The 72,089-nt window shown below is 33.1% G+C and overlaps 1 protein-coding gene and 4 long non-coding RNA genes across 5 annotated transcripts in view; 2 read left to right on the plus strand and 3 right to left on the minus strand.

Moving 5' to 3' along the window:
- The window catches only part of LOC149796840 (uncharacterized), a 2,110-nt gene extending 1,589 nt beyond the window's left edge, over positions 1–521 (minus strand). The window contains exons 1-2 of the long non-coding RNA XR_016421473.1: positions 464–521; positions 37–135 (exon numbers count right to left, since the gene is read on the minus strand). This is a non-coding gene — a long non-coding RNA (uncharacterized LOC149796840). The remainder of the gene's footprint in view (positions 1–36; positions 136–463) is intronic.
- Positions 522–11,354: 10,833 nt separating this feature from the next.
- LOC149796841 (uncharacterized) lies at positions 11,355–15,797 on the minus strand. Its single transcript, XM_089960655.1, has 5 exons — positions 15,792–15,797; positions 13,501–13,550; positions 13,067–13,165; positions 12,013–12,092; positions 11,355–11,458 (listed from the first exon to the last, which is right to left on the minus strand). Exons 1-5 carry the CDS (start codon positions 15,795–15,797, stop codon positions 11,361–11,363), a joined length of 333 nt encoding a protein of 110 aa, XP_089816781.1. The 3' UTR covers positions 11,355–11,360.
- An 8,384-nt stretch (positions 15,798–24,181) lies between these two features.
- Positions 24,182–25,589, plus strand: LOC149796842 (uncharacterized). The gene is made up of 3 exons (XR_016421474.1): positions 24,182–24,218; positions 24,557–24,655; positions 25,511–25,589. It is a non-coding gene; the product is annotated as an uncharacterized LOC149796842 (long non-coding RNA).
- An 8,378-nt stretch (positions 25,590–33,967) lies between these two features.
- LOC149796843 (uncharacterized) lies at positions 33,968–36,137 on the plus strand. Its single transcript, XR_016421475.1, has 4 exons — positions 33,968–34,078; positions 34,405–34,503; positions 35,365–35,443; positions 36,035–36,137. It is a non-coding gene; the product is annotated as an uncharacterized LOC149796843 (long non-coding RNA).
- A 6,326-nt stretch (positions 36,138–42,463) lies between these two features.
- On the minus strand, positions 42,464–44,138 carry LOC149796844 (uncharacterized). Its single transcript, XR_016421476.1, has 4 exons — positions 44,102–44,138; positions 43,664–43,762; positions 43,189–43,276; positions 42,464–42,600 (listed from the first exon to the last, which is right to left on the minus strand). It is a non-coding gene; the product is annotated as an uncharacterized LOC149796844 (long non-coding RNA).
- Positions 44,139–72,089: the final 27,951 nt, after the last annotated feature.

Consider the following 72,089-nt stretch of genomic DNA (forward strand, 5'->3'; position numbering starts at 1 on the left):
GTATTCAGTATTAAATGATAACAATTAGGCACTCACATCCGTAGCCGCTCTGACCTCCTCCCCCAATGAAGCCGGAGACCATGCCGACGATGGAAAGTAATGCAAGTATGCAGAGGACTAACAACGTGTTCATGGCTAGGAAAGAAACAAACAATTATAAATTACTAACGTGGATAAAAATTAGAATATATATTAATCTAAAGAAGATAATAATATGTTTCCATGACATTGCAGGCTGTCCGATTCATCGGAAAATTATTGTTTATTGAATACTTCTGTCACGTTGATGCTTCAAACATATATGTCATTGTTGAGGAATTGAATTCATACACGCTAATAAAAATCGTTATTAATTGTATGTCAATGTTAAATCTTCTTATATAATTTTCTGATAATTGGTAAACACGCTAATATGTCAAATAAATAACGCTCACATTAAGTATTTTATCTGTGTTTTACTCACCTGCCATTATCCTAGACGTGATCTTATCGTTCCTGATTAGAACTGACCGACTTGGGAGAGTATTGGCAATATTATATAGGAAGGTTTTGCTGACTTAATATTATATATAGCAACTGCACACCATATGGAATTATATAATAATGGAGTGACACCAAATGTATAGCCATTTCCGGAATACGTATCAAAGAGCAGCAAACCAATCAATATCCCTCTCGGAGAATCGACGCAATCAGATATGCAATATTATAAAATTTGCCCATTTATATTCATTAGGCGGAAGTTGTAATATGTGATAGTCTATCAAAGAGGAGTTTCAAGCCTCAAGTATCCGAAAAACACCGTTGACCTTCATTATAGCTCCAAACAAATTGAAATAAGCTAAAAAATTCATAAATCTGCAATTCTGATTTCTCCTTTATTAGGTACACTGAATGCGATTGTATTCATATATCATAGATAAGTTTTGAAAGACATTATAATACATTAATCAATTGTCTATGAACAAAGGCGTTGCAGTCTAATAAGTGGTTGTCTAAAGAAAAGCCAGTAGCATTCAAAAACTATTATAATGTTAGAAAGGAATTATAACTGATGCAAGATCAGTTCCAGGGAATTTAACTATGGACTAGAAGGTGTGGTGTATGCTGTGTTTGTTCGATTGTCTGTGTGATTACATTGTAGTGATCGGCATATGTTAATTCAGATAAACAGAATGTTTCTTTCTTCCATTGTTGACAAAGATGGGTGAACGTTGCACATCAAAAGTATGAAAGTAGACGAATATAATAAAATCATCCAAATAGTTCTGTATGTTGATCCTATAGCATTTGAAAATAAAAATATTTATAATGAACAATTGCTCATTAAGGTAACTTTACAGTTATTTAATTATTAACACACTGACACGTCTAAACTTTAAGCGCTGGCTATTAGTGAAGTGAATGAAAAACATAGAGAAGAAACGATAGAGAGAACAATCAGAAAAAATAAAAGGGATAACTTCTGTCGCAACGTATACTTTTCTTGTTAAAGATCTAAATTATATGACATTCCTGCACTTGTTTTTATATAAATAGACTTAATAGTCTAGTAGAGTGTGCATTTATATATCTAAAACCACAAAATACAATATAATTGGATTCTAAGTTTTCCTATATTTGAATACTTAAAGGAAAATATCTAGATAGTAACTGAACCCACATTGGAACTATTTGTATTTACTCCAAATAGAATTAATATTTTATGATAGATCAGGCTTAACTATTTTATTATTTCAGAACAAAATATGATATTTGGATTGCCTATACATTGTTCGACTGAAATTAAAGTTTGGACGTTGATATTTCCCTTAGTATATTTCATTGATATTACCAGGTTCAATGACCGAATTTAGTTGTACGATATATTTGAATTCATTTTGCAAGATTGATAAGTCTCTGAAATTGTTTGAAATTAATGGTTATATTTGGAGATGATTTTAAAGGATTCAAAAACTTTGCAATAAACAGACTGTCTTGCTGTTGAAAACGTGTTTTACCGACGCTGTTATTTTGCTTCTGGCAAATGTCTCTCTCAATCTTCATATCTCTTCTCTCTTTCTCGCAAATGATTACGGAGAGCTTTTTCCCCACAACAATGTTTTAAAGATCAAAATATAATTTTTATGATTTTGAGAAATAATATCGTTTATGATTGTTCACATTATATATTAGCAACATTTAAATATATATCAAACGAACATACATAAAATATCTTTGATATATAGATAGATACTCACCGTCTCTTTAAGTGACATCAAAGCAGATTATTGTTGTGGAAAAGAAAGTGTCAGAGATAGATATAGATAGTGATATGAAGGAGGATGTTTTATATATTAGTTTAATTGATTAACAATCGGAACGAAACATTTGGCAATTTTAAACTCGAACAATTTCCAGACGTAGTATAGATTATAATTTATTTTTATTTGTACACAAGAATACAGTCAGAATTATAGTCCTCTCCTTTAGGCTTAAAAACTCCTTCGTGATTGATCCTATTGAAGTCTGATCCATAATATAAAGCCTCGTATTCCTAAAGAAACTAAAGCAAATTAGTCTAGGACACATGATATAAATTTTAATTTTCTTATATTTTTGGAGCAACTATTATTTTGTACCACATTTTGTCAACAAATTCTTAGAAAACACTGTATATGTTTAAAAGGAATTTGTATTAATATTAGAACTATACATTGTACCCACATACATATCGTTCTTATCACAACATCTCCGTATATTATGTGCATCTGCTTTACTAAATCAGCCGAAACATTTGTTTAAATAGAAGTATGTGTAATGGTGCAGAAACAAGGTCAAAAATCTTGTGTAATGAAATTGTTAACAGCGTATTTATTATTAATGTATTGTTAATAAATAAACTAATTCAATTAGTTGACACAAACATGGATAAGGTTCCGCCTACTCTAACTAGGAACCATTTTGTACAGGATATGTGATACAACATATGGGAGTGCATTGGAGTTCTCCAAATATCTGTGTCGTAGGTGACACAGTCCTGGTAAACATGTTACAAGTTTACAGTATTTATGTTCTTGGTTTTGTTTGTTTGTTTGGGTTTTGGTGGTGTGTGGGTTATTGTATGTTTTTCTACACATGTTATACAGTAATGAGGCCTCCTTACAGATATGCAGCATATCCACAAATTTTGTAGTAAGTACTCTAGATTTGTCAGTGGAGCACATCCACGTTATGCCTGCATTGGTACACGATATTTATAAATTCTACGACTTGATAACGGACCCGTTCCGCCGCCTATGATGAAAATGACATACAAGGAATTAACGTATGTTTCCCATTTAGCTTGCTTCTTGTATAGCACCGTTTGATTTTAGGCGAGCACGTCAGTACTTTTGTTTGGGTCATATCTGTGGAAACACCTTTGAGCGTAGTTCACATCTTTATGAAGCAAATGTTGCATTGAGTGATAGGAACTAACGATTCAGTGATGAGTCGTCTGCTAAAATGACCAATGAGACGCAAAGCAAACGAACAAAAGGAACCACACATATAAGGTGCGGCCCTTTTTCTGTACCACACAAAGTAGAAAAATATTTAGTCTGCTTGAAAAAGTCTTTCAGGAGGCGGCAGATGTTTCCTAGCATTACATGACTATTAAATTTGGGATATAACCTGAGCAATAGAATGTATTGAATAAAGTATCCTACAAACAATCAAAGCAATTTCTATACCCGTCTTGCAATAGGATTACGATATATATGTAATTAGAACAATTAACCAGTTTATTGTAGACGAATATTGTTTGAATCAGTTTTAAAACACTGGTACGTATTATTGCGATAATTAGTAATGTTTAACATACTCATCATCTCATCTTTACAATGGGTATTACTAACAGTTTTTCAAAGTTGCTCAGATATTACTAGTCATTGTCATGTAACTGTACTATTTAAGACGTTGCCAAATATGAATGCAATGCAATAACCTCGCCATAGACATAGGCCCTATTTGTGCTATGAGAACCAGTTGCGGAGCCAATTCCTTGTTGAAAGGAAATTTATAAAAACACACTGCTAGTGAAAATCTATTTTATTTAGTTTTCGATGTCATCAGTCAGTTCTATAATTTAAATCAAAGTACAATCAATATTGATAACTAACTTAAAGAACAGACATAATGAATGAAGAAACGAAAAAAGAACAAACAATTATAAATGTGAGAAAGGATAAGGAAATAAAAGAATTGCGAAATATATGAATTTTAGCACAAATGAAAAGAAACAAGTGGATAATAAAAGTCTATAACATTTTGCAAAATGGACACTATAATTTCATGAAGTCTGGAATGAAAATAATGGAACAATTGGATGCAAAATAAGTCATTGAGCGGATGTTACTACCTACAAAAAATGATTTATTAGACCGACGGCTAAACAATTATTTTCAGAGTTGATAAAGCATTTATCACCCAAATTAGGTAACGTAAGGTCTACAAAACAAGTCTTTATATTGCTGTAACTACTAAATCTTACGAATAGTGCATATCTACATACAATTGTGTAGATATCGATTAGAGTTTGTCAGTTTAGTTGAGAGAATTTAAGGTATGGTTATGCATAAGCATCATATTGAGTTAACGACGAGTTTGTTATGTTTGTTCCTAAGCAATACCGTGGTGAACCGCAGTTGTTTTGGGTAAAAGTTCAACTATAGCTACAGCTAGTAGGTGAACTCGTAACCTGGCCTATTTTTAACACGGCTGTTCACCGCGCGTGCACCGCGGCAGAGTTCATGGCGGAGTACATCACATACAATCATATCTATAATACACAGCAGTATATATAAGTATCAAAAGAACGTGCATTGCCATTTTTGACAGTGGCTTTTCTTTATTAACTCACATGACATGGAATGTTTATATCAGGCATGTCCGAAGACCTTTAGGGCTGAGGCTTGATAAGCAAACTTTAAAGTCACACCCTTATTATGTAAATAAGCGGACTGAACCAGGTAGCATGCCATTTATGGCCACTAATCTGTGCTCGCACAAGAAAGGCTTAGATAATCCATATTCTGTGCAAGGAATCGTTACAATGCGTCACAAATGATGAGTATTTTAAGAGAATCGTGCAATAAAAAGTCATGTTAGGGTTCTAAATTGTATTGAATATTTGAAGAGAATCATGCCAATAGAAACCATTTTTTATGTTCTAATTGTCATTGAGTATTTGACGAGAGTCATACCAACATAACCATGTGTTGGTTATAATTCGCATTGTGTTTGCTTCCTTCTAGTAGAAGATGTATACATAGATGAATTGAATCTATGATATTTTTAGTGATTCAGCTGTGAATTGCATTTCAGCGACATTGTAATATACGTTGAAGAGAGAATGATCTTTATAAAGTTTTCCTGGACATATCTCACCAATATGTTGCTTTCTGTTTACTGTTTTTATTGTAGTTTGCTGCATCATTGTCAATACCAGTAATTATTTCATAGAATTATTTAATTTTCTTAAAGTTGATACGATTAACATCCTATCAATAAGGTCCTTGAGTTTATAGGTAGAGGAAATCCCTTTGTAAATATTCTATATGTATTAAGTATCTTACGCGATAATCCCTTGCAGATTTCTGTTATAATTTGCCCTTGTAATCAAGGGAGAATACAATGGGCAGATGTATAGATTATACAATTTATTTCAAATGACTATCCATTTTTAAGCAAACGCGTTATCTAAACCAAAATAGCAAATGCCAATTAGCCATGCATATGATTCCCTATGTCATTACCTGATCCACATCTGCTACTTACGATACTTAACCAAGGGGTCTGAAATAGCTGTGGAAATTTTCTCCAGCGTGATTTATCTCCCTTACATCTTGTATAGGCCGCCATAAGTTCACTATGTGATTCCTAATCACATATTTGAGTAGATCGATAGTACTATCATAAAGCAACATTTGGTTCATTACTCGTTTGGTTACTGGTGTGTATATTTTTAAATATATAATCAATACTTGGTTTGATTGGGCAGAACGCGCTGTAAGGTATTTCCTTTACAGGCTTTGGTTAGTCCGGGTGCCATCGGTAAAATAGACGTCTTCCTGACAAAGTTCTCTTGGGAATTGCAATCGTTTTATAGCCAGTATAACTGGTTTGTAATTAACTGTTTTTCTACAAGTGTATGTATTATATATATCTTCCTCAGAGTGAACAGAAGAGTATTCAGATGACATATAGATCAATCAATTTTATGTTCTACTTGATAATAATAATAATAATAATAATAATAATAATAATAATAATACAAAAAATAATAATGACACTTAATTTTAGTAATACATTTATTATGTCAATAACTTGTAAACCGCTTGTCTGGTCAATAACGATTTATGTAGGATTTATAGAAAGCATGGAAGATAATAAAACGTTTGCTCGATCTGTGAATACAGTTTTGAAACATGAAATAATTAGCATACATGTAGTCATTTGATATCCCCAGAAGTTGCTAAACATCTCCAATATCAGTACAACGCAACAATCTTTGTATATATCTAATATTTTGAGGTATACCCACATCAGCCAATAATAGGCAGTTAAAATACACAGTCAACGAATACTGCACGAAATGTTTAAATTCTATGTGTAATTTTGAACGAACAACCGTTTCTAATCAGGTAATAACACCGTACAGTTTTCATTTAATTATAATCTGAATTAAATTTTTGCCTGACAATATTGCAAATTTGAAATTCTTTTAAACATATAGTTTTTATTTCAGTGGAAAGTATTAAAGTGAACAGAAGAATGAACAATTTCTTTCTCTGAAAAAGACGTTTCACATTTCATTTGTTGTGCGTAAAAGTAATCGTCAACAAAGTTAGTGTAGTAAAAGAAGACAAAGCAATTTTTACAAACTATAAATCAAAGAACAAGAATCTACCCGTATACAGAGATCATTTTACATAGATTAAAGCATTTGTCAACAGAGAATGTCCAATACATGGGATGTGACATTGTTGGATACGGTAAACATTGATGGCTAAAGAGGCATAGAACATATCTTCCATGTTCACCGTAAAATGTGACTTTTACAAATAAATATTATATTGTTTCGAGATCATTAAGAATATATGTTTAATTGATGCAGAAATTCCCATATTTACTGTAATGTAATTTTGAGCGAATATTTGCACTGTTTGATTTGTAACAGTAGAATGTACAGAAGACGTAAACAAATTTCGTTTTTAGTCATATTTGAATAACATATTCACCGCCTAAGTATGTTGTGGTTGGATGAAGTACTGTCAGTCGCGAGCCTAGTTTATGTCCACGTTCTTCTGTGAACAGAGGCGAGTTTATTAACTTCTGTAAGTTAACATTTGAACCAGGCTTGTATATAACGTAGACTCCATATTAAGATATGCCACTCACTGCACGTTGACCCCACTATCAAATGAGCAATATGTTTAGTTTCAAGTTTTATTGTGGTTCTTGTCTTTGGATTTTACTTAAAAAGTTCATATGATAAAAAAGTTATATATCACATACAAAAGATACAAAACTCCTGTCGGGGTAATGTCGCTTTGATTTAATGCTTCCTGTAAATGATCAACATTTAATTGCATTGCTACCAAAAGAAACTAAATGATTATCAGGTTCAAATCATTGTTTAACGACTAAAACACAACAATGTCAGGAAAATTAAATTAGTGTATATATAATCAATTTAGACTATTCCGGCAATTCGAACAGAAATAAAAATGTGAAGAAGAAAGTAAAGCTTTAGAAGATCTCTACAAGAAAATAGGAAAGGAGTAAGACCTAATTCCATTGATATATTGGCTAGGGAAAGAAACACATTTGCGTAATACATCTGCAACTTAAAAAATAATCACATAAGCACAATGATGACACACATGACACACGACACCGACTGTTAATACCAGTTTTTGTTATAAGAGTTTGAGCGACCTTTCTAGCAAATGCAAATTATTTTATATGGATTTATATCAGTCAATAATATTGTCTCGATAATGAAACAGTAGTAAGTCATTCCTAGTCTGTGTAACTTACTGATTTACACAAGCATTCCGTTATTCGTCCATTAAAACATAATTCAGATTGAAATCCAATATTATCTTGGCATGGATATCAAATCTTACACTTATAAAGAACGATATATATATATATATATATATATATATATATATATATATATATATATATATATATATATATATATATATATATATATATATATATATATATATATATTAAAAAAGGATAAACCTAACTAGTATGTTTCATACTCTATGCACATATATTTTGCAATTACCCAGTTACATATAAGATTCTGAGAGAGATCATATAAGGACGAGGCATTGGGGAGCAGATACGAAACATTAAAGAAAACGTTTTCTGATAAAATTGTGAATGTTCTTTCATTGGTAAAGTAGATATGATAAATGGAAAGCACTGTAATGAAACATAAAATGATGCTTTATTGGTAATGGACAAGGCTCATATTAGGTAGATATCACATTTGTGTATTGAGGACAATATATAGGCTACCTATATAATCCCCTCCTGTATGTATCTTTGTAAGCACATTAGATGCCAAACAATGTAATATTAGGGGAATAAGAGACGGTAATATGACATGTTTCTGAGTAAATATGTTTATGATAATCATGGTTACATTGACTGTTCAAAGAACTATTGCTGTTGTTGTTGTTGTGGGGTTTAACGCCATTTTTCAGCACACGATAGGCTGTACATGGCGGTCAGTATTAATGGTGGAGGAAGAATCCGGGAAAACCCCAGAAAGAACCACCGACCCACGGAAGCTACTGTCAAGCTTTCTCACATACCCACATTGACCGAATCCGAGACTCGAACCCACGCAGACAGAGGTGAGATGGAAGTGATCCGTAACGGAAGCGCTTTAGACCACTCGGCAACTCGGGGCACCTCAGAGAACTCTGATGTCTTCTTTACCTCATTCATATCAACATTCAAAATGTTCTGGATGTCGTTTAAATACTGCAAAATATATTTGTTTTGATCAAACATATTACTGACAGTAATATTAAATTTGACAGTAATATTAAATTGTGTTCACGGAACTTGTGTTGTTCTGTGTTTATTGTCTTAGATGTTTTATTGTGAACAAACTTGCAAACAATTGCTACTTCAGTTATCAATGGGAAATTTATAACTGTTGCATTACTTATTGAAACAAAAGATTTCTGAATGCATTTGGATAGATAATTCTGTAAACATACTGAAATGTCATTTTGACCATTGAAGGTTCTAGAAGGCATATTTGGCTTCTTGCCTTCTTTGTAAGTTATAAATAGTTTGCTGACAGATGTTTGAATTTGGATGGGCTTCAATCGAACTTGTAACCATCCTCTTTGCCATTTTAATGTCTCTTCGATTTTTATATAAGGTTTTGATAAATATAATGAATTTATGTCAGCTGTAAGGTCAGCTCTGAATGTTTCTAAACTACAAAGGGGAGAAATGATTTATTTAAAACTATTCATTTTGACTGCATAGTACTTATTGACATTTTGGACCAATATGCCATTTTGTTATCATTATGAATTCATTCAAGGTCATTCTGAATTATATCATTGTGATAAATCCAGACTGTTGGCACATCAGCTCATGAAAGACTACTCGCACATTAGCACATTTAATACTGATATTCGTGTGTTAAACTCTATACTATTGTACTTGTGAAGAACGTAATAATTATTTGGATTTATATTGAAACATTCTTTAAAAAGTTCACTTTGTGTTCTATTGAAATAAGTATATTTTTAAATTTGACTTACTTTGGTTGTGTTTCCTTTTCTGTCACATTTTCAATGTGAGATTTATTTCCAGTTAAATAATAATAATAATAACAATAATAATAATAATAATAATAATAATAATAATAATAATAATAATAATAATAGGATAAAGGAGAAGAAGAAGAGAGGACGAAGAAGAATGTCCAAATTTTATGAGCGTATCTCAATCAGTTACATTCTACTAATTGATTTGAAGCAATCGACTGAAGAGTTAAAGTATAACACCGGATCTTTCTTAACCATATATTTGGCATTCAAATGATTGCATACAATTATGCTCATTTTCAAATACATGCGATAATGCATTGTTAGAGGTGGATACAACTGCCTTGATGAGTTTGTGTCACCTCTCTAATGTTTTAAAGTACCTCTAAGAAGAAATTTATGTATATATTATAGTTGGTGATCACTTCGCTTTGATACACATTTAGGATTGTTATACAAATGTGGCATTTAGTAAAGTTAGCATCTGTAATACACTTTGCCGGGGAAAATTATTAGGTTCAATAGTATAGTGACGTTCATACTGCGTGTATGTAAATGACATTTTATATATACGTTTACAAATTTATTAATATAAAAGCTGAAAAGTAAGCAAATGATAAAGTGAAAAAGAGTTTAACGATAAATCCAAATTATGTTATTCTGATTAAAGGATTTAATTATCAGATCTAATATAAGTATAAAGTGAGTTCCATGGTTTAGCATCATAATATGTAGACTTTGTTCAATGCAAGGTCTTTTTTTTTGCAATTTATCTTAGATTATAGGAAAGGTTGTTCCGGAAATATCCTTCTAAATATTTAAAATCCAAAACTTCAACTACAGTATCATTGATGGCAGTTGATATTAGGTTATATTTTTATTTCGCAAATTCTAATAAAAGTCCCCAGAAACATGCATGCTGTCTTATATTCACTTATTACTACACTAGTTTCTTTCTCACCAACCCTCCATTCATGTAAAATATTGACTCAGATCACATTCTATGGAATATACATTATTAACTGCTAAGGAAATTGTCGTATGATGTTCAAGCATATTAGTATCTAAAGTACTCGTAAATTTGACGCACACATATATTCGATATATTTAATAGCGTGAGAGTCGTTACCACTCTATTGTATATGAAACATACTAATGCCAACTGCTAATAGTGAATTGATAAAGTGGTAAAAATGGTTTTAAAGTGACAATATATACGCGAAATTCGAATCACTTTATGACGAAATATAAAGAAAACAAAACTATGATCGTCACAAGCCAATATATATATATATATATATATATATATATATATATATATATATATATATATATATATATATATATATATATATATATATATATATATATATATATATATAGTCTAAATGTTTTCCTATTCGTTAAAATTTCTGAGTATGTTAGTAAGATGGAGAAAGAGACAGATTGATCGTGCTATCATCTAAAAATAACTTATGCCATTTTCAAAATAATCTAGTTTATTTAAAAAAGTACACTAGATTATGCTTGAAACAGAATGCCTTTTGTTGTATGCCTGGAAAATCTTCTTTGAAAGGTTCCAAGTTTCATGCCGATCCAAATTATGAAAGATGGTATTCCTGCAAAGATTGAAACTCATGTATTAGACATCATGGTATAAGATATAAAGCTTGGTCTATTTTCATACATACCGTTATAATTTCGACATTTAGACTAATTTATTGAGACGAGATGTTGCAGTTGTATACAAGGCGAATGTGGATTAATATAAGAACAAGTTCTTATTTACCTTCATTGATATTGTGGATGTCATAGCTCCAAATATGTATTATATGTATCTTATTTACGCTTGCAATTTAATGGAAGTCAGACGATAAAGGACACGGAATATTGGTATTATCTCAACTAGAATCTTGTATATGTTTGATATAGAAATGCCTTTAGATGAAAAAAAATAATGAATTCATTGACTCGTGTCAATTCCTTCCACAGACCGCAATGTCAAAGGCAAAGGTAATGAAACAAAGAAATCACTGTTTTCAAACTTCTTTCGCTTTGAAACAAAAACACAAAATATGACAAGTTCTGATGTTCTCTCTAAAACTGTTTACAAGAAATTATGATCATATTCATAGGGAATGCTGCATGCTTTATATATACAAATCATGCTTACCCTCAGTTTGAATGCCTGCTTCTATTTTCCGAGATGAGATCCTTGCATAAATATTATGAGGATAATAATCAGGAAGATAACTGCAAGGAGAAAGAGGTAGCGATGATGAAGTGAATACAGGGGGTTTGAAAGGTTTCTAAGTATTACAGAACTAAAATTATTTCGGAACTTTTTCGCAAATTATTCCAAATATCTAATTTCCTCTGATGTCTAATCAAAATGGTTTTACGATATTACATTTCTTCTCACATTATTCCAAATATTTTTCCACATTTATCTCCAAATTTGATTAAATATCGATTTTCTTGTGATGTCTATGCAAAATGGTTTAGGATATTATATTTCTGTCAGAAAACCGGGATAATAATCGTACTCAGCTATCCATATACCAACGTTTTAAATTTAGATGATGTCAATCTATATTGACTCCGTGGCAAAACTGAATTTTTTTTAGTAATTGCTGTTTGATCACAAAGGTCTTTAACAAACGAAACGATGACAATTTACAAGTAATTGGAATACTAAGATTTGAGGCAAATAATAGAGAAGCTGAAACCACTAGCTTATATGATGACGATGTTGGTGGCTGAATTGCACATGTCGTTGGTGTTAGGGTAAAAACAAAATGAAGGAATTTAAGTTATTATTCCAGTTATAATCATCATTTTACAATGCAGTGTAGTATTCCTTGGAAGGAATAGAGATGATAAGACCCCATTTATGCTGACCAAAATGTTATAATCTGACAGACAACATTTTCTTCAGTGCCGTTTACCCTGAAGATTAAAACTTGATTAATGTAAAATATTAGATACTGTGATTAGCGTACCCCTTGTAATAATTAATCAAGACAAAATATCAAGTTATATCGCATTAGATCTATCTCAGTCATATGATGGTTGAAGAGCAGACACTATTTAAGCATGCTTATGAGGTATTGCCACTACCTAAGAAATAAAGTATTGCCTGAAGAAAGGTCTAATATTAGTTCGAATATTTATATAAGTGTATGAAACGAGTCTTCAGAGTCGAATGATAGTGATAAGGCACTCACATCCGAAACCGCTGTCGCCACCTCCCCCAATGAAGCCGGAGACCATGCCGACGGTAGAAAGTAATGCAAGTATGCAGAGGACTAACAACGTGTTCATGGCTAGGAAAGAAGCAAAAAATTATAAATTAGTAATGTGGCTAAAAAGTATAAAATACATTAATATAAAATAGATTGAAATTTGTTTCCATTGTATTACAAGCTGTTGTTTTATTCTGAAAATATGGTCAAATGAATACTTCTTACTCGCCTTTTCTTTAAACAGATTTGACATTGTTGAAAATTTGAATGAATACACACTACTAAAAAGCGTCAATAATCAAATGGTTTACATGTATCTCAATGTTGAAACTTCTTTTATAATTTTCTGATAATTGGTAAACACGCTATGTCAAATAAATAACGCACACATTATGTATTTTATTTATTTTACTTACCTGCCATTATCCTGGACGTGATCCTGTCTTTCCTGATTAGAACTGACCGACTTGGGACAGTATTGGCAATATTATATAGGATCTGCACACCATATGGAATTGCATACTAATGGAGTCACACCAAAATTATAGCCATTTCCTCAATACGTATCAAAGACAATCAATCAAATCTATCTCCCGCTCCGAGAATCGATGTAATCAGATATGCAATATTATAAAATTGGCTCATGTGTGTTCATTGGGCGGACATCGGAATGTTTGATAGTCTGTCAAAGAGGATTGTCAAGTGTCAACAATCCGAGAAACACCTTTGACCTATATAATAGGTTCGAACAAATTGAAATGAGCTCAAAAATTCATAAATCTACAGTTCTAAATTCATCTTTATTAGGTACACTTAAGGATATTAGATTCTACTCAAATATCATAGACAAGTTTTGAAAGACAATCGAATAAATTAATCAATTATCTATGAACAAAGGCATTGCAGTCTAAGAAGTGGTTATTTAACGAAAAGCCGGATAGCATTCTAAAACTATTAAAATGTTAGCAAAGAATTATAGCTGATGCACAATCAGCTCCAGGAAACATAGTATGTACTAAATTGCGTGGTTTAGTGTTTGTTGGTTGGATTATCTGTGTGATTGCAAAGTAGTGGTCAGCATATCTTAATTCAGGAAAGGGCTTGTTTCTTTCTTCCCTTTATAACCAAGTTGGGTGAGCGTTGCACATCAAAAGTATGAAAGTAGACGAATATAATAAAAGCATCCAAAAAGTTCGTATTTGTTGATACTATAGCAATAGAAAATAAACGTATTTATAATGAACAATTTCTCATTAACGTAACTGTATAGTTATTTAATTATTAACACACTAACACGTCTATACTTCAAGATCTGGCTATCAGTGAAGAAAATGAAAAACACAGAGAAGAAACGACAGTGAGAACAATCAAAAAAATAAAAGGCATAACTTACATCACAACTTATATTATTCGTTATTTTAAAGATCTAAATTATATGAATTATTAGTCCTGTAAAGTTGGCATAAACTACAAAATACAGGCTGAACTGGATTCTACCTGTTCTTATATTTCCATATTTAAAGGACATTATTCAGATAGTAACTGAACCCGCATTCGAACAATTTGTATTTACTCCAAATGTCATAACTATTGGAAGATGGATCACAGTAAAAGATTTTATTCTTTCAGAACAAAATATGATATTTGGATTGTCTAGACATTGTCCGACATAAGTTAAAGTTTGGATGTGGATATTGGCCTCACCATATTTCACTGATATTGGTAGGTTCAATGACTATATTTCGTTGTACGATGTATTTGAATTCATATTGCAAGACTGATAAGTCTCTGAAATTGTATGAAAATGAATGGTTATATTTGGAGATGATTTTAAAGGATTCGAAAACATTGGAATAAAATAGTCTGTCTTGGTGTTAAAAACTTGTTTTACCGACGGTCATATTTTAGTTTCTGGAAAATGGCTCTCTCAATCTTCATATCTCTTCTCTCTTTCTCGTAAGTGATTACGGACAGCTTTTTCCCCACATCAATGTTTTAAAGACCAAAACTTCATTTTTTGTGATTTTGTGAAACACTGACCTTTATGATTCTTCACATTATATATTAGATACATAAAAAGATATATCATTCGAACATGACCCAAACATAAAATATCTTAGATGTATATAAACCCACCGTCTCTTTAAAGTGACAGCAAAGCGATATTATTATTGTAAAAAAGAAAGTGTCAGATATAGATATAGACAGTGCTATATTGGATGAAGTTTGATATGTTAGTTTAATTGATGAATACTCTGAACGAAACATTTGGCAATTTCAAACTCGATCAATATTCAGAAATAGTATATATTATAATTTTTGTATTTGTACACAATAGCAAACTCAGAATAACAGGCCTCTCATTTAAAGACTCCTAACAGATTGATCCAATTAAAAGCTGCCTCATAATGGAAATCCTCGTATTTATGAACAAAATAAAACAAACCATTAGCACACATGACGGAAATTTTAATTTTCTTATATTTTCATTCATCAATTATTTGGTACAACATTTTGACCACAAATGCTTAAAAAACAGAGTAGTTGTTTAAAGCGAATTTTTATTAATATTAGAACAATAAACTGCACCCACATCAATATCATTCTGATCACAACAAATGCGTATATAATATGCATCTGCTTTACTGAACCTGCAGAAACATTTGTTTAAAAAGGAAGTATATGTAATGGTGGATAAACTAGATACCCGCATTGCCTGAAACGCATAATTTCAACGTATCCAGATATGAACTTAAATCCATAAGTTAATATTTCATTAGTTTATCACACAGACTCACCTTTTGTGGAAAAAAAAAAATTAAATTATTAGATCATTTCCATTGCTTCCAAGCAACGCTATGTAAAATACACGGAAACTGAAACATAGAAATCATTGGTAAAGTTATATTCAGAGCTGTTAATGATGGGAAGATTAGTCCAGGAAAAGCAATGACGTGGATCATGAAGCTTCTCTGCTATCGAGTGATAAACCGAAGAAAAATTAGAAATAAATCATTAGCAGAGAATAGTATCACAGATTATGGATCTAGTTAGACCCGACGCCCAAGCACAAGAAACGTCCTTATGACAAGATATAACGAGCCAGTTCAAGCCAAATGATAAGAGTGGGAGAGGAATGAAAGATACCAAGAATATCAAAATTGATCGTGCAGTCTATGCATATGCATGTACTAATTACAAAACAGCAGTTTTTAAGAAACATTAAATAAAATCATCACAAAAAAGTAATTTAATCTGCATGAGAGCTAGAGTTCGATGGAGAGGGTCCTGGCGATAGATAGGGAGAAATATATAACAGGAAGAGTTAAAATAAAAAATTCATGCATATTAGAAACTCGCTTGCCCTGCATGGGATAACTAAAGGATGTAGAATTCGGAAGCACAAAGCATATGAAACAATCTCAGTATCGTAAATTCAAATAGAAAACTAATTCCTCACAGGTATACACGCAGGTTAACAATAAGCAATGTAACCACGTATGACACCGTCAGATTAGTGTAAGGAGAACAAATGAAGTTGGAGGGGACATCGCCAAAATTGACATCAGTACTGAACATCATGTAGCGAAATTTGTAGAAACAGCGAACAGAGAAGTCGAAGTCATTTGCAAATATTTGTCTAGATAGAAGACGGTTGAAATCCGTGAACTAGGAAATTTCGCAAAACAGATTAATTTGGATCAAGACGGAAGACGATCTTTAAAACTGTTGCTGTAAGAAGCGCATCAATAAGGATGGTACTTTATAGCATAAACGGTAAGCAGATGGCAAGAACGCGCTTGATAGCCAACCATAGTTAGCATAAAATTAAAATAACTTTGCCTGTTTTTATAGAATAACGAATAGAAATCATGTCTTAAGTGAAAACTTAAATATTTTCACCCATTATATGTTACACTTTTAAATATAAACATATCTCCTCGCCTTTGATCGAACTTAGATACAAAATATTATTTCATGGCAATCATTTACAGAACTTTATAAAACAAACTAATAGAAAACCGCACAATCTAATCGATAAGTTTTCGCATATTCTTAATCGGATCCATTTTGTACAGAATATGTGATACAACATATGTGAGTGCATTGGGGTTCTAATATATGAATCGTACTTGATCCAGTCCTGGTAAACATGTTACAAGTTTACAGTATTTATGGTCTTGGGTTTGTTTCTTTTTTTGTGGTTTGTGGGTTGGATTATCTTTTTCTGCACATATTATACAGTGACGAGGTCTCCTTACAGATATGTCAACATATTCACAGTTTTTGTAGTAAGGTTCTTTCGATTTGTCAGTGGAGCACATCCACGTTATACTTGCATTGGTACACAATATTTGTATATTCTACGACTTGATAACGGACTAGTTCCGCCGCCTATGATGAAAATGACATAAACGGAATCAACGGATGTTTCCCATTTGGCATGCTTCAGTACTTTTGTTTGGGTCATATCTATGGAAACACATTTGAGCGTAGTTCAAATCTTTATCAAGAAAAAATGTTTTCTTGATAAACAGTAACACAGAAAGAGAGAAAACTTCTGGAGATATCAAATGACTGCACGTATGCTAATTATTCTATGTTTCAAAACTGTATTCACAGATCGAGCAAACGTTTTACTATCTTGCATGCTTTCTATAAATCCTGCATAAATCGTTATTGACCAGACAAGCGGTTTACAAGTTATTGACATAAGAAACGTATTACTAAAATTAAGTGTCATTATTATTTTTTGTATTATTATTATTATTATTATTATTATTATTATTATTATTATCAAGTAGAACATAAAATTGATTGATCTATATGTCATCTGAATACTCTTCTGTTCACTCTGAGAAAGATATCTATAATACATACACTTGTAGAAAAACAGTTAATTACAAACCAATTATACTGACTGTAAAATGATTGCAATTCCCAAGAGAGCTCTGTCAGGAAGACGTCTACTTTATCGATTGTACCCTGACTAATCAAAGCCTGTAAGGGAAATACCTTACAGCGGGTTCTGCCCAATCAAACCAAGTATTGATTATATCTTTAAAAATATACACACCAGTAACCAAACGAGTAATGAATCAAATGTTGCTTTATGATAGTATTATCGATCTACTCAAATCTGTGATTAGGAATCACATAGTGAACGTATGGCGGCCTATACATGACGTAAGGGAGGTAAATCACGCTGGAGCAAATTTTCATAGCTATTTCAGACCCCTTGGTTAAGTATCGTAAGTAGCAGATGTGGATCAGGTAATGACATAGGGAATTGTATATGCATGGCTAATTGGCATTTCCTATTTTGGTTTAGATAACGCGTTTGCTTAAAAAATGCATAGTCATTTGAAATAAATTGTATAATCTATACATCTGCCCATTGTATTCTCCCTTGATTACAAGGGCAAATTATAACAGAAAGCTGTAAGGGATTATGGGGTAAGATAACTGATATATATAGAACATATACAAAGGGAGTTTCTCTACATATAAACTCAAGAATCTTATTGATAGGATGTTAATGGCATCAACTGCTTGAAACTTAAATAATGCTATGAATTAATTACTGGCGTTGACAATGATGCAGCAAACTACAGTAAAAACAGTAAACAGAAAGCAATATATTGGTGAGATATGTCCAGGAAAACTTTATAAAGATCAGTCTGTCTTCAACATATATTGCAATGTCGCTGAAATGCAATTCACAACATAATCAGTAAAACTATAATATATTCAATTCAACTATGTATACATCTTCTACTAAAAGGAAGCAAACAGTGCGAATTATAACCAACACATGGTTACGTTGGTATGACTCTCGTCAAATTCTCAACGACAATTAGAACATAAAACATGGTTTTTATTGGCATGATTCTCTTCAAATATTCAATACAATTTAGAACCCTAACATGACTTTTTATTGCACGATTCTTTTAAAATACTCATCATTTGTGACGCATTGTAATGATTCCTTGCACTTCTACAAAACGAAGTATTGACTCCAGTAATAGAATATACAGAAAAGCTGCATAATATTTTTTTCTAAAGTATTATTATTATTATTGTCGTTTTTCTTGTTATTATTCTTATTATCTCAGAAGTAAATTGCTCTTATATCGTTCAGATAAATGATCATTAGTAAAGGCCCTACATTACTCCAATTCGTCTCTGTTCGACAGAAATAACCGTATTAATTAGTTTTACAATCCTTTGATGTCAATCCAGGTAAATTGCAAGATGACCCTTATCCTAATATTCTAATCAGATTAATAGACCAAGCTATTCTTGCGTTTCGTCCGTTCTTTATTTTTTTGTTCTTGAATGAAAGTCATTGTCAGTGTATCACTATGTTCATTTTGCATCACGCGTAAGTTCATATTCGTTTCCAAGAATGCATGCACAAAATCGATTCTGATGAACAGAATAGAGAACAAAACTTCAACTTTCTTCAAAATAAAAATTGCACTCAGTCCATGCATATATAGTAAATGCGCCAAATAAACTCAACATCATTTCGTATGAGGTATCATCATTGAGCAACATGAGCAAGAGGTAGAAAGAAAGAAAGCACACAAACGGACAAAAACAAAAGAAGTGACACATAGGGAGACAGAGACAAAATATGGATTATCTAAGCCTATCTTGTGCGAGCACAGACAAGTGGACATAAATGGCATGCTACCTGGTTCAGTCCGCTTATTTACATGATAAGGGTGTGACTTTAAAGTTTGCGTATTAAGCCTCAGCCCTAAAGGTCTTCGGACATGCATGATATAAACATTCCATGTCATGTGAGTTAATAAAGAAAAGCCACTGTCAAAAATGGCAATGCATATTCTTTTGATACTTATATATACTGCTGTGTTTTATAGATGTGATTGTGTGTGATGTAGTCCGCAATGAACTCTGCCGCGGGGCACGCGCGGTGAACAGCCGTGTTAAAATAGGCCAGGTTACGAGTTCACCTACTAGCTGTAGCTATAGTTGAACTTTTACCCAAAACAACTGCGGTTCACCACGGTATTGCTTAGGGACAAACATAACAAATTCGTCGTTAACTCAATATGATGCTTATACATAACCATATTTTAAATTATATCAACTAAACTGACAAACTCTAATCGATATCTACACAATTGTACGTAGATATGCACTATTCGCAAGATTTAATAGTTACAGCAATATAAAGACTTGTTTTGCAGTCCTTACGTAACCTATTTTGGAAGGTAAATGCTTTATCAACTCTGAAGATAATTGTTTAGCCGTCGGTCTAATAAATCATTTTTTGTAGGTAGTAACAACCGCTCAATGACTTATTTTGCATCCAATTGTTCCGTGTTTTCATTCCAGGCTACATGAAATTATAGTGTCCATTTTGCAAAATGTTATAGACTTTTATTATCCACTTGTTTCTTTTCATTTGTGCAAAAATTCATATATTTCGCAATTCTTCTATTTCCTTATCCTTTCTCACATTTATTATTGTTTGTTCTTTTTCATTTCTTCATTGATCACGTCTACTCTCTAAATTAGTTATCAATAATGATTGTACATTGACTTTAATTATAGAACTGACTGATGACATCGAAAACTAAATAAAATAGATTTTCAACAGTAATGTGTTTTTATAAATTCCCTTTCAAGAAGGAATTGGCTCCGCAACTGGTTCTCATAGCGCAAATAAGGCCTATGTCTATGGCAAGGTTATTGCATTGCATTCATATTTGGCAACGTCTTAAATAGTACAGTTACATGACAATGACTAGTAAGTATCTGAGCAACTTTGAAAAACTGTTTGTAATTCCCATTGTAAAGGTGAGATGATGAGTATGTTAAACATTACTAATTATCGCAATAATACGTACCAGTGTTTTAAAACTGATTCAAACAATATTCGTCTACAATAAACTGGTTAATTTTTCTAATTACATATATATCGTAATCCCATTGCAAGACGGGTATAGAAATTGCTTTGATAGTTTGTAGGATACTTCATTCAATACGGTTTATTGCTCCGGGTTATATCACAAGTTTATTAGTGATGTAAAGCTACGAAAGATCTGCAGCCTGCTGAAAGACTTGTTCAAGGAGACTAAATATTTTTCTATTGTGTGTGGTATAGAAAAAAGGCCACACCTTATATGTGTGGTTCCTGTTGTTCGTTTGCTTTGCGTCTCATTGGTCATTTTAGCAGACGACTCATCACTGAATAGATTAGTTCCCATCACTCAATGCAACATTTGCTTCATAAAGATGTGAACTACGCTCAAAGGTGTTTCCATAGATATGACCCAAACAAAAGTACTGACGTGCTCGCATAAAATCAAACGGTGCTATATAAGAAGCAAGCTAAATGGGAAACATACGTTAATTCCTTGTATGTCATTTTCATCATAGGCGGCCGAACGGGTCTGTTATCAAGTCGTAGAATTTATAAATATCGTGTACCAATGCAGGCATAACGTGGATGTGCTCCACTGGCAAATCTAAAGTACTTACTACAAAATTTGTGGATATGTTGGCATATCTGTAAGGAGGTCTCATTACTGTATAACATGTGCAGAAAAACATACAATAACCCACACACCACCAAAACCCAAACAGACAAACAAAACCAAGAACATAAATACTGTAAACTTGTAACATTTTTACCAGCACTGTATCAACTACGACACAGATAATTGTAGAACTCCATTGCACTGACATATATTGTATCACATACCCTGTGCAAAGTGGATCCGATTGAGAGTAGGTGGAACCTTATCCATGTTTGTGTCAACTAATTGAATTAGTTCATTTATTAATAATACATTAATAATAAGTACGCTGTTAATAATTTCATTACACAAGGTTTTGGATTTTGTTTCTGCACCATTACACATGCTTCTTTTTAAACAAATGTTTCTGCTGATTTAGTAAAGCAGATGCACATAATATACGGAGATGTAGCGATAAGAATGATATGTATGTGGGTTCAATGTATAGTTCTAATATTAATACAAATTCCTTTTAAACATATACAGTGTTTTCTAAGAATATGTTGCCTGAAAATATAAGAAAATTAAAATTTATATCATGTGTCCTAAACTAATTTGTTTTAGTTTCTTTAGGAATACGAGGCTTTATATTATGGCTCAGATTTCAATAGAATCAATCTCGAAGGAGTTTTTAAGCCTAAAGGAGAGGCCGATAATTCTGCCTGTGTTCGTGTGTACAAAAAAAAATAAAATAAATTATAATCTATACTACGTGTGGAAATTGTTCGAGTTTAAAATTGCCAAATGTTTCGTTCCGATTGTTAATCAATTAAACTAATATATAAAACATCCTCCTTCATATCACTATCTATATCTATCTCTGACACTTTCTTTTCCACAACAATAATATGTTTTGCTGTCACTTTAAAGAGACGGTGGGTATCTATCTATATATCTAAGATATTTTATGTATGGTTCATGTTCGTTTGATATATATTTATATGTTGCTAATATGTAATGTGAACAATCATCAACGTTATTGTGTCTCAAAATCATAAAAATGATATTTTGATCTTTAAAACATTGATGTGGGGAAATAGCTCTCTGTAATCATTTGCGAGAAAGAGAGAAGAGATATGAAGATTGAGAGAGACATTTGCCAGAAACAAAATAAGAGCGTCGGTAAAACACGTTTTCAACAGCAAGACAGTCTATTTATTGCAAAGTTTTTGAATCCTTTAAAATCATCTCCAAATATAACCATTAATTTCAAACAATTTCAGAGACTTATCAGTCTTGCAAGATGAATTCAAATATATCGTACAACTAAATTCGGTCATTGAATCTACTAACAATGTGGAGGCAATCCAAACATCATATTTTGTTCTGAAATAATAAAATAGTAAAGCCTGATCCATCTTCCAATATTTATCCATCTTCCAACATTCATTATATTTGGAGTAAATACAAATTGTTCGAATGCGGGTTCAGTTACTATCTAGATATTCTCCGTTAAGTGTTCAAATATTGGAAGCGGTAGAATCTAATTTAGATTGCATTTTGTAGTGTTAAATATATAAGTGCACACTCTACTAGACTATAAAGTCTATTTATATAAAAACAAGTGCAGGAACGTCATATCTTTAACAAGAAAAGTATACGTTGTGACAGAAGTTATCCCTTTTACTTTTTCAGATTGTTCTCTCTGTCGTTTCTTCTCTATGTTTATCATTCTCTTCACTGATAGCCAGCACTTAAAGTTTAGACGTGTCAGTGTGTTAATAATTAAATAACTGTAAAATTATCATAATGAGTAATTGTTCATTATAAATTTTTATTTTGAAATGCTACAGTATCAACATACAGAACTGTTCGGATGATTTTATTATATTCGTCTACTTTCATACTTTTGATGTGCAACGTTCACCCAACTGTATTGAAAAGGCAATAAAGAAACAATCTAATCATCTAAATTAATATGTGCCGATCACTACTTTGTAATCACACACACAATCGAACAAACATACATTAAATCACACATTCTAGTTCACAGTTAATTTTCTGGACCTGATTTTGCATCAGCTATAATTCTTTGCTAACATTTTATTAGTTTTGGAATGCTTTCTGGCTTGTCATTAGAGAACCACTTGTAAGACTGCAATGCCTTTGCTCATGGACAATTGCTTATTTCATTAGATTGTCTTTCAAAACTATGATATACAATCCCCTTGAGTGTACCTAATAAAGGACAATTCAGAACTGCAAATTTATGAATTTTTGAGCTCATTTCATTTCAATTTGTTCGAATCTATAAAGGAGGTCAACGGTGTTTTTGGGAACTTTGAGACTGGACACTCCTCTTTGATAGACCATTACCCATTCCAATTTCCGCCTAATGAATATACATGAGCAAATTGTATAATATTGCATATCTGATTGCTTCGATTCTCCGAGAGGGATACTGATGTGTTTGGTGGTCTTTGATACGTATTGCGGAAACGGCTATATGTTTGGTGTGACTCCATTATTATATAATTCCATATGGTGTGCAGTTGCTATATAATGTTAAGTCAGCAATACTTTCCCAACTCGGTCAGTTCTAATCAGGAACGATAAGATCACGTCTAGGATAATGGCAGGTAAATAAAACACATGTATAATACTGAATGTGCGCGTTATTTATTTGACATATTAGCGTGCTTGCCAATTATCAGAAAATTATATGAGAAGTTTTAACATTGACATATATGTAATCCATATGATCAATAACGCTTTTTCGTAGCGCATATTCATTCAAATTCTTAGCAATGTCATATGGGTTTAAAGCATCAGCGAGTCAGAAGTATTCATTTAACAATATTTTCCGATGAATCGGACAGCCTGCAATGTCATGGAAACATATTATATCTTCTTTATATTAATATTGATTAGAATTTTTAGCCACGTTATTTATTTATAATTTTTTGTTCTTTCCTAGCCATGAACACGTTGTTAGTCCTCTGCGTACTTGCATTACTTTCTACCTTCGGCATGGTCTCCGGCTTCATTGGGGGAGGTGGTCAGAGCGGTTTCGGAAGTGAGTGCCATAACGATATCTTTCAACTCTGCAGACAATTTTCATACACATATTAAAACGAATAATGGATATAACTTGAGACCATAATTCATTATTCAGGTAGTAGCTATGCCACATAAGAATGAGTAAATAATGTCTGCTCTTGTACTAGAGATGAAATGCGATATAACTTGATATTTTGTCTTGATTCATTGTTACAAGAGTATCCTATTCACAGTATGGAATATTTTACTTTAATAAAGTTTTAATCTTGAGAGTAAACGGCACTGAATAAAAATGTTGTCTGTCAGATTATAACATTTTTGTCAGCATAAATGGGTGTCTTATTTTCTCGGCTTCTTTAACGGAATACTACATTGCATTGATGAATATAATTGGAATCATAATTTAATTACATCAATTTGTTATAAACGACATGTGAAATTCATTTACCAATATCATCATCATATAAAATAATGGTTTTTCTCATTTCGTTCAAATCTTAGTATTCCAATTACTTTTAAAATGTCATCGGTTAGTTTGTTAAAGATCTTTGTCTTCAAACAGCAATGACTAACAAGATTTAGTTTAGCCACCGAGTCAGCATAGATTGACATCATCTAAATTTAAAACGTTGGTATAAGGATTACTGAATACGATTATTATCCCTTTTTCTGGCAGAAATATATTTTGGTAAAACCATTTTGCATAGACATCACAAGAAAATCGATATTTAATAACATTTGGAGATACATGTGGAAAATTATTTCGAATAATTTGTGAAACAATTCTGAAATAATTTGTGTTCTTAATATTTTGACACCTTTCACACTCTTTTTATTTCACTTCTATATCGATGCTTCATTCTCCTTGCAGTTATCTTCCTGATTATTATCCTCATAATATTTATGCAAGGATCTCATCTTGGAAAATAGAAAGCAGACATGGAAACCGAGGGTAAGCATGATTTGTATATGTAACACATGTAGTATTCTCTGTGAATATGACCACAATGTCACGTAAACAGTTTTAGACAAAACATCAGAACTTGACATGTTTTTTTTTTTCACAACGACCGAAGTTTGAAAACAGTGATAACTTTGTTTCATTACCTTTGCTTTTGACATTAGGGTCTTTAGAAGCAACTGACTCGACTCAATGAATTCATTAATGTCTGCATATAAAGGCATTTCGATATCAAACATATGCAATAGCTTAGCTGAACATGTTGTATTTAGGTTATCTTAAGAGTTATTGTGATAATAAAAATATTCCGTATCCTTTGTCGTCTGACTTCCATTAAATTGTAAGCGTACATAAGATACATAGAATACATTTTTGGTACTATGACATCCACAATATCAATGAAGGTAAATAAGAACTTGTTCTTATATTAATCCACTTTCGCCTTGTATACAACTGCAACATCTCGTCTCAATAAATTAGTCTAAATGTCGAAATTGTAACGGTATGTATGAAAACAGAAAATGGTTTATATCTTATATCATGATGGCTAATAAACGAGATTCAATCTTTGCAGGAATACCATGTTTTATAATTTGGATCGGAATGAAAATTGGAACCTTTCGAACAAGATCTTCCAGGCTTACAACAATGGCAGACTGTTTCAAGTATATTCGAATGTAATTTGTTTAATAAATAAGATTATTTTGAAAATGGCATATGTTATATTTAGAAGATTGCACGATGAATCTGCCCCTTTGTCCCTTTTCCTTTCATCCTGAGAAATTTTATCTAGTAGGTAAACATTATTCAGACAAGAAAATGTACATTTATCTGTTATATATATATATATATATATATATATATATATATATATATATATATATATATATATATATATATATATATATATATATATATATATATATATATATATATATATATATATATATATATATATATATATATATATATATATATATATATATATATATATATATATATTTGTTATATCTACATACCTCTGTAGGTACCTATGGACAAAACATTTGCTGTATAGTCTATGTTTGGCTTCTGATGATCTTAATTTTCTTTTCTTTATATTTCGTCTTGATTGGTGAAAGAGAATCTAGGGTAGTACTAAGTGAATATAAGACAACATGCATGTTTCTGGGTACATTTAATGGAATTTGCAAAATAAAAATATAACCGTATATCAATTGACATTAATTATACGGTATATGAAGTTCAGGTTTTTAAATATTATTAGTAGTAATGTATTAGTCGTAGTAGTAGTCAAATGGAAAAATTCTCACACTGAAAATGGCACAGAAAAGAAAACACAACGTAAGTAAACTTTGGAAAATATACTTATTTCATTTTAAAGAATGTTTCAATATCAATCCAAAGAATTATAAAGCTCTTCACAAGTACAATAGCATAGAGTTTAAAACACGAATATCTGTATTACATCTGCTGATGACAGAGTAGTATTGGATGAGCTGTTGTGCCAAGATTCTGGATTTATCACAATGATATAATCCAGAATGTCCTTGAATAAATTTACAATAATAACAAACTGGCAAGTTAGTCCATAATGTCAGTAAGCACTAAGCGATTCTAACGAAAAATTTTAAATACATCATTTATTCCCTATTTAGGTTAGGAAAATTCAGAGCTGACCATAAATTTGAAATGAATGAGTTCTGTTTATCAGAACCTTATACAAAAATCTAAGTGGCATTAAAATGACGAAGAGGAGGGTTACAAGTTCGATTCCAGAATATCGAAATTCAAACATCTGTCAGCAAACTCTTTACAAACTTACAAATAATGCAAAAAGCCAGATATGCCTTCTAGAACCTACTACTGTCAAAATGACATTTCAACATGTTTACAGAACCTTGACGACGATTCTAGAATAATCTATCCAAATGGATTGAGACATCTTTTGTTTCAGTTTAATAATGTTATAAATTTCTCATTGATAACTGAAGTCGCAATTGTTTACAAGTTTGTTAACAAGTAAGCACCTAAGAAAATAAACAACGCATAACACAAGTTCCGTTGACATAATTCAATATTGCTGTCAGTAACATTTTTGATCTAACGGAATATATTTTGCAGCATTTACAGGATATCCTGATTATTTTGAATGTTGATACCAAAGATTTGCAGCAGAAATCAGAGAATTCTCTGAACAGTCAATGTAACCATGAGTATCATCAATGTATTTACTCAGAAACATTTCATATTACGTTCTCTTATTCCCCTAATACATTATTATTTTTATCATATGTACCTACAAAGACATATACAGCATATACAGAAGAGCATTATATGGGTAGCCTATATATTGTTTTCAGTCCACTATTTAGATATCAGCCTAATAAGAGCCTTTTCCATTATGAATAGCACATCATTTGATCTTTTATTATAGTGCTTTATTCAGTTTATCATCTATTCTCTAACAATGAAACAAAATTGACAATGTTATCAATAAATCATCAAGCTAATTTGTAAAATAATTTTTAGCATCGTTTAAAAGATATAATCCAGTTTCTTTTTTTAAAGCTCTCCAATGTGTCGTCCTTTTATAATCCCTGTCAGAATGATATATGTACCTGGTAATTACAAAAGCAATTCGTTATAGGCGAGAATTGTGTCTTCAATATGAAACATCTTGGTTAGGTTTACCCTGTTTTATATATATATATATATATATATATATATATATATATGTATCTATATATATATATATATATATATATATATATATATATATATATATATATATATATATATATATATATATATATATATATATATATATATATATATATATATATATACGTACGTTCATATTCGTACATTCGTATCCAAGTATGCATGCAAACGTCGGTTCTGCTGTACAAAATAGAAATCAAACTTGACCTTTTGGAACACAAAAATGACACTCATGCCATACAAAGGAAGTAAATCCGTCAAATAAACTCAATGTCATGTCGTATGTATCATCATGGAGTAACATAAATGAGAGGTAGAAAGGAAGAAAACACACAAAGAGATAAAAAGAAAAGTGACACATAGGGATACAGAGAAATAAGACGGATTTACTAAGCTTAGTATGTGCGATCACACTTTGATGGCCATATATGGCATGCGACCTAGTTCAGTCCGCTTATAAGCATCATAAGGGTGTGACTTTAAAAATTGCTTATCCAGCCTGACACCTAAGAGAGGTCGTAAATACCTGCTGATATAAACACTGTATTTCAAGGGCGTATCTAACACACATGCACTATCAAAAGTATCATTGAATATTCTCTTGATATATTTCGCTTAATATATATTAACTTATCTATGATATATGAGTACAATCTCCTTCAGTGTACCTAAAAAAGGAGAATTCAGAACTGCAGATTTATGAATTTTTGAGCTCATTTCACTTTGTTTGAATTTATATTGGAGGTCAACGGTGTTTTTCTGATGTTTGTGGCTTGACACTCCTCTTTGATAGACTATCACATATTCCAACTTCCGCCTAATGAATATACATGGGAAACTTGTATAATATTGCATATCTGATTGCGTCGATTCTCCGAGCGGGATATTGATTTGTTTGCTCCTCTTTGATACGTATTGCGGAAATGGCTATACATTTGGTGTCACTCCATTATTATATAACTCCATATGGGGTGAAGTTGCTATATATAATATTAAGTTAGCAATACTTTCCCAAGTCGGTCACGTCTAATCAGGAACGATAAGATCACGCTTTGGATAATGGCAGGTGAGTAAAACACAGATAAAATACTTAATGTGAGCGTTATTGATTTGACATATTAGCGTGTTTACCAATTATCAGAAAATTATATAAGAAGTTTTATCATTGACATAAAATTAATAACGGTTTTTATTAGCGTGTATGCATTCAAATTCTCAGCAATGACATATCTGTTTAAAGCATCAACGTTTCAGAAGTATTCAATAAACAATATTGTTTCCGATGAATCGGACAGCCTGCAATGTCATGGAAACATATTTATATCTTCTTGAGATTAATATAGTTTCGAATTTTTAGCCACGTTAGTATACTTGCATTGCTTTTTACCGTCGGCATGGTCTCCGGCTTCATTGGGGGAGGAGGTCAGAGCGGCTACAGATGTGAGTGCCTAATTGTTATCATTTAATACTGAAGACTCGTTTCATACACTTGTATTAATACCCGAACTAATAATATACGTTTCTTCAGACATAACTTTATTTCTTTGGTAGTAGCAATGCCTAATAAGCATGCGTAAATAATGTCTACTCTTCTACTGGCCCATTTTTGACAGATATCTAGTGCGATATAACTTGATATTTTGTCCAGATTCATTATGAAAAGGGGTATGGTATTCACAGTATCTATTATTTTACTGTAATAAAGTTTTAATTTTGAGGTAAACGGTACTCAATAAAAATATCTTTCAGATTATAACATTTTGGTCATCATAAATGGGTGTCTTATTATTTCTATTTCTTCAATGGAATAATACATTGCTTTGATAATTATAATTGGAATAATAATTAAAATTTCTTAAATTTGTTTTAACCCTAAAACCAACGACATGTGAAATTCAGCCACCAACATCATCATCATATCACATAGTGGTTTCAGCTTCTCTATCATTTCGTTCAAATCTTAGTGTTCTAATTACTTGTAAATTGTCATAGTGTCGTTTATTAAAGGCTTTTGTGATCAAACAGCAATTACTAACAAGAGGTCGTTTTGCCACCGAGAAAGCATAGATTGATATTATCGAAATTTAAAACGATTGTATATGGATTCCTGAATACGATTATTATCCCTTTTTCTCGAAGAAATATAATATCGTAAAACCATTTTGCATAGACATCAGAGGAAAATAGATATTTAGAATAATTTGTGAAAAATTTCCTAAATAATTTTAGTTTTGTAATATTTAGAAACCTTTCACACCCTCTGTATTCACATCATCATCGCTGCCTCTTTCTCCTTTCAGTTATCTTCCTGATTATTATCCTCATAATATTTATGCAAGGATCTCATCTTGGAGAATAGAAATCAGACGGAAACTAAGGGTAAGCATGATTTGTATATGTAACACGTGCAGCATTCTCTGTGAATATCATCATAATTTCTCGTAAACAGTTTTAGAGAGAACATCAGAACTTGATATAATTTGTTTTTGTTTCAAAACAACCGAAGTTTGAAAACAGCGATACCTTTGTTTTATTATCTTTGCTTTTGACAATGGGATCTTTGGAAGCAATTGACTGGAGTAAATGAATTCGTCATTTTTTTTTATCTAAAGGCATTTAAATATCAATCATATGCACTAGTTTAGTTTATGATGTTCTATTTAGGTCATCCTAAGAGACATTATTCCGTATCCTTTCTCGTCTGTCTCCCATTAAATTGTAAGCGTAAATCAGATACATATAATACATTTTAGGTGATATGACATCCAGAATATCAATGAAGGTAAGTAAGAACTTGTTCTTGTGTTAATCCACTTTCGTCTTTTATACAACTGCAACGTCTCGTCTAAGTAAATTAATCTAAATGTCGAAATTGTAACGGTGGATATGAAAATAGAGGTTTGTAACTTATATTATGATGGTTAATAAACGAATTTCAATCTTTGCAGGAATACCATGTTTCATAATTTGGATCGGCTTGAAAATTGGGACCTTGCGAAGAAGATCGTCCAGGCATCTAGTAAAGGCAGACTGTTTCAAGCATAATCGAATGTATTGTTTTAAATAAATTAGATTATTTTGAAAATAGCATATGTTATATTTAGATAATATCACGACGAATCTGTGCCTTTCTCCCTCATCTGAACATACTGAGAAATTTTAACGAATAGTACTTTAGATACCAATATAATTAAACATAATACGGCAATTTTCTTATCAATTGATAATGTATATTCCATAGAATGTTATCTGAGTCAATCTTTTACATGGCTGGAGGATTGGTTGGAAAAAAACAAGGGTAGGTATAAGTGAATGTAAGACAAGATGCTTCTTTCTGAGGACATTTAATAGAATTTGCGAAATAAATATATAACTGTATATCCATTGCCGTTAATGATAATGCAGTTGTAATTCTGGATTTTAAATATTTTGTTTCTGCACCATTACACATGCTTCTTTTTAAACAAATGTTTCTGCTGATTTAGTAAAGTAGATGCACATAATATACGCAGATGTTGTGATAAGAATGATATGTATGTGGGTGCAATGTATAGTTCTAATATTAATACAAATTCCTTTTAAACATATACAGTGTTTTCTAAGAATATATTGCCTGAGAATATAAGAAAATTAAAATTTATATCATGTGTCCTAAACTAATTTGTTTTAGTTTCTTTAGGAATACGAGGCTTTATATTATGGCTCAGATTTCAATAGGATCAATCTCGAAGGAGTTTTTAAACCTAAAGGAGAGGGCGATAATTCTCCCTGTGTTCGTGTGTACAAATAAAAATAAATTATAATCTATACTACGTGTGGAAATTGTTCGAGTTTAAAAATGCCAAATGTTTCGTTCCGATTGTTAATCAATTAAACTAATATATAAAACATCCTCCTTCATATCACTATCTATATCTATCTCTGACACTTTCTTTTCCACAACAATAATATGCTTTGCTGTCACTTTAAAGAGACGGTGGGTATCTATCTATATATCTAAGATATTTTATGTATGGTTCATGTTCGTTTGATATATATTTATATGTTGCTAATATGTAATGTGAACAATCATCAACGTTATTGTTTCTCAAAATCATAAAAATGATATTTTGATCTGTAAAACATTGATGTGGGGAAATAGCTCTCTGTAATCATTTGCGAGAAAGAGAGAAGAGATATGAAGATTGAGAGAGACATTTGCCAGAAATAAAATAAGAGCGTCGGTAAAACACGTTTTCAACAGCAAGACAGTCTATTTATTGCAAAGTTTTTGAATCCTTTAAAATCATCTCCAAATATAACCATTAATTTCAAACAATTTCAGAGACTTATCAGTCTTGCAAGATGAATTCAAATATATCGTACAACTAAATTCGGTCATTGAACCTACCAATATCAGTGAGATATAGTGAGGGCAATATGAACTTCCAAACTTTAATTTCAGTCGAACAATATGTAGGCAATCCAAACATCATATTTTGTTCTGAAATAATAAAATAGTAAAGCCTAATTCATTTTCCAATATTTATGATATTTTGAGTAAATACAAAATGTTCAAATGCGGGTTCTGTTGCTATCTAGATATTCTCCTTTAAGTGTTCAAATATAGGAACCGGTAGAATGTAATTTAGCTTGCATTTTGTAGTTTTAAATATATAAGTGCACACTCTACTAGACTATTAAGTCTATTTATATAAAAACAAGTGCAGGAATGTCATATCTTCAACAAGAAAAGTATACCTTGTGACAGAAGTTATCCCTTTTATTTTTTTCAGATTGTTCTCTCTGTCGTTTCTTCTCTATGTTTTTCATTCTCTTCACTGACAGCCAGCACTTAAAGTTTAGACGTGTCAGTGTGTTAATAATTAAATAACTGTAAAGTCACCTTAATGAGTAATTGTTCATTATAAATATTTTTAATTTCAAATGCTATAGTATCAACATACAGAACTATTTGGATGATTTTATTATATTCGTCTACTTTCATACTTTTGATGCGCAACTTTCACCCATCTTTGTTAACAATGGCAGAAAGAAACAATCTATTTTTCTGAATTAACATGTGCCGATCACTACTTTGTAATCACACAGACAAATGAAGAAACACACACTAAACCACACCTTCTAGTAAATAGTTAAGTTCCCTGGAGTTGATTTTGCATGATTTATAAATCCTTGCTAACATTGTAATAGTTTTTGAATGCTTTCTGGCTTTTCGTTACACAACCACTTGTTAGACTGCAACTCCTTTGTTCATAGACAATTGATTAATTCACTGTATTGTTTTTCAAGACTTATCTATGATATATGAGTACAATCTCCTTCAGTGTACATAAAAAAGGAGAATCGAGAACTGCAGATTTATGAATTTTTGAGCTCGTTTCAATTTGTTTGAATTTATAATTGAGGTCAACGGTGTTTTCCTGATGTTTGAGGCTTGACACTCCTCTTTGATAGACTATCACATATTACAACTTCCGCCTAATGAATATACATGGGAAAATTTTATAATATTGCATATTTGATTGCGTCGATTCTCCGAGCGGGATATTGATTTGTTTGCTCCTCTTTGATACGTATTGCGGAAATGGCTATACATTTGGTGTCACTCCATTATTATATAATTCCATATGGTGTGCAGTTGCTATGTATAATATTAAGTCAGCAAAACTTTCCTATATAATATTGCCAATACTCTCCCAAGTCGGTCATTTCTAATCAGGAACGATAAGATCACGTCTAGGATAATGGCAGGTGAGTAAAACACAGATAAAATACTTAATGTGAGCGTTATTGATTTGACATATTAGCGTGTTTACCAATTATCAGAAAATTATATAAGAAGTTTTATCATTGACATAATTAATAACGGTTTTTATTAGCGTGCATGCATTCAAATTCTCAGCAATGACATATCTGTTTAAAGCATCAACGTGACAGAAGTATTCAATAAACAATATTGTTTCCGATGCATCGGACAGCCTGCAATGTCATGGAAACATATTTATATCTTGTTTATATTAATATAGGTTCGAATTTTTAGCCACGTTAGTAATTTATAATTTTTGCTTCTTTCCTAGCCATGAACACGTTGTTAGTCCTCTGCATACTTGCATTAGTTTCCACCGTCGGCATGGTCTCCGGCTTCATTGGGGGAGGAGGTCAGAGCGGCTACGGATGTGAGTGCCTAATTGTTATCATTTAATACTGAAGACTCGTTCCATACACTTGTATTAATACCCGAAGTAATAATAGACGTCTCTTCAGACAATACTTTATTTCTTAGGTAGTAGCAATACCTAGTAAGCATGCGTAAATAATATCTTCTCTTCTATTAGCCCGTGTTTGAGAGATATCTAATGCGATATAACTTGATATTTTGTCCAGATTCATTATTACAAGGGGTATGCTATTCACAGTATCTAATATTTTACTTTAATAAAGTTTTAATCTTGAGGGTAAACGGTACTCAATAAAAATATCTTTCAGATTATAACATTTTGGTCATCATAAATGGGTGTCTTATTATTTCTATTTCTTCAATGGAATAATACATTGCTTTGATAATTATAATTGGAATAATAATTAAAATTTCTTAAATTTGTTTTAACCCTAAAACCAACGACATGTGAAATTCAGCCACCAACATCATCATCATATCACATAGTGGTTTCAGCTTCTCTATCATTTCGTTCAAATCTTAGTGTTCTAATTACTTGTAAATTGTCATAGTGTCGTTTATTAAAGGCTTTTGTGATCAAACAGCAATTAGTAACAAGAGGTCGTTTTGCCACCGAGAAAGCATAGATTGATATTATCGAAATTTAAAACGATTGTATATGGATTCCTGAATACGATTATTATTCCTTTTTCTTGAAGAAATGTAATATCGTAAAACCATTTTGCATAGACATCAGAGGAAAATAGATATTTAGAATAATTTGTGAAAAATTTCCTAAATAATTTTAGTTCTATAATATTTAGAAACCTTTCACACCCTCTGTATTCACATCATCATCGCTGCCTCTTTCTCCTTTCAGTTATCTTCTTGATTATTATCCTCATAATATTTATGCAAGGATCTCATCTTGGAAAATAGAAATCAGACGGAAACTAAGGGTAAGCATGATTTGTAAATGTAACACATGTAACACACGCAACATTCTTTGTGGATATCATCACAATTTCTCGTAAACAGTTTTAGAGAGAACATCAGAATTTTATATAATTTGTTTTTGTTTCAAAACGACCGAAGTTTGAAAACAGTGATTACTTTGTTTTATTAGCTCTGCTTTTGAGAATGGGGTCTTTGGAAGCAATTGACTCGAGTAAATGAATTCGTCGTTTTTTTCATCTAAAGGCATTTTGATATCATCCATATGCAATAGTATAGTTTATCATGTTGTATTTGGGTTATTAGAAGTGACATTGAAATAATACAAATATTCGGTATCCTTTGTCGTCTGTCTCCCATTAAATTGTAAGCGTAAACAAGATACATATAATACATATTTGGTGCTATGACATCCGGAATATCAATGAAGGTAAGTAAGAACTTGCTGTTATATTAATCCACTTTCGCCTTTTATATAACTGCAATGTCTCGTCTAAGTAAATTAATCTAAATGTCGAAATTGTAACGGTGGATATGAAAATAGAGGTTTATAACTTATATCATGATGGTTAATAAACGAATTTCAATCTTTGCAGGAATAACATGTTTCATAATTTGGATCGGTATGAAAATTGGGACTTGAGAAGAAGATCCTCCAGGCATATAACAAAGGCAGACTGTTTCAAGCATAATCCAATGTACTTTTAAAAAATAAATTAGATTATTTTGAAAATGGCATATGTTATATTTAGATAATATCACTACGAATCTGTCTCTTTCTCCCTCTTCTGAAAATTTTTAACGAATAGGACTTTAGATACAAATATAATTGCACATAATACGGCAATTTTCTTATCAATTAATAATGTATATTCCATAGAATGTTATCTGAGTCAATATTTTACATGGCTGGAGGATTATTGAGAAAGAAACAAGGGTAGTTATAAGTGAGTATAAGACAATATGCTTCTTTCTGAGGACATTTAATAGAATTTGCGAAATAAATATATAACCGTATATCAATTGCCATTAATGATATTGGAGTTGTAATTCTGGATTTTAAATATTTTCAATAATATTTCCGGAATAAAATTTCCCATAATTTTTTATCTAATTTTGCCAACAATTTAAAGTTGCTAAAATACCTTGCATTGAACAAAGTCTACATATTCTGATGCTATACTATGGAATTGATTTATGCTTACATTAGAGCTGATAATTAGATTAAATCATTTAGCAGAATAAAATGCCATGCCCAATAGAATAATATTTAGACTGTTTGAACGAGTCTTCCAGGATGCGCCATATCTTTCGTAGCATTACATGACTATTAAACATTTGCAAGAACTCTCAGCAAAAGACCGTATCGAATGCTGTATGATATATATTATCAAAATACTTCTATACCAGTCTTGCAATAGGATAACGATAGATCTGTAATTAGAAAATTTAAACAGTTTATTGCAGATGAAACTTTTGTGAACCAGTTTTAAAACACTAGTACGTATTATTGCGATAATTAATAATATTTAACATACTCATCATCGCACCTTTACAATGGGTGTTACTAACATATTTTCAAAGTTTCTCAGATACTTAGTAGTCATATTCATGTAACTACTATTTGAAACGTTTCCAAATATAAATGCCTTATTTGTACTATGAAAACCTTTTGTGGAGCCAATTCTTTGTAGAGAGGCCTTTTTACAAACGCACTGGTACTGATGGTCTAATTACTTAATTTTCGACGTTATCAGTCATTTTTATAATTGAAATGATTGTACAATACAAGTTGATAACTAACTTAAAGAGCAGACGTAATGAATGACGGAATGAAAAAAGAACAAACTATTATAATGAATGTAAGAAAGAAAGAAAATAGAAGAATTGGCAATACATGAATTTTAACATAAATGAAAAGTAACAACAGGATAATAGAAGACAATAACATTTCACGAAATGGACATCATAATTTCATGAAACCTGAAATTAAAATAATGGAATAAAATGAATGCAAAATAAGACAATGAGCGGATGTTACTACATAATAAATAATTTACTGGACAGAACGATTAAAAATTATTTTCAATGTTGAAAAGCATCTATCGTCCACATTAGGCTAAGTAAGGTCTAAAAAACAAGTCTTTATTTTGCTTTACCTACTAAATATTTTGCTAATAGTGCATATCTTCGTACGTCTTTGTAGATATCGAATATAGTAGGTCAGTACAGTTTAGATTTAAGATATGGTTAAATTAGTAACATGATCTCTATTTTCCACGGCTGTTCACCGCGCCCGCACCGCGGCAGAATTCATAGTGGTATACATCACAAACAAATACATCTATAAAACACAGCAGTCTATAATAATAATAATAATAATAATAATAATAATAGATAAAAAATTATTATGCAGCTTTTTTGCATATTTTGATACTAGAGTCAATATTTCGTTTAGTACAAGTAATATGACTCGTTACAATCCGCCACAAATTTGAGTATTTTAAGAGAATCGTGCAGTAAAAAGTCATGTTTGGGTTCTTATTTTTATTGAGTATTTGATGAGAATCATGCCAATTATAATCCATGTTTTATGTTTTAATTGTCAATGAGTATTTGGCGAGAGTCATGCGAAAAAAGCGATGTGTTGGTTATAATTCGCATTGTGTTTGCTTCCTTCTTGTAAAAGTTGTATACATAGTTCAATTGAGTCTATGATATTGAAGTAATTCAGTTGTGAATTGCATTTCAGCGACATCACAATGTTGAACCGAGAATGATCTTTATAAAGTTTTCCTGGAGATATCTCACATATATGTTGCTTTCTATTTACTGTTTTGTAACGTGTTTAGGCTCGAATAAACAGTAAAGCAGAAAGTGTGAAAACAACAAGCTTTTTAAAATTTGACAAATAATTTATTTTCCTGGAAAATTCTGTAAAAATTAAAAAAGGAGTATTTACGATTTAAAGAATGAAATCCAAAAGTAATCTAAGAATAATCCACGAATTAAATTGCAAAAGTCCTTGTAATAAATGTTCTAATAATTTCAAGTTCGAATCTTGATGGAAACTCCAAGATGGATGACAATGACGTTTGCTGTAGTCAGTACTGTGCTTATCTACAGTTCCTTGTAGAAATACAAATAAAGGCACTCCGGTGTTGGAAATCCAAATTTAATTTGCAAGCAATGTCTTTCCAAAATTTCCGTGTGATCACTCCTCAAAATATTTCCAGAGAATAACGAAATCACGTGCACAGAATATGGCCTTGATTAGAAGAAAAATTCTCTCAAAGAAATAAAAAAAAAATTAAAAGGTTGTTTACATATTAAATGTAATTCCACCATGACCTTGGAAACAATTAATCATTTTAAAATAAAATAGGACTTTGTTTACAAAGTTTGAATCAAGGTCTTAATTTAGATCAACACCTGGTGTGTACGAAAAGAATGATTCTGGAAAATATCCATCTCCACTGAATAAATTTACATTATAATACCATATAATAGAATTAAAAAAAATTAAAACTGAAAACAATTAAATTAGAATAAATATATATTAAATCAGTTGTACGTAACAGTTTTCACTGTAGTTTGCTGCATCATTATCAATACCATTAACATCCTATCAACATAATTCTAGAGTTTTTATATGTAAAGGAAATCCCTTTGTATATGTTCTATATGTATCAAGTATCTTACCCCATAATCCCTTACAGCATTTTGTTATAATTTGCCCGTATATTCGAGGGAGAATACAATAGGCAGATGTATAGATTATACAATTTAATTCAAGGGACTATGCATTTTTTAAGCGAAATCTTCATCTAAACCAAAATAGCAAATGCCAATTAGCCATGTATATACAATTCCCTATGTCATTACCTAATCCACATCTGCTACTTACGATACTTAACCAAGGGGTCTGAAATAGCTGTGCACATTTTCTCCAGCGTGATTTATCTCCCTTACCTCTTGTATAGGCTGCCATTAGTACTCTATGTGATTCATAATCACATATTTGAGTAGATCTATAATACTATCGTATAGCACATTTGATTCATTACTCGTTTGGTTACTGGTGTGTATATCTTTTAACATATAATCAATACTTGGTTCGATTGGGTAGAACCCTCTGTAAGGTATTTACCTTACAGGTTTTGGTTAGGCAGGGTGCAATCGGCAAAGCAGACGTCTTGCTACACAACTCTCTTGGGAATTGCAATCGTTTTATAGTCAGTATAATTGGTTTGTAATTAACCTGTTTTTCTACTAGTGTATATATATCTTCCTCAGAGTGAACAGAACAGTTTTCAGATGACATAGATATCAATCAATTTTATGTTCTACTTGATAATAATAATAATAATAATAATAATAATAATAATAATAATAATAATGATGATAATAATAATAATAATTATAATACAAAAAGTAATAATGTTATTTAATTTCAGTAATACATTTATTCTGTCACTAACATGTAAACCGCTTGTCTGATCATCAACGATTTATACAGGATTTATAGAAAGCATGCAAGATAATACAACTTGTACTCGATCTGTGAATATAGTTTTGAAACATGGAATAATTAGCATACGTATATTCATTTGATGTCTGCAGAAGTTGGTAAACATCTCCAGTATCAGTACAACGCAACTATGGTTGTCTGCATCTAATATTTTGAGGTATACCCACGTTAGCCAATAGAAGGCAGTTAAAATGCCCAGTCAACGAATACCGCACGAAATATTAAAATTACATGTGTAGTTTTGAACGAAGACCCACTTAAAATCCTTTAATAACAGGATACACGTTTCATTTAATTATAATCTGAATTAAATGTTTGCTTGACAATATTACAAATTTGAAATTCATTTAATCACATAGTTTATATTTCAGTAGAAAGTATCAAAGTGAAGACTGAATAATTTCGTTCACTGAAACATACGTTCCACATTTCATTTGCTGTGCATAAAAGTAATCATCAACAAAGTTAATCTAGTAAAGGAGGACAATACAATTTTTACAAACTATCAATCAAAGAATAAGGATCCACCCGTATACAGAGATCATTTCATATGGACAAAATCATTTGTCAACAGAGAATGTCCAATGCATGTAATGTCTCATTGTTGGATACGGTACACATTAATCGTTCGAATAGGTCAAAAACAGCTCATCCAAGACTACTCGCACATCAGCACAATTAATACATAAATGCATCTGTTAAGCTCTATACTATCGCAGACGTGAGGAACGTAATAATTAGTTTGATTTATACTGAAACATTCTTAAAAATATATTCTTTTTGTTTTGTTGAAATATGTATATTTTTAAATCTGACTTACTTTGGCTATAAGAAGAAGAAGAAGAAGAAGAAGAAGAAGAGGATAAAGGAGAAGTAGAAGCGTAGAGGAAGAAGAATAATGTCGAAATTTAGCTAGCGTCTCTCAATTAGCAGCATTCGACTAATTTCCTTGAAGCCATTGACTGAAGACGTCACGTATAACACCACATACTTTATACCCATTGGTTTGGCATGAAAATGATTGCATACAACTAGACACATTTTCAAATACATAACATAATGCATTGTGAAAGGTAAATGGACCTGCCTTGATGAATACGTTTGTCACCTCTTTAATGTTTGAAAGTGGCTCTAAGAGGAAATTTTTGTATATATTGTAGTTTTTGATCACTTCGCTTAGATGCACATTTAGGATTGTGGCATTTAGTAAAGTTAGCATCTGTATTACACTTTGCCAATAAAAAGTATTAGGTAAAATAGTATATAAACGTTCATACTGAGTGTATGTAATGACATTTTCTATATAAGTTTACAATTTTAGTAATATAAATACTGAAAAAAATAAGAAAATAATAAATTAGACATGAGTGTTACGATCAATCTCAATATTTTTATTAAGTTTAAATGAGTTAATTGAATTAGCATATCGAATGTAAGCATAAAGTGAGTTCAATGTTTTAGCATCAGCATATGTAGACTTCCTTTGTTCAATGCTAGGTTTTAGGCAGTTCTAAATTGTTGGTAATATTAGATCTTAGATTATACAAAAAGACAAGTATTCTGGAAATATGCTTCTGAATATTTAAAATCCAAAACTTCAAATACCGTATCATTAATGCTATTGCGCTATGGTCATGTTTTTATTTCGCAAATTCTATTAAATGTCACCAGAAACATTGCATGTTGTCTGATATTCAATTATTACTACCCTATTTACTTTTTCACCAATCGTCCACTCATGTAATATATCGGCTCAGATCACATTGTATGGAATAGACATTATTAATTGATAAGGACGTTGGCGTATTATGTGCAATTATATTGGTATTAAAAGTACTTGTATATCTGACTCAAAAATATATTCGGATATATTTAATAGCGTGAGAGTCCTTACCATTTTATATGGAACAGACTAGTGACAACTGCTAATAGGGAATTCTTAACGGTAGTAAAGATAAGGGTTTAAATTGGCAATATATACGCAAAACTCGATTTACTTCATGACGAAATGTAATGAGAGCAAAATTAAGATCAGAAAAAGCCCCACTATGACTAAGCAGGAAAGAGTTAGTACATAGGTATATGTACAGAGTTTAATTACTATGTAGATATAACAAACAATGTATGTATGTATGTATGCATGCATGTATGTATGTATGCATGCATGCATGCATGCATGCATGTATGTATGTATGTATGTATGTATGTATGTATATGTATATATATATATATATATATATATATATATATATATATATATATATATATATATATATATATATATATATATATATATATATATATATATATATATATATATATATATATATATATATATATATATATATATATATATATATATATATATGATTGATAAATGTACAAGTTCATGTGTGTCTGAATGTTTTCCTATTGGAAAAAATTTCTCAGGATGAAAGATAGTGGGAGAAAGGGACATATTATTCGTGTTATCATATAAATATAACATATCCCATTTTGACAATAATCTATTTTATTTAAAAAATAACATTCGAATATGCTTGAAACAGTCTGCCTTTGTTGTACGTCTATAAGGTCTTCTTCGAAAAGTTCCAATTTTCATGCCGATCCAAATTATGAAACTTGGTATTCCTGCAAAGATTGAAACTCATTTATTAACCATCATGGTATAAGATGTAATCCTTTTTCTATTTTCATACATACGGTTACAATTTCAACATTAGAACTAAGTTATTGAGACGAGACATTGCAGTTGTATAAAATGCGAATGTGGATTAGTATAAGAACAAGTTCATATTTACCTTCAATGATATTCTGGATGTCATAGCACCAAATATATATTACATGTATCTTATTTAAGCTTACACTTTAATGGGAGACAGACGACAAAGGAGACGGAATATTTGTATTTTCTCAATGTCTCTTAGGATAACCTAAATACAACATGTTCAACTAGACTATTGCATAAGTTTGATATAGAAATGCCTTTTGATGAAAAAAATAATGAATTGATTGACTTGGATAAATTGCGTCCAAAGACCCCAATGTCAAAAGCAAAATTAATGAAACAAAGTAATTATTGTTTTCAAACTTCGTTCGCTTTGAAACAAAAACACAAAATATGTCAATTTCTGATGGTTTCTCTAAAACTGTTTTCCAGAAATTATGATCATATTCACAGAGAATGATGCATGTTTCATATATGCAAATCATGCTTACCCTCAGTTTCCATGTCTGCTTTCTATTTTCTATTTTCCAAGATGTGATCCTTGCATAAATATTATGAGGATAATAATCAGGAAGATAACTGAAAGGAGAAAGAGGTAGCGATGATGAAGTGAATACAGAGGGTGTGAATGTTGCCGAAATATTACAGAACTAAAATTATTTGGGAACCTTTTCACAAATGTTTCCAAATATGTTTCCTAATATGTTTCTCATCTATCTCCAAATTTGATTAAATATCGTTTTTCTTGTGATGCATATGCAAAATGGTTTTCAGATATTACATTTCTTCCAGAAATGGAGATAATAATATAGTAAAAGAGCAGACATTATTGACTCATAGTTATGATGTATTGCTACTACCTAAGAAATAAAATATTATATGAAGAAACGTCTATTAGTATTTGGGTATTAATATAAGTGTATGAAACGAGTCTTCAGAGTTGAATGATAATGATAAGGCACTCACTTCCGAAACCGCTGTCACCACCTCCTCCAATGAAGCCGGAGACCATGCCAACGGTGGAAAGTAATGCAAGTATGCAGAGGACTAACAACGTGTTCATGGCTAGGAAAGAAGTAAAAAATTATAAATAACTAACGTGGCTAAAACGTCTATTCTACATTAATTTAAAGAAGTCTGAAATATGTTTCTTTGGCATTACAAGCTGTAGTGTTTTTCTGAAAATATTGGTAAATGAATACTTCTGACTCGTTGATGCTTTAAAGAGATGAGACATTGTTGAAAATATGAGTGAATACACGCTACTAAAAGCTTTAATAACCAGATGGTCTACATATATCTCAATGTTAAAACGTCTTATATAATTTTCTGATAATTGGTAAACACGATTATATTTCAAATAAATAACGCTCAAATTAAGTATTGTATCTGTGTTTCACTTACCTGCCATTATCGTAGACTTGATGCTATCGTCCCTGATTAGAACTGACCGACTTGGGAAATTATTGCTGCCTTAATATTATATAGGAACTGCACACGATATGGAATTATATAATTATGGGGTCACACCAAAATTATAGTCATTTCCGCAATACGTATCAATGACCACCAAATAAATATATCTCTCTCTCTGAGAATCGATGTAATCAGATATGCAAGATTATACCATTTGCCCATGTGTATTCATTAGGCGGAAGTTAGAATGGGTGATAGTCTATCAAAGAGGTGTGTCAAGTCTGAAAGATCCGAAAAACACCTTTGACCTCCATTATTGATTCGTACAAAAATTCATAAATCTGCAGTTCTGAATTCTCCTTTAATATGTACACTTAAGGAGATTTTACTCATATATCATAGATAGGTTTTGAGTAAGTTAATTATATATGAACAAAGGCATTGCAGATTTACAAGTGGTTCTCTAACAAAAAGCCGAAAATCATTCTAAAACTATATAAATTATTGCGGATGCACAATCGGCTCCAGGGAACTTAAATATGGACTAGAAGGTATGGTTTAGAGTGTGTTTGTTCGATTGAATGTGGTTGCACATTAGTGATCGGTACATCTTAATTCAGATAAATGGATTATTTCTTTCTTCCTTTGTTAACAAAGTTGGGTAAAGTGGCACATCAAAAGTATGATAGTAGACGAATAAAATCAATCATCCAAATAGTTTTGTATGTTGATACCATAGCATTCGAACAAAAAAAATTATAATGAACAATTTCTCATGAAGATAACTTTACAGTTATTTAATTATTAACACGCTGACACGTCTAAACTTTAGGAGCTGGCTATCAGCGAATATAATGCAAAACATAAAGAAACGACAGAGAGAACAATGAGAAAAAATAAAAGGGATAACTTCTATTACTTCTAACACAACTCATATTACTCATTTTTTTAAAGATCTGCACTTTGTTATATAAACAGACTTATTAATCTAGTAAAGTGAGCACATATGTATCTAAAACTGCAAATGCAGGCTAAATTGGACTATACCGGTTCCTTTATTTAAATATTAAAGGACATTATCCATATAGTAGCTGAACCCGCATTCGATCCGTTTGTATTTACTCAAAATATCATAAATATTGGAAGAGGGATCAGGAAAAAAGTATTTATTATTTCAGAACAAAATACGATATTTGGATTGCCTACACATTGTTCGACTGAAGTTAAAGTTTGGATGTTGATAATGCCCTCACTATATTGTACTGATATTAGTAGGATCAATGACTAAATTTAGTTGGACTATAGATTTGAATTCATATTGCAAGACTGATAAGTCTCTGAAATTGTCTGAAAATGAATGATTATATCTGGAGATGACTTGAAAGGATTCGAAAACTTTGCAATATATAGACTGCCTTGTTCTTAAAAACGTGTTTTACCGACGCTTCTTTTTTATTTCTGGCAAATGTTTCTCGAAATCTTCATACCTCTTTTTTCTTTCTCGCAAGTGATTACGGAGAGCTTTTTCCAGCGCATCAATGTTTCAAAGTTCAAAACATCACTTTTATGATTTTGACAAACACCAACCTTTATGATTCTTCACATTATATATTAGCAACACATAAAGATCTATCAAACGAACATGGCCCATGCATACTATATCATAGATACATATATGCCCACCGTCTCTTTAAAGTGACAGCAAAACATATTATTGTTGTGAAAAAGAAAGTGTCAGAGACAGATACAGAGTGCTATGAAGGTGGATGTTTGATATATTAATTTAATTAATTAACAATCGGAACGAAACATTTGGCAATTTTAAACTCGAACATTTTTCAGAAATAGTATAGATTATAATTGTTTTATTTGTACACATTATAGAAACTGTAATTTTCTTATATTTTTATGCATCCATTATTTTGTACGACAGTCGGTGCACATATGCTTAAAACACTGTAGTTGTTTAAAACGAATGTATATTAATATTAGAATAATGCATTGTACCCACATAAATATCATTCTTATCACAACATCTGCGTATATAATATGCACCTGCTTTACTAAATCGGCAGAAACATTTGTTTACAAGGTAGTATGTGTAATGGTACATAAAAAAGGTACACGCGTGGTTTAAAACGCATACTTTCAACCTATCCACGTATGAACTTAAAACTATCAGCTAATATGTCATTACTTTATCAAATAGACTCACCTTTTGTGAAAAGACATTATTAAATGATTAGACCATTTTTATAACTTCCAAGCAACGCCATATAAAATACAAGGTAACTGAAACATAGCAATCATTGTTAAAGCTATATTTAGCGTTTTTAAAGATGATGCCATTATTCCAGGATTAGCAAGAACGTGGATCCTGAAGCTTCTCTGCAATTGAGTGGTAAACCGAGGAGAAATTAGAAAGAAATCATTAGCAGAGAATATTATGACCGATTATGGATCTAGGTCCACCCGAGACCCAAGCACAAGAAACATCCGTATGACAAGATATATGATCCAGTTCAAGCCAAATGATAATATGGGGAGGGGAATGAAAGATACCAACGATAACAAATTGATAGTGCAATCGATGCATATGCATGGACTAATTTCTAAAACAGCAGTTTTGAAGAAACATTAAACAAAATCATCACAAAGAATGTAATTTTAACCTGCATGAGAGCTAGAGTGAGATGGAGAGGGTTCTAGAGACAGACATTGAGAAATATGCTACGGAATGATTAAAAATAAAATATTCATACATATTTGAAACGCGCCGGCTCCGTATCGGAAAACGAAATGATGCAGAACTCTGATGCAGAAAATGTTGTTCAGAGGAGAGGAATAAAAGGACCATGCGACGAGATACCACGCTAGATCGTACTTGACGGAAAAAGAGATGAAATTAATGGTGTAAAAGGATGTGCCTGAGTGAAAAATAAATCGAAATATGCATAGATAAATGTATAGAGAGAAAACAACTTTTGATATTATAACAACATTTTTCAGCAGTTGAGGATATCGTTCCACAAGACATTTAGTGATAGCAACCCGATGAGTAATTAAAGTTCAGCTGTAAACATGTGCAATGAAATTATTAACTGCGTATTTATTATTAATTAATTTTTAATAACTAAACTACTTCAATTATTTTACACAGACATCACCCTGTAATTAATAAGGTTCCGCCTACTCTCAGACGGATCCACATTGTATAGGATATGTGATACAACATATGCGAGTACATTGGAGTTCTAATATCTGTTCTGGTAAACACGTTCCAGGTTTACAGTATTTATGTTCTTGGTTTTGTTTGTTTGTTTGGGTTTTGGTGGTTTGTGGGTTGGATTATCTTTTCCTGCACATGTTATACACTGACGAGGTCTCCTTACAGATATGGCAACATATCCACATTATTTGTAGTAAGGTTGTTTAGATTTGTCAGTGGAGCACATCCACGTTATGCCTGCATTGGTACACGATACTGATAAATTCTACGGCTTCATAACGGACTCGTTCGCCGCCTATGATGAAAATGGCATAAAAGGAATGAATGTATGTTAACTATGTGTCATACTTCTTGTATAGCACCGATTGATTTTAGGGGAGCACGTCAGTACTTTTGTTTGGGTCATATCTGTGGAAACACCTTTGAGCTTAGTTCAAATCTTTATCAAGCAAATGTTGCATTGAGTGATGGGAACCAGTCTTTTCTGTGAAGATTCGTCTGCTAAAATGACTAATGAGACGCAAATCAAACGTACATCGGGAGCCACACAGATAAGGTGCGGATATTTTTGTATGCCATGCCCAATAGTAAAATATTTAGACTGTTTGACCGAGACTTTCAGGATGCGCCAGGTCTTTCCTAGCATTACATGGCTATGAAACTTGTGAAATAACCCTCAGCAAAAGACCGAATCGAATGCTGTATCTTATATACTATCAAGTATATTTCTATACCCGTCTTTCAATGGGATTAGGATAGATATGTAATTACTAAAATTGAAAGGTTTATTGTAGAGGAAAAGGTTTTGAACCAGTTTTGAAACACTGGTACGTTTATTAAAATTTAACACACACTTCATCGCACATTTACAATGGGTATTACTAAAAGTTTTTCAAAGTTTCTCAGGTACTTAAAGTCATATTCATTTACCTGCACTATTTGACACGTTTCCAAATATAAATGCAATACAATAACCTCGACATAGACAGAGGCCTTATTTGTACTATGAAAACCAGCTACACAGTCAATTCCTTGTTGAAAGGGAATTTATAGAAACACATTTCTATTGAAAATCTATTTTATTTAGTTTTCGATGTTATCAGTCAGTTCAGTAATTAAAATCAATGTACAATCAATGTTGATAACTAACTTAAAGAGTAGGCGTAATGAATGACGGAAATAAAAAAGAGCAACCAATTATAAAGAATGTGAGAAAAGATAAGGAAATAGAAAAATGGCGAAATATATGCATTTTTAATACAAATGAAAAGAAACAACTAGCTAATAAAAGACAATAACATTTCGTAAATGGGCATTATAATTTCGCGAAGCCTGGAATGAAAATAATGGACATATGGATGCAAAATAAGACAATGAGCGGATATTACAACATAAAAAATAATTAACCGGACCGAGCGATAAACAATTATGTTCAGAGTTGATAAAGAGTTTATCTTCTACATTAGGCTACGTAAGGTCATTAAAACAAGACTTTATTTTGCTTGAAGTAGTAAATCTTGCTAATAGTGTATATATGCGTATATAATATATATATATATATGTATATATATATATATGTATATATATATATGTGTATATATATATATATATATATATATATATATATATATATATATATATATATATATATATATATATATATATATATATATATATATATATATATATATATATATATATATATATATATATATATATATATATATATATATATATATATATATATCTGTGTGTGTGTGCGTGTGTGTACCTGTGTGTGTGTCTGTGTGTGTGGTTATCATAAGGTAAAGGTATCAAAAGAGAATTCATTGACATCGTTGACAGTGGCTTATCTTTTTTAACTCCCTGGACATGCAATGTTTATATCTGGCATGTGCGATATCCTTTAGGGCTGAGGCATGATAAGCATTTGTTAAATTCACATCATAATTATGTAAATAAGCGGACTGAACCAGGTCGCATGCCATATACGGTCACCAATCTGTACTCGCAGATGCTAGGCTTAGATAATCCATATGATGTCTTTGTCTCCCTAAGTGTCACTTCTTCCTTTTTTGTCCCTTTGTGTGTTTGCGTCCTTTCAACCTCTCGTTCATGTTGCTCAAAGATGACACCTCATACGACATGGCGTTGAGTTTATTCGACGCATTTACCGTATATGCATGGCCTGAGTGACATTTTTGTTTTCAAGAAAGTTGAAGTTTTGTTCACTATTCGTTACAGCAAAACCGATTTTTGTATGCATACATGGATACGAATATGAACTTACTTATGATGCAAAATAAAAATAGAGATATACAGAAAATTACTTACATTCAAGTAGGAAAAAGTAAAGAACGGAAGAGATGCAAGAATATTTTGGACTATTAATCTGATTAGAACATGGAGATAAGGATGATTCTCTAATTTACCTGGATTGATGACAAAGGAATGTAAAACTAATTAATACGGTCATTTTTGTTGAACAGAGACAAATTAGAGTAATGTAGGGTCCTTACTAATGATCATTTATTTGAACGATATAACAGCAATTGAAATCAGAGATAACAACAACAACAACAATAAAATAATAATAATAATAATAATAATAATAATAATAATAATAATAATAATAATAATAATAACAATGATGATGATAATAAATAAATACAATATTAGTATTATAATAAAATGTTTGCAAGAGTATCAAACGAAGCGTTTGACATGGATGAGCCAGTCGGCAAGGACACATCGTTACGCGATCATCCATATTTTTCATATGACACGGTAACACCAAATAGTCAAAATCGTGTTGAAATTCAGATTCAGGACACGACAAGATATTTTCTTCCATCCGAGGCATTTATCGAAGTTGTTGGTGAAATTCTGAAGGAGGATAATACTGAATATGCCGCAGATGCTAAAATTGGTTTTGTAAATAACGGAATTAGGGCATTATTCAAGAGCGCCACATATATGATTGATGGAAGAGAAATTGAGTCAATTACTAATGATGTTGATTTAGCTACAACAATTATAGGTCTAGCGAGATATTCAGATGATTTTGCTAGATCGGCTGGCCCTACCATGATGTTTGCCAAGGATAATTCTGATGCAGCTGAACATGTGCAATTTATTTCTGCTATACCAAGAAGAGCTGCTGGTGACGCTAATGCCACTAATGCACCAGTAATTACAGGTGTTAACGCCAATTTTAACTTAGGTTTCGCCACACGAAGATTAATGCTGATAGGGGGTAATAGAAGATTTTCATGTACGATTCCCTTATCGCATATATTTGGATTTTGCAGAAATTTCAGAAAAGTAATTTTTGGAGCGAAACACACTTTAACTCTTATTCGAAATGGTAGCAATAATGCCATCTGGCGGGACCTTAATACTGTTGTTGATGTTGGTAAGGTTTTATTAACTAAATTTACCTTATGGATGCCAGCACTAGTTCCATCAGTAATTGAAGAAGAAAAACTAATGTCATTTATGGATAGTGGTGGTAAATCAATAATGTCGTGGCTAACAACATCAACCGATACTACAACAACAAATATTAATGGTGATTACACCTGGCGTATTGCAGCTCAACAGGGCGTTTCGGCACCACGACACATTTTCATTGCTTTTCAAAACAATAACAGATACGATCAAACACATAGTCATATGATATTTGATAACGTTGCAGCTACCAATGTCTCGTTGAGAATTAATGGGCAGCAGGAACCAACTGAAGAAATATCAGTAAATTTTGCAACTTATTCAACAGCTCGTGCATATCATCGAATATTAAGTTATATGGGGCGAGATCAAAATATTGATACGGGATTGCAAATATCGCAGTTAGATTTTAATATGCGCTACCCGATCTATTATTTTTCACTGAAACATCTTGATTTGGTAAAACAATCTGTCGTAGATATTCATTTTAAAGCAAGAATTACGGCAGCTGCTGGTTTTAAAGTTATTGCTGTGATTCTCAGTGACAAAACCATGATTTTAGAGGGAATTAGTGGCAGAATGCGAGTTGTTGACGCACCTGTGGAAAATATGTAATTTGTAATTTAAATTCCTGCGATAAATATAATGCCATACGATCATATTAGTGTGACTCTGACCCCGGGTCAGATAAAAAAACTTCAATCAAAAAAAGCTAACTCGATAAAATTAACGTTAAAAAACTCACAAATTCATGGTGGACCAAATAAATTATCGTTAACTAAAACTCAACACAAACGTTTCAATAGGGCCAAATCGGCAAACACTGGAGTTAGCGTTAATCTCAGTCCGGGAGCTATCAAAAATATGGTTAAAGTTGGTGGATTTTTCCCATTGTTAGCTTTAATTCCTGGATTGATGGCTGCCGCTGCTCCGGCTATAGCAAAAGCTGCTGCATTAGGTGCGGTTGGATACGCAGGTAGCAAATTAGCACAAAAAGTAACAGGAGGAAAATACAGCAAAAAAAAAAAAAGGTCGCGGCCTGAGGTTGCCAGGAACTTACTTAGGATACGGCAGCGGCCTGAGGTTACCAGGAACATACCAGTAGCGATGTCAAATTTAGATCTATCTAATGAAGTAAAAAGGAAGAAGATTAAATTTTTTAGAGGAATATTTATGCGAGATCAATTACCAGCAAAACCAAATTCTTTGGAGACGGGAATTATAAATCTCGATGACAGTATTGGGCCAGGGACACATTGGGTAGCATATGGAATTAATCCGCGTGAAATTATATATTTTGACTCGTACGGGCTGGCTCCACCAAATGAATTTATCAATTACGCAAAACAATTAAAAACTCCAATTTGGTATTCAACACTACCAACACAAACTTTAACTGATCCACCAATCTGCGGCAGTGAAGTAAATTAATGTTCTTGATGCGATATCAAAATCATCGTTGCCGTATCACAAAATCGTACTTAAATACACATCAGATAAATATAATGGTTGACATTTTTGGAAGGTCATTAATAAGAGAAAAAAATCTGATGTTGATTTATCAAAATTTGCAACAAAAGATGACCTTAACAATTTATTATCGATCTCAGAAATAAATCCTGACGAGATTGTTATTTTTCAAGATCAACATGGAAAATTAAAAACGAGTAATGTTAACATTGCTGATGTGGTTCAGCGGGCACATGTGACTGAAGTGCGAGGTGAAGCTGACAAAAAATTGGTGAAACTGACAAAAAAATTGGTGAAACTGACAAAAAAATTAGTGAAACTGACAAAAAAATTACAAAAGTTCAAGGTGATTTTACCAGCCATGTAACTGATTTTGCTAGTGAAGCTGACAAAAAATTGGTGAAGCTGACAAAAAAATTAGTGAAGCTGACAAAAAAATTAGTAAGGTTCAAGGTGATTTTACTGGTCATGTAACTGAATTTGCTAATTTACGAACAACTGTTGGTTAAACTGACAAAAAAATTACAACAGCTCAAGGTGATTTTACTGGCCATGTAACTGAATTTAATAAGTTACGAACAACTGTTAGTGAAACTGACCAAAAAATTGGTGATGCTGACAAAAAAATTACAAAAGTTCAGGGTGATTTTACTGGCCATGTAACTGATTTTGCTAATTTGCGAACAACTGTTAATGAAACTGACAAAAAAATTAATAAGTTTCAAGGTGATTTTACTAGCCATGTAACTGATTTTGCTAATTTGCGAACAACCGTTAGTGAAGCTGACAAAAAATTTACTAGCCATGTAACTGATTTTGCTAATTTGCGAACAACTGTTAATGAAGCTGACAAAAAATTAGTGAAGCTGACAAAAAATTTACCAACCATGTAACTGATTTTGCTAATTTGCGAACAACTGTTAGTGAAGCTGATAAAAAATTTACCAACCATGTAACTGATTTTGCTAATTTACGAGGAACCTTTGGTGAAGCTAACAAAAAAAATTACAGAAGTTCAAAGTAAATTTACTAGCCACGTAACTGAATTTGTTAATTTGCGAACAACTGTTGGTGAGGCTAACAAAAAAATTACAGCGGTTCAAGGTGATTTTACTTGCCATATAACTGATTTTAATGGTTTAAGAAAAGATTTAGAAAATATTAAAGGAAAAATTGAAAAATCCCAAAGTGATTTTACCGGCCATGTATCTGATTTTACTAATTTACGAGGAATTGTTAATGAGGCTAATGAAAAAATTGCGCGAGCTAATGAAGAAATTGAACGAGGAAAGAAAGAAATTGAACGATCCCAAGGTGATTTTCCTGGCTTGCAAGAAACTGTTAGAAAAGCTGATGCAGAAATTACTGAGGCTAACAAAAGAATTAAAAAATCTCAAGATGATTTTAATAAAAAAGTTAAGAAATTGAAAAATCTCGTGGTGGTGATTTTGCTGAATTACAAAAAGCTGTTAATGAAGCTAATGCAGAAATTAATAAAATTAGTAAAGATATCAAAGAATCTCAGGTTAAATTTATTAATGAAATTAATGCAAAAATTACAAAATCTCGAGGTGATTTTACTAACTTGCAAAATGCTGTTGAATCAGCTAATGCAAAAATTACAAAAGCTTACGAAGATATAAAAAAATCTCAAGATGATTTTACCAAAAAAGTTGACGAAAAAATTTTTGCAGCTAATTTGGCGATTACAAAATCTCAGGGTGATTTTGCTGCTTTACACAATACTGTTGCAAAAACTGTAGAAGAAATTGAGCGAGATAATGAAGAAAATAAAAAAAATCGAGCCCAACTTGAAAAAGATTCTAAATCAATTCTTGAAAATATCGGCAGAGTAATGCATGAAACTTTCGAAGGAATTAAAAAAGCTCAAGCTGATTCTATCACAAAAAATGAGGAAAAAATTACGCGAGCTAAAGAAGAAATTAAAAAAGCTAACGAAAAAATTACAAAATTTGAAAGTGATTTTGCTGACCATATGACTGAATTTAATAACTTGCGAAAAAATTCCAGAAAAGCTTTTAATGATCTTACAAAAATTCAAGGTGATTTTACTAAACATGTAACTGAATTTAATACTTTACTTGAAACTGTTATTAAAGCTGACGAAAAAATTACAGGTGATTTTACTACCTTGCGAGAAACTGTTGCAAAATCTGTCGGAGAAATTAGTAAAATTAACGAAGATGTTAAAAAAGAAAAAGATAATCTTGTTAAAAAAATTGAAGAAAGGCTTGTAGAACTTTTCGAAGATTATGTAAAATCAGTTGAAAAATTTGGAAAAGAATTTGAAAAATTTAAAAATGATGCTACAACAGCTTGAAAAAAATGCAGTGGTTCAAGGTGAATTTACTAAACATGTGACTGAATTTAATACCTTGCGAGGTGAAGCTGACAAAATAATTGGTGAAGCTAATGCAATTATCACAAAAGTTCAAGTTTACTACTTTACGAGGAACTGTTAGTAAAGCTGACGAAAAAATTACAAAAGTTCAAGGTGATTTTACTAGTCATGTAAATAAATTTAATAAATTGAATGAAACTGTTAAGGCAAATAAAAAAATTGTTGATAAAATCGCTCAAACAAAAATTGAAACAGATTTAGCAATTAATACAGCTGCTAAACGAGTTGATGATGCTATCGATGAGATAAATAAAGCGAATGCAATTATTACAAAAATTCAGGGTGATTTTGCTGGCTTACACAATAATTTTGAAATAGCTCAAGGAAAAATCAACGAGGATAACAAAGATTCAGCTAAACTCATTAAAGATATTAGAGGCGATATTGAAATTATTAATGAATCTATCAGGAGAATTAAGGAATTTTCCTGGCAGATTAATGAAATTAATACCAAAAATGAACTTATTAAATTTCCACCTGGAACAGAACAAAGTCATATAAAAAATTTAACGTTTACTGTGGCGTCCGGAAAAGGTACCTGGACTCCAACCGATAATAAATTTACTTATATGTCGCCAATTATTGGCTTGTGTAGAAGAACTGTTTTTTCTTCGCCACAATTTAAGATAATTTTTAGTGACAAAACTTATCCAAATTCCTTCATTATTATAACGAACAAAGATGTTGAATTAAATTTTACGCTAGAACCACCAGATCGAACAACAACAGATTCAGTTATATATTTGTGGTTTGTAGAATTTATCACTAAAATTCCATCATTTGAAGATATTTGAAAATTAAATAATGACCGAATACAGATACAACCAAGCTAGATCATGGCAGGATTCGTTAAAACTCACCATAGATCTGTATTTAGCAAAAATAAAAAAATACCAGCGACGATTGGTTGTCATTGATGTAATTGTTTATTCAGTTAGCGCCGCTGTTGCCGGTGCAGGAATAATATTATCCGCGATACCAACCACTGTCATCGCAGTTTGTGTGATTACGGCAGTTGCTGGCGTTTTAAATATTATTGCAAAAAAAATATCGTCGTGCGCGAACACAAAATTAACTTCGTATATAAATAAACTTAACGCGGCAACAGTTGCATATGCAACATTATCTTCGTTGTTATCGGAATTTCTAAATGACGGAGTTATTTCTGATGATGAATTTTCTGCTATTGTAGTGATGATTAATAATAATGTCGCTGGAACAGATTGTAACGAACACAAATCTGCGACGAACAACAATGATATCGGCGAGCTCAACTAATCCAGAATTTAGTGTAATTTTTCCGATTCCGATATCTGTTGATGAAATTGCGCTATCACAATTGCGAGTTTATCATAGCTGGCCCAATATCAGATCAAAATCATTTGGCAGCTCATTATCGAATAATTCATTTGTTTTTGCTAATAAAAACAAACCAGATGGTACTCCAGATTGGATCGTTATTGGACTACCAACAGGTAGTTATCGGATTGAGCAAATTAATGATGAAATATTAAACAAAATTAAGAATTTAACAGGCGATAATGAACCAGGAATAAAAATATCTGCACATGAGCCAACACTAACTTCAATTATTGAGGTAAAATCGCCATATATCGTTGATATCTCTCAATCTTCGATTAGAACAGTTCTAGGTTGGCCTGAAATAGAACCAGAAATACAACCGGTGTCACCAGAACCTAACAAGGGTGATTTCATCACTAATAATCAAAATTATCATGGAATTATTCCATCGTACAAAAACAAATTAGATGAGATTAAAAAAAAAATCACAAAATAACTGAATTTATTTTCATGGACGATCCAGCATGGAATTTTAGGCAACATGATAAATGGTCCAGCTATGGAAAAACATCAGTTCATATGAGTAACATAAATATATATTTTGCAGAGATTAAACAATTACATAAAAATATTTGTGGTTGCTACAACGATATTTTCACGAATGCGTAATTAACTTGTCAGGGTCATGTGGTGAGGTGATCAAACACGCGGAAGTATTAAATCAGCTTGCATCAGATATGGAACATTTTAATAAAATATTAGTTCAGATAATAATTGACGATAAAACAAAAAATAAACAAATGTTTTTAGATAAAGAGAAATTAACTGAGGAAACATTAAAATTACCTGGCTATAATGCGCACAAATTAAGAAAATTAGTTGCTGATATTATTGATGAATTATTCTCTCAATTACATGCCGCGTGGAGAAAAAAATCGCTACCAAAATCGTTATTAGGTCATGGCAGGCATATTTTACCTGAAATTGTAAATATTTCTGATGTTATCGCGGTTAATTTACATGCAGATATTATCGACGGTAGTTATAGCGCTGATGCTTCAATATCAAATCAAGTTCAACAGGGATCAATATTATATTCGTTTTCACCAACAACACCTCCTGGATCATTAATTGTGAAGGAACCAATAAATCCCGTTTATCTTCGATGCCACAATCAATTACTGTCGAGGATAAATTTTAGGCTAACAAATCAACATGGGAATTTGCTTGACATGCGCGGGGAGACATTAAATATTAATTTGTTGGTAAAATATTGATAATCTCTACCATAAAAAAAAGGACAAAAAAATGATACAAAATTCAGTAAAATTTATATTTTTTTTAATAATTTTAATTTTTGTTGGTTTTTTAAAATTTGTTGGGTTTTTTTAAAATTATTTTTGTAGGAAAATTTGATCCAAATTTCAATTTTATGTGAATAAGCGTCGTTAGTTATTTTATCTGCAACACATTTCACTGACGCGCGATTAATACCAAAATGTCTACCAGCAGATGTCATTGATTGAAATGTCATTTCTTCACCTGTATCTGTATTAAGTGATATAACTGCTTTGGCGTGTTTGGGATGTTTGCCAGTTTTTCCTCGTGTTGAATTTTCACTTAAGGTGACTGCTTCTAAATTTTCTATCGCGTTATTTAATTTATTGCCATGAATATGGTCAATTACAAGTCCGTTTGGGATTAATCCGAAATAACTTTCATATACGAATCTATGATTATAATAATTTTTATCTTCGTTATTTACCCTAAAACGAAGATAACCAAATTTATCAACACTACCGACTAGTTTTTTCGTTCTGATATGTCTGACGTAACCATCTCGGCTAGCTTCATATTTATTGATTGCTGGATGCCTCGCAAATGTAGCTTCCATATGTAATTTATCATTTGTTTAAATTGATGTTTGTTTTAAATCTGTTGATATAATCTTCTTCACACTTAATTATTCTGTCATTAACGTTAACTTTTTTGTCATAATGTCGTTTTAGCTCGCGATATTTTTTGCCACCACAATTTAGACACAAGCGAGTTTTGCTTCGCAATCCAACATTACAAATCATGCAACGTTGTGGTCCGTAATTGTTTTTTCTTATAAATACCATGTGTTCGCCACAATATTCATTTTTGCACGATTTATCGCAGCAATTTAATGATCCAACCAATATCCACTTGCGTTTATTGCTCATTTATAATTTAAACATATGTTTAAAATAAAGTTGATTGCTCATTTATAATTTAAACATATGTTTAAAATAAAGTATAATGAAATTATTCGACATTGATGAGATTGAATATGTTATTGATGAAACAAATCAGGCCAAAAAGGAATTTTATGACGATGGAGCGATTCATGTGTGGTCGACTTGGAAAACAAACTTGATCGATAACACAATGACGGACGAGCGAGCTAATGAAATAATCAAATATATTTAAAAAAATGGCGAGGAACAATTTATTTTCTCAATAAAATTTATCGTACAAATGAACGATGACGTGTGGATAATTCGCGACAAACGAGACCCTATTGTTAAAGAAAAAAAAATATAATTTTATCTGCAAATAGCCGACCTGGATTATTAACAGGAATTGATAAGCCGTATTATGCTAGATCGTATCCTGTTAGCGCAGTCGTCTATGGAATTTATAAGTTAAATGACAAACCTGACATTGGAAAACTAAATTTAATGAAAATTTCTTCAGTAATAAATTGTGTAGCCGAGCGTGTGATTGAACATTTGAAAAATTCGAAACGCGGGTCGGGTTTAACTTCACTAAGGTTAGCGAAAATTAACAGTTGGGCCGAATCAGTTGTTGATGGCGCGTCAATAACTGATGTTGCTGCGTTATCATGCAAATTAAAATTCTCTATAACAGTTAAAACAATTACTGGTGAGATTTTGTTTGATTCACCTTATAAATCACGAGGTGCATCTATAGAAATTATCGATCATAACTCACACTCTTGGACAAACGCTGTAACGATATTTCCTCGACGTCGTGTTGTTAAATTTTATCCACTAGAAAATTCTACCATGGATAATTCATTAAATATGTTTAAATTTATTCATGACATAAGCAAATCTGATCCTGTTTCAGTTTGGCTATTCAGTAGCGAAGATAAATATGATCAATTTGTGATGCCCAATGGTGAAATTTATAGATTAAAATCTTTTAATGACTCAATGACAGAATTAATTGATAAATACTCGACAAGTTCAGAATTATTAACCAGTTGTTTTACTCAATCGTCTGTTGCAGCTCATGCCACTAGAGAGAAAAACTCGTGGAAACCAACCAGAAACGAATTTCTCTCAGATGTTCAAATGAGTTGTGTTGAATACGGCCACGGTGGATTATGGAACACTAAATACGATCACACAAATATGATATCAGTTGATATGACCGCGTGTTATCCTGGAAGTTTTCTAGGGTTAGGGGATTGTGGTGAGTATTTTGCTAAATTTGGTCATCCAACGAGCGAAATGACCCGTGTTGCAATTAACGGACCGTTACCAAATTTTCCTTTAACAGGTTTCGCTCGTGTTGTATCATTTAAATTTGCCGCTAATTTGCATAAAATCTGCTACATTTGGTTTGGAAAGCACTTTACATGTCAACGTTGGGTTAGTATAACGCTGCTGCAGTATATGCTAGATTCAGCCATGTTGACGCTGTTGACGGTCAGCGAGGCAATTATTTCGTATAAAAAACAAACAAAAGTTTGGCTACCAACATGCGACGAAAACGCGAAAGATTTAGGTAGAAAAATTATAGGTAAATTCACTCAAGGTGGCGCGTACGATCACAAGCGGCATCATGCTAGATTAATCATGGATGACGCTGAGTTAGATTTTGTAATTGCCGATAGAACAACGAAAGGCACATTTTGCAATCGAGAAAATATTTATATTGACGACATGAAGATTGGTACCGTGGTTAACTATATTGAGGGAGAATCACCGCAATATACTCATTTAAGGTCCTCGATGTTGGCTTATGTTAGCATAAATTTACTTTCGATGATAAATAAATTTCCTAAAGACGCAGTTAGGGTAGCGACAGATTCGTTCTACATTGATAGAAGGTACGCGTCATTGTTAGAGGTTGGTGATGGTAGCTGGGGTAGTTGGAGAATAAAAAATGAAGATATTCTGATTTATAGTCAATCTGCCGATGTTGCTGATGCTGATGAATTTCATCAAAATGTAATGCCGGATGTCTCTGTGGCACCATCTGTCTATGATCCTATTTCGCGACATAAATTTGTGTACATAAATGGACCTGGTGGTAGCGGAAAAACAACACGAGTCATCGAATTATTGAAAAATACTGATTTGATTGTATTGACGCCGACTCACAGATTAGCAAAGGAAATGAAGCAGCGTGGTGTTGTTTCTTGCACGTATCATAGCTATTTCAAATATAGCGGCGGAGATTGGAATTGCTCGCGCATGGGAGAGAAATACATAAATAAAAATATAATTATTGATGAAGTTTGCACGGTAAATTTAACTGTATTGAAGTTGTTCCTTGAGTTTTTATCAACAAAAAATACCTCCGTGGTAATGTGCGGGGATCACGGTCAACCAAATCCTATTGATGGAATGTCGCCTCATGATTGGTTGAAGAATTTTGTTGATTATTATGAAGAAGTTGAAACTGACTTTAGATCCTTAGATATATCACTAACTAATTTTAAGAAATTAATTCGACTACAACCAGATAAAATTCAATGTGACGTGATGAGAAAAATAATTAATGAAACATTAATGACAGATTTTCTAAATTTATGGCAGCCTGATCATTTAGTTGTTGCTAGCAGAAAAATTGTTCGTGATGAACTTCAGCAAAAACTTTTACAACATCATAGAGAGAAATTTCCAACGCTACCTGTACCACTATGGTATCGACCAATTGATACGCGACAACAAAATATTGATGTTGTTTTACCAGGAGGAGAAATAAAAATTTAGTTTTAAATGATATTGTCACTGTTGATATTAATCTTGTCAATGACGCATTAAATGCTGAAAAATCACCGTGGAAATTAGGGTACGCCATGACGATACATTCATCGCAAGGACTAACTATTGACGGTACCGTCTGGATTGTCGATGACAGAATTATGTGGTCAAATTTGGTTTATTTAGCTGTTTCACGAGTTAGAAAATTATCTCAGTTGAGACGAATTGTTCTTGATGCAGCGGTAATTAACGATGAAATATGTGAAAATATAATCAAGAAGAAATTATTTAGTTACAATCGATATGACAAAAAAATAATTATGAATCTGACCTTGACGTGGACTTCATATTGACACTTCGACGAGAACAAAATAATAATTGCGCCATTTGTAATTGCGTTATGGCCTGGCAATATCAAAAAAATGATCCACGATAATTCACCGTCAATAGGAAAAACAATGATATCGGTCACTTGCGAAGTAATGTTAATCTGGCGTGTCTGGAATGTAACAGAAGAGTTATTATCTAAGTGATTCTGGCGGCAATTGAGTATCGGCGTTAATTACTTGTAGTTCTTTACGAGTAAAGCCACGTTGAGGTGCCAGCGAATCAAGAATATAAATTGCAGGTCTTCCTGATGACCTTGTTACGGCAGATATTTTGTGTGTTGTCACACTCCAATTTGGAGCAGTTGCTCTTTTTCGTCCTCCTTCAGCCTCACCCTGCTTGTATAAATACCTAACAATAATAACACCTAATATAGGATCTTTTGAAAAATCTCGTCTAATTATCGGAATATTTAATTTTTTAATCGCTATTGCTGGCTTCATCGCTATTGTTCTAGTTTTTTCCATTATTGATCGCGTTAATAACTTCAGGTAACCTTGATACCCTATTACTTGATCGTTTGTCTGAGATAAATTCCTTCGCATATTGATATCCAAATAACCGCTCAGCTAATGTTTTGTTAAATCTTTCGACAATTGCTTGATTTTTGTGAATTCCAACACCACCTCGTCGTATATTTGTGTTATTTCCCTGCCAGGATCAACCTGAAGTAAATTTGGACAGGTTAATGGTCCTCGTTGATAAATTCTGTTAAATGCGTCTGATACCTCAGTTGCTGTTTTAGTTGCTAACGGCATAGCCTCTTTATATCTACTAGCGACATCAACAACAGTTAGTACATATTTGCAGGTTTTACCGTGAACAACATCATGAGGCAGAAACATTATATCAGCCTGATGAACTTCGTTAGGTACACTAACATCAAAATGCGCGTAATTAATTTTTTTAGGTGGAGGAAGATAAATTTGCCAGATTGCCCGTTTGGCTAACCAATCTGCAGCTGTTTGATATTTTACTTTAGCAGCTTTGGCAAGTTTAGCAATTGCTGCTTTTCCTCGCCAATAGCCACGGGGAGAATAATATATCAAATCCATTATTAATTACTCGCGTCGAAAACTAATTTACCTTTCATCGCTGTTTTCATTAACCACGAAGCAAGTTTTTCCTTGAAATTTTATCGGGAATTGCATTTAGTGCGTGAAGTAATTTTATGTCAGCAATATGTCGTTGCGCCAAATCTCCGCTACGATAAGCTAAATCATGAACATAACAAGCGCCATCAATTGCATTTACGGGAACTTCACCAATTTTTGGATTATTATTTTTATCTAATCTGATATCGAGACGAGTGCCGGGACCGCAATAATTATAACCTGGCATATGTTTTTCTCCCGGGTATTTTACCCAGGGCAATCCTGGCAGTGATGCTAATCCTGCGGCAATATCACCTCCGTGTCTTTTTTTTTCGCAGTGAATTTAAACTTTTTTGTTTTACAAATTTCACACCTGCCTGTTATAGCAGATCTGTTGTTCTTTGTGATAACCTCGTTTAATTCCAATGTTGGTGTTCGCGTGCGACATTTAACACAATATAAATCCATGAAATTATTAATATATCATGAATGTAATTGATTTTTCAGCTACAAAAAAACGCGAGCAAGTTAAACATCACGCGGCATTACCAAATTCAATCAGGATGATAATAATTGGCCCATCAGGATCTGGTAAAACTCAATTATTGCTAAATTTGATAACGAGATGGCTGAAGAGGGACAAATTATATTTAGTTGCTCCGTCTGTTGACGACCAGCGCTGTTATAAAGTTTTAAAGGAATTTAGCGACAATGCATCAGAAATTGGTGATAACATCATTGAATTTATTACAGATATTGATGAAGCGCCATCAGTTGATGATCTTGATGGAGAAATTAATAATTTAGTCGTTTATGATGACATAATGTTGGACAAACAAGCAAATCCATTTAGGATATTTTCTCGTGGGCGGCATAAAAATACAGATGTTATTTATGTAACACAAAGGTACACGCAAATACCAAAGGTAATTAGAGATAATTGCAATATTTTGGCTGCATTTAACGGAGTTGATACTCACACGCTACGAAATATTCACCAAACTTGGTGCAACGGCGACATGGATTTTGTAAAATTCAAAAATTTATTTAGTCGTGCGCAATCGACGCCACATGGTTTTATAACGATAAATTTGCATGATCCACGATCAAGATATAGAATTGGACTTGACCAAATATTTTAACTTTTGTACAGCAGCAGAGGGGCCGTGACCAATTATTCGCGATTATTAACTAAAAAAATAATTATAATCATTTCACGTCAGCAGCAGCCCATTACTGAGGCTCTATTATTCATCACAATTATTTGAAGACCACGAAGTTTTATTTTTATTCAATTACTTTATCTAAATGATTTGAGATTATGTAACCAAACAGATTTGTCTACGTGATGATTTTTTTGTGTGTTTTTCTTCTGAGATCGCACTTTTCTTCAATTCCCCTGGTCTGATCAGCCCCTCTGCTGCTAGCCTATTGTGCAGAGTTTGCTACTGGATTCAATAATTCATTTTGTTAAAGTACTAGTACTCGTTACAAAGCGCACAAAAGGTGAGTATTTTAAGAGAATCGTGCAATACAGAGTCATGTTTGGGTTCTAATTTGTATTCAATATTTGAAGAGAACCATGCCAGAAAAACAGCCATGTTTTATGTTTTAATTGCCATTGACTATTTGACGAGAGTCATGCCAACCAAGCCATGTGTTTCTTCTAATTCCCACTGTGTTTGCTTCCTTCTTGCAGAAGATATATACATGGTTCAGTTGAATCTGATATTCAAGTGATTCAGTTGTGAATTGCATTTCAGCGCCATTACAATCTCTGTTGAACCGAGAATGATCTATATAAATTTTCCTGGATATATCTCACATAAATGTTGCTTAATATTTACTGTTTTCACTGTAGATTGTTATATCATTGTCAATACCAGTAATTATTTCATCCCATTATTTAAGTTTCTTACAGTTGATTCCATCAACATCCTATGAATAAGATCCTTGAGATTATAAGTAGAGGAAATCCCTTTGTAAATATTATATATGTATCAAGTATCTTACGCGATAATCTCATAAGCTTTCAGTTATAATTTGCCCATGTAGTCCTGGGAGATTACAATTGGCAGATGTATAGATTATACAATGTGGTCTAAGGTTGACATTGCCCGGGGTGGGAGTGGGAGACAAGCGCCCCAATCCTCCAAAATGCCCCATACGGCCTGCGTCTCTTACTGCCTCTGTCAACTAAAATCCAGCTCCTGGCCTTCGCGAGTGGCTTAGATTTGAAGCCCGGCAGACCATGTTTTCTACTAACAGGAGAAGGGGTGAAGGCGGCCCACTGGCGCCTTAAAACCAGTTGCTTCGGGTAGATGGGACTCGTAAACCTTGGATGGTAGCTCATCTAGGAGAAGGAAAACTCCGATTCCAAACCTCTGCTGCCTTGTGGCTATACCCACTCATGGGAAAGGCTAAGGGAGTAAACCCCGACAAAAAATCCGGAGATGGAGTCCCTAAGGCGGTATGACATTGACTTCAACGTCATTCCGGCAACTCCTGCGACGCCGTTGGTGCCAAGCTGTATCGGCATTCGTCGTTCCCTTGGGCACACCAGCTGCGTGGATAGGGGGGATCTGCTGCATGGGCAACAGCTGATTCTCCATACCACCCTGCCCAGGCTTCATAGCTCCACTGGAGAGGACACTCCAGCGTCGTCGTACGGCGTCGGCACAACACGAGAAGTAGCAGTTTACCGGTTCTAAGTCAAAGCTCGATTGGCGTAGAGCTTGGCGCCAGGGGTTACTTCTGACGGTGGGAGAGATCATCAGGTCTCACTGGACAGCTACCGCCCGCCTCAAGCTGGACAGCCCCCAGTCAGTAAGGTGCTGCCCGCCATGACCTGCCTGCTTCACTGGGTGCGTGGAGCTTAGAGAACCATCTCGACAAGTGGGCCACAAAACTCTGCACCAGGAAAGACTAAAAGAAGAAATAAAAAGACTCCAACTCTTCGTTTTGCAACCTGGAACATCAGGACCATGTGTCCTGGATTGACCACTGACCTACAGCAGATCGACGATGCACGGAAGACTGCCGTCATTGACAGAGAACTCTCCCGACTGAACATCGACATTGCCTGCCTCCAGGAGACCCGACTGGCTGACAGCGGCACCATCAGGGAAGCCAATTACACATTCTTTTGGCAGGGGAAGCCCTTGGATGAACCTAGGCATCATGGTGTAGGCTTTGCCGTCAAGAACACGCTAATCGCCTTCATTGAACCTCCATCATCAGGTACTGAGAGAATCCTTGCCCTCCGGCTGTCAACATCCTTAGGCCCGGTCAACATCTTCAGTGTGTACGCTCCAACCCTCTACTCCACCTACGAGGAGAAAGACAAGTTTTATGAGGCTCTGGATCAGGCAATATCTAGTATCCCCAACAATGAAAGCCTTTACTTACTAGGAGACTTCAATGCTAGAGTGGGAGCTGACCATGAGGCCTGGTCCACCTGTCTCGGCTTTTACGGAAGGGGAAAGATCAACGAGAATGGTCAGCGACTGCTGGAGATGTGCTGCTCCCACAGCCTATGTGTGACAAACACTTTCTTCAAATGCAAGGAGATCCACCAGGTGTCGTGGAGACACCCACGTTCACGCCACTGGCACCAGCTAGACCTCGTCATCACCAGGCGTGCAGAACTGGCCAGTGTCCTCCTTACACGCAGCTACCACAGTGCCGATTGTGACACGGACCATTCCCTCGTGGCCAGCAAGGTGCGAATATTACCCAAGAAGCTGCACCACACCAAGAAGAAGGGTCACCCACGTATCAACACCTGCTGTGCAAGCAACCCAGAGAAAACACAGCAGTTCTTCAGCAAACTGAAGGAAGCCCTCACCAAAGTGACACCTGATGACACCATTGATTCCAAGTGGTCCCATATCCGTGACTCTGTGTACAATTCAGCCATCACAGCTTACGGGAAGAGGGAGCGAAAGAATGTCGACTGGTATGAGGCAAACTGGGAGGAGATGGAGCCCGTGACTGAGGCAAAGAGGAAAGCCCTCCTGGCATACAAGGCTGCACCTAGCCCCAGAACACTACAAGCCCTCAGGATTGCAAGGAATAATGCCCAGAAGACCGCCCGCCGCTGTGCCAACACCTACTGGCTGAACCTTTGCAACAGTATACAGACAGCTGCTGACACCGGGGATACAAGAGGAATGTATGAGGGTATCAAACAAGCGACAGGCCCCCCCAGCTACAAGACCGCCCCCCTCAAGTCCAAGACGGGCGAAGTCATCACAGACCAGGGGAAACAACTGCAGCGATGGGTTGAGCACTATCTCGAGCTATATGCAACCCAAAACAATGTCACTGGAACTGCCCTGGACGCCATTCCAGACCTGCCTGTCATGGAGGAGCTAGACACACAGCCCACCCTGGAAGAGCTCGGAAAAGCCATCGATTGCCTTGCCTGTGGGAAGGCTCCCGGAAGCGACGGCATTCCGCCTGAAGTCCTCAAGAGCGGAAAACCAGCACTGCTCCAGCCCCTACACACACTCCTCTGCCTTTGCTGGGAACAGGGATACATCCCACAGGACATGCGTGATGCCAACATCGTCACTTTGTACAAAAACAAAGGAGACCGTAGTGACTGCAACAACTATCGGGGCATCTCCCTCCTCAGCATCGTCGGAAAGGCCTTCGCCCGTGTTGCCTTGGCACGCTTGCAGATCCTAGCCTCCCGCGTCTACCCAGAATCCCAGTGTGGATTTCGAGCCGGCAGGTCAACTGTAGACATGATCTTCTCACTACGTCAGCTGCAGGAGAAGTGTCGCGAGCAGCGGATGCCCCTCTACGTTGCCTTCATAGACCTGACGAAGGCGTTTGACATGGTTAGTCGGAGTGGACTCTTCAGACTTCTGCAGAAGATCGGCTGCCCCCCACGTCTGCTTGCCGTCATTATGTCGTTCCACGAGAACATGCACAGCACAGTGTGCTTCAATGGCGCAACATCTGAAGCATTCCCAGTCGTTAGCGGAGTCAAACAAGGCTGTGTCCTTGCACCGACGCTCTTTGCCATCTTCTTCTCCATGCTTCTCCAGTACGCATTCAAGGACTGCTACGAGGGAGTGTACATCCATACCAGGGCTGACGGCAAGCTGTTCAACATCGCCCGTCTCTGTGCTAAGACTAAAGTCACAGAGGTACTCATCCGTGAATTGCTCTTTGCCGACGATGCAGCCTTGACATCACACACGGAAGATGGACTTCAGCAGCTGGTATGCTGCCTCTCCCATGCATGTAAGGAATTTGGACTGACAATCAGTTTGAAGAAAACAAATGTCATGGCACAGGACACAGACTCCCCTCCCTCCGTCTCCATCGATGGGTACAATTTGGAAGTTGTCGAGAACTTCACATACCTCGGGTCTAACATCTCCAGCTCACTCTCCATTGATTCTGAGGTGGGCGGCAGGATTGCCAAGGCAGCAGCAGTGATGGCCAGACTTAACCAGAGGGTCTGGAACAACCCCAACCTCACAGAGAAGACCAAACTGCGTGTCTACCAAGCGTGCGTGCTCAGCTCACTTCTCTACAGCAGCGAAACATGGACCACCTATGCAAGACACGAGAGGAAACTCAACAGCTTCCACCTGAGATGTCTGCGGCGCATTCTGCACATCCAGTGGCAGGACAAAGTACCCAACACAGAGGTTCTAGAACGCGCCAACATGAACAGCATGTTCTCCATACTCAGCGAGAGGCGCCTTCACTGGCTCGGCCATGTCAAGAGAATGGACCCAGGTCGCATTCCCAAGGACCTGTTATATGGGGAGTTAGCAGAAGGTGCACGACCAACTGGACGACCACATCTGCGCTACAAAGATGTTTGCAAGAAGGATATGAAGACAGCAAACATCAATGTCAACGACTGGGAGAGCTGTGCAAACAACCGTTCCAGCTGGCGTCTAGCTATCAGGCAGGGAGTTCAAAACGCAGAGGAAAAGAGAAGAATAAAGCAAGCTGAAAAGAGAGCTAAAAAGAAGGATAAGCAAAAGCGTACTTTGGAGCTATGCCATCGTCTCTCGTAGACGGACGGATGCCAAGAAGACAAGAAGATTATACAATTTATTTCAAGGGACGATGCATTTTATTAAATAGAAACGTCAACTATACCATAACACCAATGTCAATTGGCCATGCATATACAATTCCCTATGCCATTACATGATCCACATCTGCTACTTACGATACTGAACCAAGGGGTCTGAAATAGCTGTGAAAATTTTCTCCAGCGTGATTTATCTCCCTGACGTCGTTAATAGTCCGCCATAAGCACTCTATGTGATTCATAATCACATATTGGAGTAGATCTATGATACTATCGTATAGCAACATTTGATTCATTACTCGTTTGGTTACTGGTGTGTATATCTCTCAACATACACTCAATACCTGGTTTGATTGGGCAGAACCCTCTGTAAGGTATTTCCCTTACAGACTTTGTTTAGTCAGGGTGCCATTGGTAAAGTAGATGTCTTCCTGACACAGCTCGCTTGGCAATTGCAATCGTTTTATAGTCAGTATAATTGGTTTGTAAATAACTTGTTTTTCTACAAGTGTGTATATATCTTTATCAGAGTGAACAGAAGAGTGTTCAGATGACATATAGATCAATCAAATTGATGTTCTAATTACTACTACTACTACTAATTATAATAATAATACAAAACATAATAATAATACTTAATTTTAGTAATACATTTATTCTGTCACTAACATGTAAACCGCTTGTCTGATGATCAACAATTTATACAGGATTTATAGAAAGCATGCAAGATAATACAACTTTTACTCGATCTGTGAATATAGTTTTGAAACATGGAATAATTAGCATACGTATATTCATTTGATGTCTGCAGAAGTTGGTAAACATCTCCAGTATCAGTACAACGCACAACGCAACTATGGTTGTCTGCATCTAATATTTTGCGGTATACCCACATTAGCCAATAGAAGGCAGTTAAAATGCCCAGTCAACGAATACCGCACGAAATATTAAAATTACATGTGCAGTTTTGAACGAAGACCCACTTAAAATCCTTTAATAACAGGATACACGTTTCATTTAATTATAATCTGAATTAAATGTTTGCTTGACAATGTTACAAATTTGAAATTCATTTAATCACATAGTTTATATTTCAGTAGAAAGTATCAAAGTGAAGACTGAATAATTTCGTTCACTGAAACATACGTTCCACATTTCATTTGCTGTGCATAAAAGTAATCATCAACAAAGTTAATCTAGTAAAGGAAGACAATACAATTTTTACAAACTATTAATCAAAGAATAAGGATCCACCCGTATACAGAGATCATTTCATATGGACAAAATCATTTGTCAACAGAGAATGTCCAATGCATGTAATGTCTCATTGTTGGACACATTAATCGTTAGAATAGGTCAATAACATATTATCCATCTTCACCGTAAAATGTGACTTTCACAAATAAATATTACATTGGTTCGATATCATTATGAAAATATGTTTAATTGATGCAGATATTGCAATATTTCCTGTAATGTAATTTTGAGCGAATATTTGCACTGTTTGATTTGTAACAGTAGAATGCACAGAAGACGTAAATACAATTCGTTTTGAGTCATATTTGAATAACATATTCACCGCCTACGTATGTTGTGGTTGGATGAAGTACTGTCTATTAGCCAATAGAAGCCTAGTTTATGTGTACGTTATTCTTTGAACATAGGTGAGTTTATTGACGTCTGTAAGTTAACATTTAAACCACGCTTGGATATAAGTTCGGTTCTATATTAAGATGTGAAACTCACTGCACTTTGACACCACTATGAAATGAGCAATATGTGTAGTTTTAAGTTTTGTTATAGTTCTTGTCTTTGGATTTTACTCCAATAATTTACATGATGAAAACGTTATACATCACATATAAACGCCTGTGGGGTCAATGTCGATTTGATGTATTACTTCCTGTAAATGTTCAACTTTTAACTGCATTGCTACCAAAAGAAGAGAGAGGATTAATACGTTCAAATCAATGTTTAATGACTAAAACGCAACAATGACAGGAAAATTAAATTAGTGTATATATAATCAATTTAGACGATTCAGGCAATTCTAACAGAAAATAAAATGTGAAGAACAAAGGAAAGCTTTAGAAGATCTCTAAAAGAAAATAGGAAAGGGGCAAGAGCTAGGTCCATTGATACATTGACTAACGAAAGAGAGATATTAACGAAATGCATCTACAACTTAAAAATATAATCACATCAGCCAAATGATGACACACAGAACACACGACACCACCTGTTAATACCAATGGTTTTCTAAAAGTTTGAGCGACCTTACTAGCAGAGGAACATTATATTATACGGATTTATATCAAAGCGTCAATGCCATTATCAGGATAATGAGGCATTACTAATTCATTCAGAATTTTTGTAACTTACTGATTTACAGAAGCATTTATTTAATCGTCCATTAAAATATAATGCAGTTACAAATCCAGTATTGTATTGGCATGGATGTTAAATCATACTGATATCTACGAAAGGATATTGTATAGTTCACAACGTACCATTTTAGCGTTGGGTATCAATTTAACGCAATATATATATATATTAAAGGATAACAATAACCTGTATGTTTCATGCTCAATACACATATCTGACCTATAAATAATTGCTTTTTTGGCAAATACCCTGTTACATTTGATATTATGACTGGGATCATATAAGGTTGACATTGGCGAGCAGATATGAAACGTTGAAAAACAATTACTGGATTTTTTCCTCGAAACTACGTTAAAGAATCATTTAACAAATTTGCGTGATCATTTATTGATACAATTATGCATTTTTTTTCTTTGGTAATGAATAGATGATAAATTGAAAACAGTAATAAATCATCAAATGATGTGCTATTCGTAATGGACAAGGCTCTTATTAGGCAGATATCAAATTAGTGTATTGAGAATAAAATATAGGTTCCTCATATAATATCTTCCTGTATGCATCTTTGTAAGCACATAAGATGCGAAACAATTTAATATTAGACGAAAAAGAGAAGGTAATATGAAAAGTTTCTGACTAAATACATTGATGATACTCATCGTTGCATTGACGGTTCATAGAACTCTGACGTCTGCTTAAACGCATTGATATCAACATTCAAATTGTTCTTAATTTCGTGTATATACTGCAAAATATTTTTGTTTTAATCAAAACTATTACTGACAGCAATATTGAAGTGTGTCAGCCGAATTTGTGTTGTGCTGTATTTATTGTCTTAGGTGTTTGCAAACGTTTGCGACTTCATTAATCAATGGAAAATATATCACATTACAAAACTGAAATAAAAAATTTCTCAACGTATTTGGTTAGATAATTATACAGTCGTCGTGAAGATACTGTAAACATGTTGAAATGTCATTTTGACCATTGAAGATTCTAGAAGGCATAATTGGCTTCTTGCCTTGTTTGTAAGTTATAAATAGACTGCTGACAGATGTTTGATTTTGATGGGCTGTAATCGAACATTTAACCCTCCTCTTTGCCGTTTTAATGTCTCGTCGAATTTTATATAAAGTTTTGATAAATATATTTAGTTCAATTCAACATTAAGGTCAGCTCTGAATT

This window comes from Sinohyriopsis cumingii, chromosome 6, assembly GCF_028554795.1.
Source record: "Sinohyriopsis cumingii isolate HCF-2022 chromosome 6, ASM2855479v2, whole genome shotgun sequence".
In the NCBI taxonomy this organism is placed as follows: Eukaryota; Metazoa; Mollusca; class Bivalvia; order Unionida; family Unionidae; genus Sinohyriopsis; species Sinohyriopsis cumingii.

Excerpts from the sequence above, each read along its gene's own strand:
- LOC149796841 (XM_089960655.1), bottom strand. Across the intron at positions 13,166-13,500 it reads CACGTCCAGGATAATGGCAG|CCATGAACACGTTGTTAGTC; the intron begins GTAAGTAAAATA and ends CTTCTTTCCTAG. Across the intron at positions 12,093-13,066 it reads TGGCGACAGCGGTTTCGGAT|TTATCTTCCTGATTATTATC; the intron begins GTGAGTGCCTTA and ends TTCTCCTTGCAG.